General features: G+C 46.2%; 2 protein-coding genes across 2 annotated transcripts; both read right to left on the bottom strand.

Annotated features, from left to right (window-relative positions):
* Window positions 1-47,095: 47,095 nt before the first annotated feature.
* LOC112238994 (protein S100-A5) lies at window positions 47,096-49,538 on the bottom strand. The gene is made up of 3 exons (XM_042307596.1): window positions 49,203-49,538; window positions 48,128-48,275; window positions 47,096-47,461 (listed from the first exon to the last, which is right to left on the bottom strand). The coding sequence occupies exons 2-3, from the start codon at window positions 48,266-48,268 to the stop codon at window positions 47,288-47,290; spliced, it is 315 nt and encodes a 104-aa protein (XP_042163530.1). The 5' UTR covers window positions 48,269-48,275; window positions 49,203-49,538; the 3' UTR covers window positions 47,096-47,287.
* A 5,971-nt stretch (window positions 49,539-55,509) lies between these two features.
* Window positions 55,510-58,026, bottom strand: LOC121841141 (protein S100-A1-like). Its single transcript, XM_042307599.1, has 3 exons — window positions 57,883-58,026; window positions 56,091-56,250; window positions 55,510-55,803 (listed from the first exon to the last, which is right to left on the bottom strand). The coding sequence occupies exons 2-3, from the start codon at window positions 56,229-56,231 to the stop codon at window positions 55,639-55,641; spliced, it is 306 nt and encodes a 101-aa protein (XP_042163533.1). The 5' UTR covers window positions 56,232-56,250; window positions 57,883-58,026; the 3' UTR covers window positions 55,510-55,638.
* Window positions 58,027-72,089: the final 14,063 nt, after the last annotated feature.

Here is a 72,089-nt window from a genome sequence, read left to right as displayed (position 1 = left end):
GCATCCCTGTCTCAAACTATGGCCCTGTGGAAAGAAATATGTGTGATTTTTGCCAATTTTAACCGCACACTTGGTGTTTGTGTACACAGATTTCATAACGTTGTACAGTGGGAAGAAAAAGTATGTGAAACCTTTAGAATTAATTTCTGCATAAATTGGTCATAAAATGTGATCGAAGTCACAACGATAGACAAACACAGTCTACTTAAACTAATAACACACAAACAATCATCATTTTTCATGTCTTTATTGAACACACAGTGTAAACATTCACAGTACAGGTTGGTAAAAGTATGTGAACCCTTGGATTTAATAACAGATTGACCCTCCTTTGGCAGCAATAACGTCAACCAAACATTTTCTGTAGTTGTGGATCAGACCTGCGCAATGGTCAGGAGGAATTTTGGACCATTCCTCTTTACAAAACTGTTTCAGTTCCACAATATTCTTGGAATGTCTGGTGTGAACTGTTCTCTTGAGGTCATGCCACAGCATCTCAATCGGGATTAAGTCAGGACGGACTGGGCCACTCCAGAATGTGTATTTTCTTCTGTTGAAGCCATTCTGTTGTTGATTTACTTCTGTCTTTTGTGTTGTTGTCCTGTTGCATCACCTAACTTCTGTTGAGCTTCAATTGGTGGACAGATAGCCTTACATTCACCTGCAAAATGTCTTGATAAATATTTTTCCATCGATGATAGCAAGCTGTCCAGGCCCTGAGGCAGCAAAGCAGCCCCAAACCATGATGCTCCCTCCATCATAGTTTACAGTTGGGATGAGGTTTTGATGTTTGTGTGCTGTGCCTTTTTTTCTCCACACACAGTGTTGTGTGTTCCTTCCTTCCAAACAAATCAACTGTAGTTTCATCTCTCCACAGAATATTTTGCCAGTAGCGCTGTGGAACATACAGGTGCACTTTTGCGAACTTCAAACGTTGAGCAATGTTTTTTCTGGACAGCAATGGCTTCTTCCGTGGTGTCCTCCCATGAACACCATTCTTGTTTAGTGTTTGATATTGTGTTTTTTATTGTGGACTCGACAACAGAGATGTTAGCATCTTCCAGAGATTTCTGTATGCTTTTAGCTGACACTCTAGGATTCTTCTTAACCTCATTGAGCATTCTGCGCTGTGCTCTAGCAGTCATCGTTGCAGGACGGTCACTCATAGGGAGAGTAGCAACAGTGCTGACATTTCTACATTTATAGACAATTTGTCTCACCGTGGACTGATTATAGAGAAACTTTTGTAACGCTTCCCAGCTTCATGCAAGGCAACCATTGTTAATCTTAGGTCGTCTGAGATCTCTTTTGTTCGAAGCTGGATTTGAGTGAAGGAGAAGCGGAGGGGGGGGGATTTTGTAAGTTCCTGCAGGGGGTGCGGAGCTGTTTGCTGAGGTAGGGGTAGCCAGGTGGAAAGCATGGCCAGCCATGGAAAAATGCTTATTGAAATGATCGATTATCATAGATTTATCGGTGGTGACAGTGTTTCCTGTCCTCACTGCAGTGGGAAGCTGGGAGGAGGTGCTCTTATTCTCCATGGATTTTACAGTGTCCCAAAACATTTTGGAATTAGTGCTACAGGATGCGAATTTCTGTTTGAAAAAGCTAGCCTTAGCTTTCCTAACCGACTGTGTACATTGGTTCCTGACTTCCCTGAACAGTTGCATATTGCGGGGACTATTCGATGCTAATGCAGAACGCCACAGGATGTTTTTGTGCTGGTCAAGGGCAGTCAAGTCTGGGGTGAACCAAGGGCTATATCTTTTCTAAGTTTTACATGTCTTTGAAGGGGACATGCTTATTTAAGAGCAACCAGGCATCCTCTACTGACGGGATGAGGTCAATATCCTTCCGGGATACCCGGGCCAGGTCGATTAGAAAGGCCTGCTCGCTGAAGTGTTTTATTTAGTGTTTGACAGTGATGAGGGGTGGTCGCTTGACCGTGGACCCATTACGGACGCAGGCAATGAGGCAGTGATCCCTGTGATCCTGGTTGAAGACAGCAGAGTTCTATTTAGAGGGCAAGTTGGTCAGGATGATATCTAAGAGGGTGCCCATGGTTACGGATTTAGGTTTGTACCTGGTGGATTCCTTGAAAATTTGTTTGAGATTGAAGGCATCTAGCTGAGATTGTAGGATGGCCAGGGTGTTAAGCATATCCCAGTTTAGGTCACCTAACAGTATGAACTCTGAAGATAGATGGGGGGGCATTCAATTCACATATGGTGTCCAGGGCACAGCTGGGGGCTGAGGGGGGGTCTATAACAAGCGGCAATGGTGAGAGACTTGTTTCTGGAAAGGTGGTCTGGTATAAAGGTTCAGAGCACGCGGTAGGAATCCGGAGATGTGGTAGAGAAAAAGCAGTCCGATATGCTCTGGGTTGATATCGCGCTGTGCAGACTGGCAGGTATTGACTGAGCTGAGGCTAGCTGGTGTCAGTGTTAACGGTGAAGACCGCTAGCAGTGACTAACTGACTATTAGCTAGTAGCTAGCTAGCTTCTGATGGGTGTTCCGGTTCTAAAGTATAAAAATAGCAGATCCGTACCACATTGGGTGAGGCGGTTTGCAGGATAGTAAATGCAGTCCGTAGATGGAAAGTGAGATTAAAATATATACGAAATGTATACGGAAAAAATGAGGAAAACGATATTTACACAGGATAGGATGGGACAAAACACACGTCCGACTTCGACGCCACCTTGGAACGAAGGATTCCAAAGGGTTCCAAAGGGTTCCAAAGGATTCCAAAGGGTTCACATACTTTTTCTTGCCACTGTATGTTTTTCCCCCAACACTACTTTCCATCAATTCGTATTGCAGACCCTCATGCCAAATTGAGTAAAAGGCTTTTTTTTAAATCAATAATGAATGTGAAGACTTTGTCTTTGTTTTGGTGTATTTGTGTGTCAATTAGCGTGTACAGGGTGAACACATGGTCTGTCGTATGGTAATTTCTCCTCTCCTCTCATCTCCTGTGACACACATTTCTTCTCTTGCCAACTCAATTGCTCCTTGACAAATCAAACATGACTGTGTTGACAACTTATTCTCCTTTGCATTAACATAATAGAGGCTAGAATCCAAATCCAAACAACCTCTGACACAATCATACAAAACAAATAAATGATTGCTCTACCAGTTCGGTGAGGTATGAGGTCCTGTAGTTTAGCTCTCACACACACACACACACACACACACACACACACACACACACACACACACACACACACACACACACACACACACACACACACACACACACACACACACACACACACACACACACACACACACACACACACACACACACACACACACAGACCATGGGATTCAGGGTGTGTGAGTCAGTGACTGTATAGCAGCATAGTCTTAATAGTGTGACAACTGCAGTGATTATAATGTTTATTGTGGTAAAGTGACATTTCAGTAGACTTAGCACTGAAGGATTGACCAAACTGGTATAACAGTAACCTGTAGGGCTGCCTTGCTGACTGACCTATAGGGCTACCTTGTTGACTGACCTGTAGGGCTACCATGCTGATTGACCTGTAGGGCTACCATGCTGACTGACCTGTAGGGCTACCACGCTGACTGACCTGTAGAGCTACCATGCTGACCGACCTGTAGGGCTACCTTGTTGACTGACTTGTAGGGCTACCTTGTTGACTCACCTGTAGGGCTACCTTGCTGACTGACCTGTATGGCTACCTTTGTCACGGGATACTAGGAGTGGTTGGTTGGAATCAGGCGCAGAGAGCAGGGTTCAGTATATCGTGAATTTATTCTCTGGCCAAAAACGGTCACGCCAACATACAGGGCGCATAGAATAGACCAGCCCAAACACAGGACCAAACAGTCCAGAGAATACACACATGAAAACCACAATCCAACAGTGTAACAAAAACAATCCCACACAAAACAAGGGCAGGACAACCTACTATATATAGGGAAGCTAATTAAACTAAAATACACACAGGTGAAACTAATAAGACAAAACCAACAAACAAATGAAAAAGGGATCGGTAGCGGCTAGTAGGATGGTGACGACGACCACCGAGCACTGCCCGAACAGGCAGGGGAGCCAACTTCGGCGGAAGTCGTGACAACCTTGTTGACTGACAGGTTCCCTAGACCCCTCTGTGAAATGGTGACATTTGCAATCATACATACAGTCAATGACACAGCAGTAAACAATTGATTTCAGTTTATGTAAAAACAGACAGAGGCCTGTAGTAAAATATGATAGAGAATTGTAGCAACTCCACTAAATGATAGAAAATGAGGTCACTTTTTTCCCTTTATTATCAAATCAAATCAAATCAAATTTTATTTGTCACATACACATGGTTAGCAGATGTTAATGCGAGTGTAGCGAAATGCTTGTGCTTCTAGTTCCGACAATGCAGTAATAACCAACAAGTAATCTAACTAACAATTCCAAAACTACTGTCTTATAAACAGTGTAAGGGGATAAAGAATATGTACATAAGGATATATGAATGAGTGATGGTACAGAGCAGCATAGGCAAGATACAGTAGATGGTATCGAGTACAGTATATACATATGAGATGAGTATGTAAACAAAGTGGCATAGTTAAAGTGGCTAGTGATACATGTATTACATAAGGATGCAGTCGATGATATAGAGTACAGTATATACGTATGCATATGAGATGAATAATGTAGGGTAAGTAACATTATATAAGGTAGCATTGTTTAAAGTGGCTAGTGATATATTTACATCATTGAGTCAGTGTCAGTGTCAGTGTGTTGGCAGCAGCCACTCAATGTTAGTGGTGGCTGTTTAACAGTCTGATGGCCTTGAGATAGAAGCTGTTTTTCAGTCTCTCGGTCCCAGCTTTGATGCACCTGTACTGACCTCGCCTTCTGGATGATAGCGGGGTGAACAGGCAGTGGCTCGGGTGGTTGATGTCCTTGATGATCTTTTTGGCCTTCCTGTAGCATCGGGTGGTGTAGGTGTCCTGGAGGGCAGGTAGTTTGCCCCCGGTGATGCGTTGTGCACACCTCACTACCCTCTGGAGAGCCTTACGGTTGAGGGTGGAGCAGTTGCCGTACCAGGCGGTGATACAGCCCGCCAGGATGCTCTCGATTGTGCATCTGTAGAAGTTTGTAAGTGCTTTTGGTGACAAGCCGAATTTCTTCAGCCTTCTTCACGATGCTGTCTGTGTGAGTGGACCAATTCAGTTTGTCTGCGATGTGTATGCCGAGGAACTTAAAACTTGCTACCCTCTCCACTACTGTTCCATCGATGTGGATAGGGGGGTGTTCCCTCTGCTGTTTCCTGAAGTCCACAATCATCTCCTTAGTTTTGTTGACGTTGAATGTGAGGTTATTTTCCTGACACCACACTCCAAGGGCCCTCACCTCCTCCCTGTAGGCCGTCTCGTCGTTGTTGGTAATCAAGCCTACCACTGTTGTGTCGTCCGCAAACTTGATGATTGAGTTGGAGGCGTGCGTGGCCACGTAGTCGTGGGTGAACAGGGAGTACAGGAGAGGGCTCAGAACGCACCCTTGTGGGGACCCAGTGTTGAGGATCAGCGGGGAGGAGATGTTGTTGCCTACCCTCACCACCTGGGGGCGGCCCGTCAGGAAGTCCAGTACCCAGTTGCACAGGGCGGGGTCGAGACCCAGGGTCTCGAGCTTGATGACGAGCTTGGAGGGTACTATGGTGTTGAATGCCGAGCTGTAGTCGATGAACAGCATTCTCACATAGGTATTCCTCTTGTCCAGATGGGTTAGGGCAGTGTGCAGTGTGGTTGAGATTGCATCGTCTGTGGACCTATTTGGGCGGTAAGCAAATTGGAGTGGGTCTAGGGTGTCAGGTAGGGTGGAGGTGATATGGTCTTTGACTAGTCTCTCAAAGCACTTCATGATGACGGAAGTGAGTGCTACGGGGCGGTAGTCGTTTAGCTCAGTTACCTTAGCTTTCTTGGGAACAGGAACAATGGTGGCCCTCTTGAAGCATGTGGGAACAGCAGACTGGTATAGGGATTGATTGAATATGTCCGTAAACACACCGGCCAGCTGGTCTGCGCATGCTCTGAGGGCGCGGCTGGGGATGCCGTCTGGGCCTGCAGCCTTGCGAGGGTTAACACGTTTAAATGTCTTACTCACCTCGGCTGCAGTGAAGGAGAGACCGCATGTTTTCGTTGCAGGCCGTGTCAGTGGCACTGTATTGTCCTCAAAGCGGGCAAAAAAGTTATTTAGTCTGCCTGGGAGCAAGACATCCTGGTCCGTGACTGGGCTTGATTTCTTCCTGTAGTCCGTGATCGACTGTAGACCCTGCCACATGCCTCTTGTGTCTGAGCCGTTGAATTGAGATTCTACTTTGTCTCTGTACTGACGCTTAGCTTGTTTGATAGCCTTGCGGAGGGAATAGTTGCACTGTTTGTATTCGGTCATGTTACCAGACACCTTGCCCTGATTAAAAGCAGTGGTTCGCGCTTTCAGTTTCACGCGAATGCTGCCATCAATCCACGGTTTCTGGTTAGGGAATGTTTTAATCGTTGCTATGGGAACGACATCTTCAACGCACGTTCTAATGAACTCGCACACCGAATCAGCGTATTCGTCAATGTTGTTATCTGACGCAATACGAAACATATCCCAGTCCACGTGATGGAAGCAGTCTTGGAGTGTGGAGTCAGCTTGGTCGGACCAGCGTTGGACAGACCTCAGTGTGGGAGCCTCTTGTTTTAGTTTCTGTCAGTAGGCAGGGATCAACAAATTTTTATTTTTATTTTTTATTTCACCTTTATTTAACCAGGTAGGCTAGTTGAGAACAAGTTCTCATTTGCAACTGCGACCTGGCCAAGATAAAGCATAGCAGTGTGAGCAGACAACACAGAGTTACACATGGAATAAACAATTAACAAGTCAATAACACAGTAGAAAACAAAGGGGGGAATCTATATACAATGTGTGCAAAAGGAATGAGGAGGTAGGCGAATAATTACAATTTTGCAGATTAACACTGGAGTGATAAATGATCAGATGGTCATGTACAGGTAGAGATATTGGTGTGCAAAAGAGCAGAAAAGTAAATAAATAAAAACAGTATGGGGATGAGGTAGGTGAAAATGGGTGGGCTATTTACCAATAGACTATGTACAGCTGCAGCGATCGGTTAGCTGCTCAGATAGCTGATGTTTGAAGTTGGTGAGGGAGATAAAAGTCTCCAACTTCAGCGATTTTTGCAATTCGTTCCAGTCACAGGCAGCAGAGTACTGGAACGAAAGGCGGCCAAATGAGGTGTTGGCTTTAGGGATGATCAGTGAGATACACCTGCTGGAGCGCGTGCTACGGATGGGTGTTGCCATCGTGACCAGTGAACTGAGATAAGGCGGAGCTTTACCTAGCATGGACTTGTAGATGACCTGGAGCCAGTGGGTCTGGCGACGAATATGTAACGAGGGCCAGCCGACTAGAGCATACAGGTCGCAGTGGTGGGTGGTATAAGGTGCTTTAGTGACAAAACGGATGGCACTGTGATAGACTGCATCCAGTTTGCTGAGTAGAGTGTTGGAAGCCATTTTGTAGATGACATCGCCGAAGTCGAGGATCGGTGGATAGTCAGTTTTACTAGGGTAAGCTTGGCGGCGTGAGTGAAGGAGGCTTTGTTGCGGAATAGAAAGCCGACTCTTGATTTGAGTTTCGATTGGAGATGTTTGATATGAGTCTGGAAGGAGAGTTTGCAGTCTAGCCAGACACCTAGGTACTTATAGATGTCCACATATTCAAGGTCGGAACCATCCAGGGTGGTGATGCTAGTCGGGCATGCGGGTGCAGGCAGCGATCGGTTGAAAAGCATGCATTTGGTTTTACTAGCGTTTAAGAGCAGTTGGAGGCCACGGAAGGAGTGTTGTATGGCATTGAAGCTTGTTTGGAGGTTAGATAGCACAGTGTCCAATGACGGGCCGAAAGTATATAGAATGGTGTCGTCTGCGTAGAGGTGGATCAGGGAATCGCCCGCAGCAAGAGCAACATCATTGATATATACAGAGAAAAGAGTCGGCCCGAGAATTGAACCCTGTGGCACCCCCATAGAGACTGCCAGAGGACCGGACATCATGCCCTCCGATTTGACACACTGAACTCTGTCTGCAAAGTAATTGGTGAACCAGGCAAGGCAGTCATCCGAAAAACCGAGGCTACTGAGTCTGCCGATAAGAATATGGTGATTGACAGAGTCGAAAGCCTTGGCAAGGTCAATGAAGACGGCTGCACAGTACTGTCTTTTATCGATGGCGGTTATGATATCGTTTAGTACCTTGAGTGTGGCTGAGGTGCACCCGTGACCGGCTCGGAAACCAGATTGCACAGCGGAGAAGGTACGGTGGGATTCGAGATGGTCAGTGACCTGTTTGTTGACTTGGCTTTCGAAGACCTTAGATAGGCAGGGCAGGATGGATATAGGTCTGTAACAGTTTGGGTCCAGGGTGTCTCCCCCTTTGAAGAGGGGGATGACTGCGGCAGCTTTCCAATCCTTGGGGATCTCAGACGATATGAAAGAGAGGTTGAACAGGCTGGTAATAGGGGTTGCGACAATGGCGGCGGATAGTTTCAGAAATAGGGGGTCCAGATTGTCAAGCCCAGCTGATTTGTACGGGTCCAGGTTTTGCAGCTCTTTCAGAACATCTGCTATCTGGATTTGGGTAAAGGAGAACCTGGAGAGGCTTGGGCGAGGAGCTGCCGGGGGCGGAGCTGTTGGCCGAGGTTGGAGTAGCCAGGCGGAAGGCATGGCCAGCCGTTGAGAAATGCTTATTGAAGTTTTCGATAATCATGGATTTATCGGTGGTGACCGTGTTACCTAGCCTCAGTGCAGTGGGCAGCTGGGAGGAGGTGCTCTTGTTCTCCATGGACTTCACAGTGTCCCAGAACTTTTTGGAGTTGGAGCTACAGGATGCAAACTTCTGCCTGAAGAAGCTGGAAAATGGAGTCGTGGTAAGCTTTTCCGAAAGGGGGGCGGGGCAGGGCCTTATTAAGTGTGAAATGGGTGCTCATTAGATAATGGTGATGGGATATATAGATATCTTGAATTTAGTAGAATGTCCAACCATGGGACTCCATTTGGAATAACCCTTACTGGCTTGGTTAACCAGTCTTAACTTCACATTTTATGGTATAGACAATATAAGCTGTTTGTTTCATGTAGACCTAGTAGCTGTAAAGGTCTGTCTCTGTTCTGTTGCTCTGACACCCTGACATGAAGACAGACTGGTGTGTTGAACAAAGACACTGATCACAGGGTTTGTATCACTTTCACACTGTGGCTTGGAGCTGGGCTTGGGTCGCTTGGATTTCACACACACACCCACACACATGCACACACCCACACACTGGGAGCAAGAACCCCAGCTAGTGATTCCAACCTAATACACTTTATTGGCATGGTCATTTTTTAAATGAAGTGTGAAATGGGTACTTATTAGATAACGACGATGGGATGCATATATATCTTGAATTTAGTAGAATGTCCAACCTCTGACACAATCATACAAACAAATATATGATTTCTCTACCAGTTCGGTGAGGTATGAGGTCCTGTAATTTAGCTCTAAGGCCTGCAGGCAGCACTAGGAGCAGGTTAGATTAGCTCGGGTTTCATAGCTCCTACAGCGGCTTGCTAGTTTTGCATGGCATTACAGAGGTCCCTCCCTAACAGCCCAACAGACTATCCTCGGCTCACACATATTTGACAAGGAACACAGGACAATGCTGTCAAGACAGGGCAGGGACTGTATCTCCACAAACAACAGGGAGACTTTATGGTCAAGGAGTCAGGGCAGCCTATTTGAATGTGAACTACTAAACAATTGAATCATAGGGAAAGTAACACACTGCTATAGACACACACACACACACACACACACACACACACACACACACACACACACACACACACACACACACACACACACACACACACACACACACACCATGGGATTCAGGGTGTGTGAGTCAGTGACTGTATAGCAGCATAGTCTTAATAGTGTGACAACTGCAGTGATTATAGTGTTTATTGTGGTAAAGTGACATTTCAGTAGACTTAGCACTGAAGGATTGACCAAACTGGTATAACAGTAACCTGTAGGGCTGCCTTGCTGACTGACCTATAGGGCTACCTTGTTGACTGACCTGTAGGGCTACCATGCTGATTGACCTGTAGGGCTACCATGCTGACTGACCTGTAGGGCTACCACGCTGACTGACCTGTAGAGCTACCATGCTGACCGACCTGTAGGGCTACCTTGTTGACTGACTTGTAGGGCTACCTTGTTGACTCACCTGTAGGGCTACCTTGCTGACTGACCTGTATGGCTACCTTTGTCACGGGATACTAGGAGTGGTTGGTTGGAATCAGGCGCAGAGAGCAGGGTTCAGTATATCGTGAATTTATTCTCTGGCCAAAAAACGGTCACGCCAACATACAGGGCGCATAGAATAGACCAGCCCAAACACAGGACCAAACAGTCCAGAGAATACACACATGAAAACCACAATCCAACAGTGTAACAAAAACAATCCCACACAAAACAAGGGCAGGACAACCTACTATATATAGGGAAGCTAATTAAACTAAAATACACACAGGTGAAACTAATAAGACAAAACCAACAAACAAATGAAAAAGGGATCGGTAGCGGCTAGTAGGATGGTGACGACGACCGCCGAGCACTGCCCGAACAGGCAGGGGAGCCAACTTCGGCGGAAGTTGTGACAACCTTGTTGACTGACAGGTTCCCTAGACCCCTCTGTGAAATGGTGACATTTGCAATCATACATACAGTCAATGACCCCAGCAGTAAACAATTGATTTCAGTTTATGTAAAAACAGACAGAGGCCTGTAGTAAAATATGATAGAGAATTGTAGCAACTCCACTAAATGATAGAAAATGAGGTCACTTTTTTCCCTTTATTATCAAATCAAATCAAATCAAATTTTATTTGTCACATACACATGGTTAGCAGATGTTAATGCGAGTGTAGCGAAATGCTTGTGCTTCTAGTTCCGACAATGCAGTAATAACCAACAAGTAATCTAACTAACAATTCCAAAACTACTGTCTTATAAACAGTGTAAGGGGATAAAGAATATGTACATAAGGATATATGAATGAGTGATGGTACAGAGCAGCATAGGCAAGATACAGTAGATGGTATCGAGTACAGTATATACATATGAGATGAGTATGTAAACAAAGTGGCATAGTTAAAGTGGCTAGTGATACATGTATTACATAAGGATGCAGTCGATGATATAGAGTACAGTATATACGTATGCATATGAGATGAATAATGTAGGGTAAGTAACATTATATAAGGTAGCATTGTTTAAAGTGGCTAGTGATATATTTACATCATTGAGTCAGTGTCAGTGTCAGTGTGTTGGCAGCAGCCACTCAATGTTAGTGGTGGCTGTTTAATAGTCTGATGGCCTTGAGATAGAAGCTGTTTTTCAGTCTCTCGGTCCCAGCTTTGATGCACCTGTACTGACCTCGCCTTCTGGATGATAGCGGGGTGAACAGGCAGTGGCTCGGGTGGTTGATGTCCTTGATGATCTTTATGGCCTTCCTGTAACATCGGGTGGTGTAGGTGTCCTGGAGGGCAGGTAGTTTGCCCCCGGTGATGCGTTGTGCACACCTCACTACCCTCTGGAGAGCCTTACGGTTGAGGGTGGAGCAGTTGCCGTACCAGGCGGTGATACAGCCCGCCAGGATGCTCTCGATTGTGCATCTGTAGAAGTTTGTAAGTGCTTTTGGTGACAAGCCGAATTTCTTCAGCCTTCTTCACGATGCTGTCTGTGTGAGTGGACCAATTCAGTTTGTCTGCGATGTGTATGCCGAGGAACTTAAAACTTGCTACCCTCTCCACTACTGTTCCATCGATGTGGATAGGGGGGTGTTCCCTCTGCTGTTTCCTGAAGTCCACAATCATCTCCTTAGTTTTGTTGACGTTGAGTGTGAGGTTATTTTCCTGACACCACACTCCAAGGGCCCTCACCTCCTCCCTGTAGGCCGTCTCGTCGTTGTTGGTAATCAAGCCTACCACTGTTGTGTCGTCCGCAAACTTGATGATTGAGTTGGAGGCGTGCGTGGCCACGTAGTCGTGGGTGAACAGGGAGTACAGGAGAGGGCTCAGAACGCACCCTTGTGGGGACCCAGTGTTGAGGATCAGCGGGGAGGAGATGTTGTTGCCTACCCTCACCACCTGGGGGCGGCCCGTCAGGAAGTCCAGTACCCAGTTGCACAGGGCGGGGTCGAGACCCAGGGTCTCGAGCTTGATGACGAGCTTGGAGGGTACTATGGTGTTGAATGCCGAGCTGTAGTCGATGAACAGCATTCTCACATAGGTATTCCTCTTGTCCAGATGGGTTAGGGCAGTGTGCAGTGTGGTTGAGATTGCATCGTCTGTGGACCTATTTGGGCGGTAAGCAAATTGGAGTGGGTCTAGGGTGTCAGGTAGGGTGGAGGTGATATGGTCTTTGACTAGTCTCTCAAAGCACTTCATGATGACGGAAGTGAGTGCTACGGGCGGTAGTCGTTTAGCTCAGTTACCTTAGCTTTCTTGGGAACAGGAACAATGGTGGCCCTCTTGAAGCATGTGGGAACAGCAGACTGGTATAGGGATTGATTGAATATGTCCGTAAACACACCGGCCAGCTGGTCTGCGCATGCTCTGAGGGCGCGGCTGGGGATGCCGTCTGGGCCTGCAGCCTTGCGAGGGTTAACACGTTTAAATGTCTTACTCACCTCGGCTGCAGTGAAGGAGAGACCGCATGTTTTCGTTGCAGGCCGTGTCAGTGGCACTGTATTGTCCTCAAAGCGGGCAAAAAGTTATTTAGTCTGCCTGGGAGCAAGACATCCTGGTCCGTGACTGGGCTTGATTTCTTCCTGTAGTCCGTGATCGACTGTAGACCCTGCCACATGCCTCTTGTGTCTGAGCCGTTGAATTGAGATTCTACTTTGTCTCTGTACTGACGCTTAGCTTGTTTGATAGCCTTGCGGAGGGAATAGTTGCACTGTTTGTATTCGGTCATGTTACCAGACACCTTGCCCTGATTAAAAGCAGTGGTTCGCGCTTTCAGTTTCACGCGAATGCTGCCATCAATCCACGGTTTCTGGTTAAGGAATGTTTTAATCGTTGCTATGGGAACGACATCTTCAACGCACGTTCTAATGAACTCGCACACCGAATCAGCGTATTCGTCAATGTTGTTATCTGACGCAATATGAAACATATCCCAGTCCACGTGATGGAAGCAGTCTTGGAGTGTGGAGTCAGCTTGGTCGGACCAGCGTTGGACAGACCTCAGCGTGGGAGCCTCTTGTTTTAGTTTCTGTCTGTAGGCAGGGATCAACAAATTTTTTTTTAATTTTTTTATTTCACCTTTATTTAACCAGGTAGGCTAGTTGAGAACAAGTTCTCATTTGCAACTGCGACCTGGCCAAGATAAAGCATAGCAGTGTGAGCAGACAACACAGAGTTACACATGGAATAAACAATTAACAAGTCAATAACACAGTAGAAAACAAAGGGGGGAGTCTATATACAATGTGTGCAAAAGGAATGAGGAGGTAGGCGAATAATTACAATTTTGCAGATTAACACTGGAGTGATAAATGATCAGATGGTCATGTACAGGTAGAGATATTGGTGTGCAAAAGAGCAGAAAAGTAAATAAATAAAAACAGTATGGGGATGAGGTAGGTGAAAATGGGTGGGCTATTTACCAATAGACTATGTACAGCTGCAGCGATCGGTTAGCTGCTCAGATAGCTGATGTTTGAAGTTGGTGAGGGAGATAAAAGTCTCCAACTTCAGCGATTTTTGCAATTCGTTCCAGTCACAGGCAGCAGAGTACTGGAACGAAAGGCGGCCAAATGAGGTGTTGGCTTTAGGGATGATCAGTGAGATACACCTGCTGGAGCGCGTGCTACGGATGGGTGTTGCCATCGTGACCAGTGAACTGAGATAAGGCGGAGCTTTACCTAGCATGGACTTGTAGATGACCTGGAGCCAGTGGGTCTGGCGACGAATATGTAACGAGGGCCAGCCGACTAGAGCATACAGGTCGCAGTGGTGGGTGGTATAAGGTGCTTTAGTGACAAAACGGATGGCACTGTGATAGACTGCATCCAGTTTGCTGAGTAGAGTGTTGGAAGCCATTTTGTAGATGACATCGCCGAAGTCGAGGATCGGTGGATAGTCAGTTTTACTAGGGTAAGCTTGGCGGCGTGAGTGAAGGAGGCTTTGTTGCGGAATAGAAAGCCGACTCTTGATTTGAGTTTCGATTGGAGATGTTTGATATGAGTCTGGAAGGAGAGTTTGCAGTCTAGCCAGACACCTAGGTACTTATAGATGTCCACATATTCAAGGTCGGAACCATCCAGGGTGGTGATGCTAGTCGGGCATGCGGGTGCAGGCAGCGATCGGTTGAAAAGCATGCATTTGGTTTTACTAGCGTTTAAGAGCAGTTGGAGGCCACGGAAGGAGTGTTGTATGGCATTGAAGCTTGTTTGGAGGTTAGATAGCACAGTGTCCAATGACGGGCCGAAAGTATATAGAATGGTGTCGTCTGCGTAGAGGTGGATCAGGGAATCGCCCGCAGCAAGAGCAACATCATTGATATATACAGAGAAAAGAGTCGGCCCGAGAATTGAACCCTGTGGCACCCCCATAGAGACTGCCAGAGGACCGGACATCATGCCCTCCGATTTGACACACTGAACTCTGTCTGCAAAGTAATTGGTGAACCAGGCAAAACCGAGGCTACTGAGTCTGCCGATAAGAATATGGTGATTGACAGAGTCGAAAGCCTTGGCAAGGTCAATGAAGACGGCTGCACAGTACTGTCTTTTATCGATGGCGGTTATGATATCGTTTAGTACCTTGAGTGTGGCTGAGGTGCACCCGTGACCGGCTCGGAAACCAGATTGCACAGCGGAGAAGGTACGGTGGGATTCGAGATGGTCAGTGACCTGTTTGTTGACTTGGCTTTCGAAGACCTTAGATAGGCAGGGCAGGATGGATATAGGTCTGTAACAGTTTGGGTCCAGGGTGTCTCCCCCTTTGAAGAGGGGGATGACTGCGGCAGCTTTCCAATCCTTGGGGATCTCAGACGATATGAAAGAGAGGTTGAACAGGCTGGTAATAGGGGTTGCGACAATGGCGGCGGATAGTTTCAGAAATAGGGGGTCCAGATTGTCAAGCCCAGCTGATTTGTACGGGTCCAGGTTTTGCAGCTCTTTCAGAACATCTGCTATCTGGATTTGGGTAAAGGAGAACCTGGAGAGGCTTGGGCGAGGAGCTGCCGGGGGCGGAGCTGTTGGCCGAGGTTGGAGTAGCCAGGCGGAAGGCATGGCCAGCCGTTGAGAAATGCTTATTGAAGTTTTCGATAATCATGGATTTATCGGTGGTGACCGTGTTACCTAGCCTCAGTGCAGTGGGCAGCTGGGAGGAGGTGCTCTTGTTCTCCATGGACTTCACAGTGTCCCAGAACTTTTTGGAGTTGGAGCTACAGGATGCAAACTTCTGCCTGAAGAAGCTGGAAAATGGAGTCGTGGTAAGCTTTTCCGAAAGGGGGGCGGGGCAGGGCCTTATTAAGTGTGAAATGGGTGCTCATTAGATAATGGTGATGGGATATATAGATATCTTGAATTTAGTAGAATGTCCAACCATGGGACTCCATTTGGAATAACCCTTACTGGCTTGGTTAACCAGTCTTAACTTCACATTTTATGGTATAGACAATATAAGCTGTTTGTTTCATGTAGACCTAGTAGCTGTAAAGGTCTGTCTCTGTTCTGTTGCTCTGACACCCTGACATGAAGACAGACTGGTGTGTTGAACAAAGACACTGATCACAGGGTTTGTATCACTTTCACACTGTGGCTTGGAGCTGGGCTTGGGTCGCTTGGATTTCACACACACACCCACACACATGCACACACCCACACACTGGGAGCAAGAACCCCAGCTAGTGATTCCAACCTAATACACTTTATTGGCATGGTCATTTTTTAAATGAAGTGTGAAATGGGTACTTATTAGATAACGACGATGGGATGCATATATATCTTGAATTTAGTAGAATGTCCAACCTCTGACACAATCATACAAACAAATATATGATTTCTCTACCAGTTCGGTGAGGTATGAGGTCCTGTAATTTAGCTCTAAGGCCTGCAGGCAGCACTAGGAGCAGGTTAGATTAGCTCGGGTTTCATAGCTCCTACAGCGGCTTGCTAGTTTTGCATGGCATTACAGAGGTCCCTCCCTAACAGCCCAACAGACTATCCTCGGCTCACACATATTTGACAAGGAACACAGGACAATGCTGTCAAGACAGGGCAGGGACTGTATCTCCACAAACAACAGGGAGACTTTATGGTCAAGGAGTCAGGGCAGCCTATTTGAATGTGAACTACTAAACAATTGAATCATAGGGAAAGTAACACACTGCTATAGACACACACACACACACACACACACACACACACACACACACACACACACACACACACACACACACACACACACACACACACACACACACACACACACACACACACCATGGGATTCAGGGTGTGTGAGTCAGTGACTGTATAGCAGCATAGTCTTAATAGTGTGACAACTGCAGTGATTATAGTGTTTATTGTGGTAAAGTGACATTTCAGTAGACTTAGCACTGAAGGATTGACCAAACTGGTATAACAGTAACCTGTAGGGCTGCCTTGCTGACTGACCTATAGGGCTACCTTGTTGACTGACCTGTAGGGCTACCATGCTGATTGACCTGTAGGGCTACCATGCTGACTGACCTGTAGGGCTACCACGCTGACTGACCTGTAGAGCTACCATGCTGACCGACCTGTAGGGCTACCTTGTTGACTGACTTGTAGGGCTACCTTGTTGACTCACCTGTAGGGCTACCTTGCTGACTGACCTGTATGGCTACCTTTGTCACGGGATACTAGGAGTGGTTGGTTGGAATCAGGCGCAGAGAGCAGGGTTCAGTATATCGTGAATTTATTCTCTGGCCAAAAAACGGTCACGCCAACATACAGGGCGCATAGAATAGACCAGCCCAAACACAGGACCAAACAGTCCAGAGAATACACACATGAAAACCACAATCCAACAGTGTAACAAAAACAATCCCACACAAAACAAGGGCAGGACAACCTACTATATATAGGGAAGCTAATTAAACTAAAATACACACAGGTGAAACTAATAAGACAAAACCAACAAACAAATGAAAAAGGGATCGGTAGCGGCTAGTAGGATGGTGACGACGACCGCCGAGCACTGCCCGAACAGGCAGGGGAGCCAACTTCGGCGGAAGTTGTGACAACCTTGTTGACTGACAGGTTCCCTAGACCCCTCTGTGAAATGGTGACATTTGCAATCATACATACAGTCAATGACCCCGCAGTAAACAATTGATTTCAGTTTATGTAAAAACAGACAGAGGCCTGTAGTAAAATATGATAGAGAATTGTAGCAACTCCACTAAATGATAGAAAATGAGGTCACTTTTTTCCCTTTATTATCAAATCAAATCAAATCAAATTTTATTTGTCACATACACATGGTTAGCAGATGTTAATGCGAGTGTAGCGAAATGCTTGTGCTTCTAGTTCCGACAATGCAGTAATAACCAACAAGTAATCTAACTAACAATTCCAAAACTACTGTCTTATAAACAGTGTAAGGGGATAAAGAATATGTACATAAGGATATATGAATGAGTGATGGTACAGAGCAGCATAGGCAAGATACAGTAGATGGTATCGAGTACAGTATATACATATGAGATGAGTATGTAAACAAAGTGGCATAGTTAAAGTGGCTAGTGATACATGTATTACATAAGGATGCAGTCGATGATATAGAGTACAGTATATACGTATGCATATGAGATGAATAATGTAGGGTAAGTAACATTATATAAGGTAGCATTGTTTAAAGTGGCTAGTGATATATTTACATCATTGAGTCAGTGTCAGTGTCAGTGTGTTGGCAGCAGCCACTCAATGTTAGTGGTGGCTGTTTAATAGTCTGATGGCCTTGAGATAGAAGCTGTTTTTCAGTCTCTCGGTCCCAGCTTTGATGCACCTGTACTGACCTCGCCTTCTGGATGATAGCGGGGTGAACAGGCAGTGGCTCGGGTGGTTGATGTCCTTGATGATCTTTATGGCCTTCCTGTAACATCGGGTGGTGTAGGTGTCCTGGAGGGCAGGTAGTTTGCCCCCGGTGATGCGTTGTGCACACCTCACTACCCTCTGGAGAGCCTTACGGTTGAGGGTGGAGCAGTTGCCGTACCAGGCGGTGATACAGCCCGCCAGGATGCTCTCGATTGTGCATCTGTAGAAGTTTGTAAGTGCTTTTGGTGACAAGCCGAATTTCTTCAGCCTTCTTCACGATGCTGTCTGTGTGAGTGGACCAATTCAGTTTGTCTGCGATGTGTATGCCGAGGAACTTAAAACTTGCTACCCTCTCCACTACTGTTCCATCGATGTGGATAGGGGGGTGTTCCCTCTGCTGTTTCCTGAAGTCCACAATCATCTCCTTAGTTTTGTTGACGTTGAGTGTGAGGTTATTTTCCTGACACCACACTCCAAGGGCCCTCACCTCCTCCCTGTAGGCCGTCTCGTCGTTGTTGGTAATCAAGCCTACCACTGTTGTGTCGTCCGCAAACTTGATGATTGAGTTGGAGGCGTGCGTGGCCACGTAGTCGTGGGTGAACAGGGAGTACAGGAGAGGGCTCAGAACGCACCCTTGTGGGGACCCAGTGTTGAGGATCAGCGGGGAGGAGATGTTGTTGCCTACCCTCACCACCTGGGGGCGGCCCGTCAGGAAGTCCAGTACCCAGTTGCACAGGGGGGGTCGAGACCCAGGGTCTCGAGCTTGATGACGAGCTTGGAGGGTACTATGGTGTTGAATGCCGAGCTGTAGTCGATGAACAGCATTCTCACATAGGTATTCCTCTTGTCCAGATGGGTTAGGGCAGTGTGCAGTGTGGTTGAGATTGCATCGTCTGTGGACCTATTTGGGCGGTAAGCAAATTGGAGTGGGTCTAGGGTGTCAGGTAGGGTGGAGGTGATATGGTCTTTGACTAGTCTCTCAAAGCACTTCATGATGACGGAAGTGAGTGCTACGGGGCGGTAGTCGTTTAGCTCAGTTACCTTAGCTTTCTTGGGAACAGGAACAATGGTGGCCCTCTTGAAGCATGTGGGAACAGCAGACTGGTATAGGGATTGATTGAATATGTCCGTAAACACACCGGCCAGCTGGTCTGCGCATGCTCTGAGGGCGCGGCTGGGGATGCCGTCTGGGCCTGCAGCCTTGCGAGGGTTAACACGTTTAAATGTCTTACTCACCTCGGCTGCAGTGAAGGAGAGACCGCATGTTTTCGTTGCAGGCCGTGTCAGTGGCACTGTATTGTCCTCAAAGCGGGCAAAAAGTTATTTAGTCTGCCTGGGAGCAAGACATCCTGGTCCGTGACTGGGCTTGATTTCTTCCTGTAGTCCGTGATCGACTGTAGACCCTGCCACATGCCTCTTGTGTCTGAGCCGTTGAATTGAGATTCTACTTTGTCTCTGTACTGACGCTTAGCTTGTTTGATAGCCTTGCGGAGGGAATAGTTGCACTGTTTGTATTCGGTCATGTTACCAGACACCTTGCCCTGATTAAAAGCAGTGGTTCGCGCTTTCAGTTTCACGCGAATGCTGCCATCAATCCACGGTTTCTGGTTAGGGAATGTTTTAATCGTTGCTATGGGAACGACATCTTCAACGCACGTTCTAATGAACTCGCACACCGAATCAGCGTATTCGTCAATGTTGTTATCTGACGCAATATGAAACATATCCCAGTCCACGTGATGGAAGCAGTCTTGGAGTGTGGAGTCAGCTTGGTCGGACCAGCGTTGGACAGACCTCAGCGTGGGAGCCTCTTGTTTTAGTTTCTGTCTGTAGGCAGGGATCAACAAATTTTTATTTTTATTTTTTATTTCACCTTTATTTAACCAGGTAGGCTAGTTGAGAACAAGTTCTCATTTGCAACTGCGACCTGGCCAAGATAAAGCATAGCAGTGTGAGCAGACAACACAGAGTTACACATGGAATAAACAATTAACAAGTCAATAACACAGTAGAAAACAAAGGGGGGAATCTATATACAATGTGTGCAAAAGGAATGAGGAGGTAGGCGAATAATTACAATTTTGCAGATTAACACTGGAGTGATAAATGATCAGATGGTCATGTACAGGTAGAGATATTGGTGTGCAAAAGAGCAGAAAAGTAAATAAATAAAAACAGTATGGGGATGAGGTAGGTGAAAATGGGTGGGCTATTTACCAATAGACTATGTACAGCTGCAGCGATCGGTTAGCTGCTCAGATAGCTGATGTTTGAAGTTGGTGAGGGAGATAAAAGTCTCCAACTTCAGCGATTTTTGCAATTCGTTCCAGTCACAGGCAGCAGAGTACTGGAACGAAAGGCGGCCAAATGAGGTGTTGGCTTTAGGGATGATCAGTGAGATACACCTGCTGGAGCGCGTGCTACGGATGGGTGTTGCCATCGTGACCAGTGAACTGAGATAAGGCGGAGCTTTACCTAGCATGGACTTGTAGATGACCTGGAGCCAGTGGGTCTGGCGACGAATATGTAACGAGGGCCAGCCGACTAGAGCATACAGGTCGCAGTGGTGGGTGGTATAAGGTGCTTTAGTGACAAAACGGATGGCACTGTGATAGACTGCATCCAGTTTGCTGAGTAGAGTGTTGGAAGCCATTTTGTAGATGACATCGCCGAAGTCGAGGATCGGTGGATAGTCAGTTTTACTAGGGTAAGCTTGGCGGCGTGAGTGAAGGAGGCTTTGTTGCGGAATAGAAAGCCGACTCTTGATTTGAGTTTCGATTGGAGATGTTTGATATGAGTCTGGAAGGAGAGTTTGCAGTCTAGCCAGACACCTAGGTACTTATAGATGTCCACATATTCAAGGTCGGAACCATCCAGGGTGGTGATGCTAGTCGGGCATGCGGGTGCAGGCAGCGATCGGTTGAAAAGCATGCATTTGGTTTTACTAGCGTTTAAGAGCAGTTGGAGGCCACGGAAGGAGTGTTGTATGGCATTGAAGCTTGTTTGGAGGTTAGATAGCACAGTGTCCAATGACGGGCCGAAAGTATATAGAATGGTGTCGTCTGCGTAGAGGTGGATCAGGGAATCGCCCGCAGCAAGAGCAACATCATTGATATATACAGAGAAAAGAGTCGGCCCGAGAATTGAACCCTGTGGCACCCCCATAGAGACTGCCAGAGGACCGGACATCATGCCCTCCGATTTGACACACTGAACTCTGTCTGCAAAGTAATTGGTGAACCAGGCAAAACCGAGGCTACTGAGTCTGCCGATAAGAATATGGTGATTGACAGAGTCGAAAGCCTTGGCAAGGTCAATGAAGACGGCTGCACAGTACTGTCTTTTATCGATGGCGGTTATGATATCGTTTAGTACCTTGAGTGTGGCTGAGGTGCACCCGTGACCGGCTCGGAAACCAGATTGCACAGCGGAGAAGGTACGGTGGGATTCGAGATGGTCAGTGACCTGTTTGTTGACTTGGCTTTCGAAGACCTTAGATAGGCAGGGCAGGATGGATATAGGTCTGTAACAGTTTGGGTCCAGGGTGTCTCCCCCTTTGAAGAGGGGGATGACTGCGGCAGCTTTCCAATCCTTGGGGATCTCAGACGATATGAAAGAGAGGTTGAACAGGCTGGTAATAGGGGTTGCGACAATGGCGGCGGATAGTTTCAGAAATAGGGGGTCCAGATTGTCAAGCCCAGCTGATTTGTACGGGTCCAGGTTTTGCAGCTCTTTCAGAACATCTGCTATCTGGATTTGGGTAAAGGAGAACCTGGAGAGGCTTGGGCGAGGAGCTGCCGGGGGGCGGAGCTGTTGGCCGAGGTTGGAGTAGCCAGGCGGAAGGCATGGCCAGCCGTTGAGAAATGCTTATTGAAGTTTTCGATAATCATGGATTTATCGGTGGTGACCGTGTTACCTAGCCTCAGTGCAGTGGGCAGCTGGGAGGAGGTGCTCTTGTTCTCCATGGACTTCACAGTGTCCCAGAACTTTTGGAGTTGGAGCTACAGGATGCAAACTTCTGCCTGAAGAAGCTGGAAAATGGAGTCGTGGTAAGCTTTTCCGAAAGGGGGCGGGGCAGGGCCTTATTAAGTGTGAAATGGGTGCTCATTAGATAATGGTGATGGGATATATAGATATCTTGAATTTAGTAGAATGTCCAACCATGGGACTCCATTTGGAATAACCCTTACTGGCTTGGTTAACCAGTCTTAACTTCACATTTTATGGTATAGACAATATAAGCTGTTTGTTTCATGTAGACCTAGTAGCTGTAAAGGTCTGTCTCTGTTCTGTTGCTCTGACACCCTGACATGAAGACAGACTGGTGTGTTGAACAAAGACACTGATCACAGGGTTTGTATCACTTTCACACTGTGGCTTGGAGCTGGGCTTGGGTCGCTTGGATTTCACACACACACCCACACACATGCACACACCCACACACTGGGAGCAAGAACCCCAGCTAGTGATTCCAACCTAATACACTTTATTGGCATGGTCATTTTTTAAATGAAGTGTGAAATGGGTACTTATTAGATAACGACGATGGGATGCATATATATCTTGAATTTAGTAGAATGTCCAACCTCTGACACAATCATACAAACAAATATATGATTTCTCTACCAGTTCGGTGAGGTATGAGGTCCTGTAATTTAGCTCTAAGGCCTGCAGGCAGCACTAGGAGCAGGTTAGATTAGCTCGGGTTTCATAGCTCCTACAGCGGCTTGCTAGTTTTGCATGGCATTACAGAGGTCCCTCCCTAACAGCCCAACAGACTATCCTCGGCTCACACATATTTGACAAGGAACACAGGACAATGCTGTCAAGACAGGGCAGGGACTGTATCTCCACAAACAACAGGGAGACTTTATGGTCAAGGAGTCAGGGCAGCCTATTTGAATGTGAACTACTAAACAATTGAATCATAGGGAAAGTAACACACTGCTATAGACACACACACACACACACACACACACACACACACACACACACACACACACACACACACACACACACACACACCACACACACACACACACACACACACACACACACACACACACACCATGGGATTCAGGTGTGTGAGTCAGTGACTGTATAGCAGCATAGTCTTAATAGTGTGACAACTGCAGTGATTATAGTGTTTATTGTGGTAAAGTGACATTTCAGTAGACTTAGCACTGAAGGATTGACCAAACTGGTATAACAGTAACCTGTAGGGCTGCCTTGCTGACTGACCTATAGGGCTACCTTGTTGACTGACCTGTAGGGCTACCATGCTGATTGACCTGTAGGGCTACCATGCTGACTGACCTGTAGGGCTACCACGCTGACTGACCTGTAGAGCTACCATGCTGACCGACCTGTAGGGCTACCTTGTTGACTGACTTGTAGGGCTACCTTGTTGACTCACCTGTAGGGCTACCTTGCTGACTGACCTGTATGGCTACCTTTGTCACGGGATACTAGGAGTGGTTGGTTGGAATCAGGCGCAGAGAGCAGGGTTCAGTATATCGTGAATTTATTCTCTGGCCAAAAAACGGTCACGCCAACATACAGGGCGCATAGAATAGACCAGCCCAAACACAGGACCAAACAGTCCAGAGAATACACACATGAAAACCACAATCCAACAGTGTAACAAAAACAATCCCACACAAAACAAGGGCAGGACAACCTACTATATATAGGGAAGCTAATTAAACTAAAATACACACAGGTGAAACTAATAAGACAAAACCAACAAACAAATGAAAAAGGGATCGGTAGCGGCTAGTAGGATGGTGACGACGACCGCCGAGCACTGCCCGAACAGGCAGGGGAGCCAACTTCGGCGGAAGTTGTGACAACCTTGTTGACTGACAGGTTCCCTAGACCCCTCTGTGAAATGGTGACATTTGCAATCATACATACAGTCAATGACCCCGCAGTAAACAATTGATTTCAGTTTATGTAAAAACAGACAGAGGCCTGTAGTAAAATATGATAGAGAATTGTAGCAACTCCACTAAATGATAGAAAATGAGGTCACTTTTTTCCCTTTATTATCAAATCAAATCAAATCAAATTTTATTTGTCACATACACATGGTTAGCAGATGTTAATGCGAGTGTAGCGAAATGCTTGTGCTTCTAGTTCCGACAATGCAGTAATAACCAACAAGTAATCTAACTAACAATTCCAAAACTACTGTCTTATAAACAGTGTAAGGGGATAAAGAATATGTACATAAGGATATATGAATGAGTGATGGTACAGAGCAGCATAGGCAAGATACAGTAGATGGTATCGAGTACAGTATATACATATGAGATGAGTATGTAAACAAAGTGGCATAGTTAAAGTGGCTAGTGATACATGTATTACATAAGGATGCAGTCGATGATATAGAGTACAGTATATACGTATGCATATGAGATGAATAATGTAGGGTAAGTAACATTATATAAGGTAGCATTGTTTAAAGTGGCTAGTGATATATTTACATCATTGAGTCAGTGTCAGTGTCAGTGTGTTGGCAGCAGCCACTCAATGTTAGTGGTGGCTGTTTAATAGTCTGATGGCCTTGAGATAGAAGCTGTTTTTCAGTCTCTCGGTCCCAGCTTTGATGCACCTGTACTGACCTCGCCTTCTGGATGATAGCGGGGTGAACAGGCAGTGGCTCGGGTGGTTGATGTCCTTGATGATCTTTATGGCCTTCCTGTAACATCGGGTGGTGTAGGTGTCCTGGAGGGCAGGTAGTTTGCCCCGGTGATGCGTTGTGCACACCTCACTACCCTCTGGAGAGCCTTACGGTTGAGGGTGGAGCAGTTGCCGTACCAGGCGGTGATACAGCCCGCCAGGATGCTCTCGATTGTGCATCTGTAGAAGTTTGTAAGTGCTTTTGGTGACAAGCCGAATTTCTTCAGCCTTCTTCACGATGCTGTCTGTGTGAGTGGACCAATTCAGTTTGTCTGCGATGTGTATGCCGAGGAACTTAAAACTTGCTACCCTCTCCACTACTGTTCCATCGATGTGGATAGGGGGGTGTTCCCTCTGCTGTTTCCTGAAGTCCACAATCATCTCCTTAGTTTTGTTGACGTTGAGTGTGAGGTTATTTTCCTGACACCACACTCCAAGGGCCCTCACCTCCTCCCTGTAGGCCGTCTCGTCGTTGTTGGTAATCAAGCCTACCACTGTTGTGTCGTCCGCAAACTTGATGATTGAGTTGGAGGCGTGCGTGGCCACGTAGTCGTGGGTGAACAGGGAGTACAGGAGAGGGCTCAGAACGCACCCTTGTGGGGACCCAGTGTTGAGGATCAGCGGGGAGGAGATGTTGTTGCCTACCCTCACCACCTGGGGGCGGCCCGTCAGGAAGTCCAGTACCCAGTTGCACAGGGCGGGGTCGAGACCCAGGGTCTCGAGCTTGATGACGAGCTTGGAGGGTACTATGGTGTTGAATGCCGAGCTGTAGTCGATGAACAGCATTCTCACATAGGTATTCCTCTTGTCCAGATGGGTTAGGGCAGTGTGCAGTGTGGTTGAGATTGCATCGTCTGTGGACCTATTTGGGCGGTAAGCAAATTGGAGTGGGTCTAGGGTGTCAGGTAGGGTGGAGGTGATATGGTCTTTGACTAGTCTCTCAAAGCACTTCATGATGACGGAAGTGAGTGCTACGGGGCGGTAGTCGTTTAGCTCAGTTACCTTAGCTTTCTTGGGAACAGGAACAATGGTGGCCCTCTTGAAGCATGTGGGAACAGCAGACTGGTATAGGGATTGATTGAATATGTCCGTAAACACACCGGCCAGCTGGTCTGCGCATGCTCTGAGGGCGCGGCTGGGGATGCCGTCTGGGCCTGCAGCCTTGCGAGGGTTAACACGTTTAAATGTCTTACTCACCTCGGCTGCAGTGAAGGAGAGACCGCATGTTTTCGTTGCAGGCCGTGTCAGTGGCACTGTATTGTCCTCAAAGCGGGCAAAAAAGTTATTTAGTCTGCCTGGGAGCAAGACATCCTGGTCCGTGACTGGGCTTGATTTCTTCCTGTAGTCCGTGATCGACTGTAGACCCTGCCACATGCCTCTTGTGTCTGAGCCGTTGAATTGAGATTCTACTTTGTCTCTGTACTGACGCTTAGCTTGTTTGATAGCCTTGCGGAGGGAATAGTTGCACTGTTTGTATTCGGTCATGTTACCAGACACCTTGCCCTGATTAAAAGCAGTGGTTCGCGCTTTCAGTTTCACGCGAATGCTGCCATCAATCCACGGTTTCTGGTTAGGAATGTTTTAATCGTTGCTATGGGAACGACATCTTCAACGCACGTTCTAATGAACTCGCACACCGAATCAGCGTATTCGTCAATGTTGTTATCTGACGCAATATGAAACATATCCCAGTCCACGTGATGGAAGCAGTCTTGGAGTGTGGAGTCAGCTTGGTCGGACCAGCGTTGGACAGACCTCAGCGTGGGAGCCTCTTGTTTTAGTTTCTGTCTGTAGGCAGGGATCAACAAAAAAATTGTTTATTTTTTTATTTCACCTTTATTTAACCAGGTAGGCTAGTTGAGAACAAGTTCTCATTTGCAACTGCGACCTGGCCAAGATAAAGCATAGCAGTGTGAGCAGACAACACAGAGTTACACATGGAATAAACAATTAACAAGTCAATAACACAGTAGAAAACAAAGGGGGGAGTCTATATACAATGTGTGCAAAAGGAATGAGGAGGTAGGCGAATAATTACAATTTTGCAGATTAACACTGGAGTGATAAATGATCAGATGGTCATGTACAGGTAGAGATATTGGTGTGCAAAAGAGCAGAAAAGTAAATAAATAAAAACAGTATGGGGATGAGGTAGGTGAAAATGGGTGGGCTATTTACCAATAGACTATGTACAGCTGCAGCGATCGGTTAGCTGCTCAGATAGCTGATGTTTGAAGTTGGTGAGGGAGATAAAAGTCTCCAACTTCAGCGATTTTTGCAATTCGTTCCAGTCACAGGCAGCAGAGTACTGGAACGAAAGGCGGCCAAATGAGGTGTTGGCTTTAGGGATGATCAGTGAGATACACCTGCTGGAGCGCGTGCTACGGATGGGTGTTGCCATCGTGACCAGTGAACTGAGATAAGGCGGAGCTTTACCTAGCATGGACTTGTAGATGACCTGGAGCCAGTGGGTCTGGCGACGAATATGTAACGAGGGCCAGCCGACTAGAGCATACAGGTCGCAGTGGTGGGTGGTATAAGGTGCTTTAGTGACAAAACGGATGGCACTGTGATAGACTGCATCCAGTTTGCTGAGTAGAGTGTTGGAAGCCATTTTGTAGATGACATCGCCGAAGTCGAGGATCGGTGGATAGTCAGTTTTACTAGGGTAAGCTTGGCGGCGTGAGTGAAGGAGGCTTTGTTGCGGAATAGAAAGCCGACTCTTGATTTGAGTTTCGATTGGAGATGTTTGATATGAGTCTGGAAGGAGAGTTTGCAGTCTAGCCAGACACCTAGGTACTTATAGATGTCCACATATTCAAGGTCGGAACCATCCAGGGTGGTGATGCTAGTCGGGCATGCGGGTGCAGGCAGCGATCGGTTGAAAAGCATGCATTTGGTTTTACTAGCGTTTAAGAGCAGTTGGAGGCCACGGAAGGAGTGTTGTATGGCATTGAAGCTTGTTTGGAGGTTAGATAGCACAGTGTCCAATGACGGGCCGAAAGTATATAGAATGGTGTCGTCTGCGTAGAGGTGGATCAGGGAATCGCCCGCAGCAAGAGCAACATCATTGATATATACAGAGAAAAGAGTCGGCCCGAGAATTGAACCCTGTGGCACCCCATAGAGACTGCCAGAGGACCGGACATCATGCCCTCCGATTTGACACACTGAACTCTGTCTGCAAAGTAATTGGTGAACCAGGCAAGGCAGTCATCCGAAAAACCGAGGCTACTGAGTCTGCCGATAAGAATATGGTGATTGACAGAGTCGAAAGCCTTGGCAAGGTCAATGAAGACGGCTGCACAGTACTGTCTTTTATCGATGGCGGTTATGATATCGTTTAGTACCTTGAGTGTGGCTGAGGTGCACCCGTGACCGGCTCGGAAACCAGATTGCACAGCGGAGAAGGTACGGTGGGATTCGAGATGGTCAGTGACCTGTTTGTTGACTTGGCTTTCGAAGACCTTAGATAGGCAGGGCAGGATGGATATAGGTCTGTAACAGTTTGGGTCCAGGGTGTCTCCCCCTTTGAAGAGGGGGATGACTGCGGCAGCTTTCCAATCCTTGGGGATCTCAGACGATATGAAAGAGAGGTTGAACAGGCTGGTAATAGGGGTTGCGACAATGGCGGCGGATAGTTTCAGAAATAGGGGGTCCAGATTGTCAAGCCCAGCTGATTTGTACGGGTCCAGGTTTTGCAGCTCTTTCAGAACATCTGCTATCTGGATTTGGGTAAAGGAGAACCTGGAGAGGCTTGGGCGAGGAGCTGCCGGGGGCGGAGCTGTTGGCCGAGGTTGGAGTAGCCAGGCGGAAGGCATGGCCAGCCGTTGAGAAATGCTTATTGAAGTTTTCGATAATCATGGATTTATCGGTGGTGACCGTGTTACCTAGCCTCAGTGCAGTGGGCAGCTGGGAGGAGGTGCTCTTGTTCTCCATGGACTTCACAGTGTCCCAGAACTTTTTGGAGTTGGAGCTACAGGATGCAAACTTCTGCCTGAAGAAGCTGGAAAATGGAGTCGTGGTAAGCTTTTCCGAAAGGGGGGCGGGGCAGGGCCTTATTAAGTGTGAAATGGGTGCTCATTAGATAATGGTGATGGGATATATAGATATCTTGAATTTAGTAGAATGTCCAACCATGGGACTCCATTTGGAATAACCCTTACTGGCTTGGTTAACCAGTCTTAACTTCACATTTTATGGTATAGACAATATAAGCTGTTTGTTTCATGTAGACCTAGTAGCTGTAAAGGTCTGTCTCTGTTCTGTTGCTCTGACACCCTGACATGAAGACAGACTGGTGTGTTGAACAAAGACACTGATCACAGGGTTTGTATCACTTTCACACTGTGGCTTGGAGCTGGGCTTGGGTCGCTTGGATTTCACACACACACCCACACACATGCACACACCCACACACTGGGAGCAAGAACCCCAGCTAGTGATTCCAACCTAATACACTTTATTGGCATGGTCATTTTTAAATGAAGTGTGAAATGGGTACTTATTAGATAACGACGATGGGATGCATATATATCTTGAATTTAGTAGAATGTCCAACCTCTGACACAATCATACAAACAAATATATGATTTCTCTACCAGTTCGGTGAGGTATGAGGTCCTGTAATTTAGCTCTAAGGCCTGCAGGCAGCACTAGGAGCAGGTTAGATTAGCTCGGGTTTCATAGCTCCTACAGCGGCTTGCTAGTTTTGCATGGCATTACAGAGGTCCCTCCCTAACAGCCCAACAGACTATCCTCGGCTCACACATATTTGACAAGGAACACAGGACAATGCTGTCAAGACAGGGCAGGGACTGTATCTCCACAAACAACAGGGAGACTTTATGGTCAAGGAGTCAGGCAGCCTATTTGAATGTGAACTACTAAACAATTGAATCATAGGGAAAGTAACACACTAGCACACAGACACACACACACACACACACACACACACACACACACACACACACACACACACACACACACACACACACACACACACACACACACACACACACACACACCATGGGATTCAGGGTGTGTGAGTCAGTGACTGTATAGCAGCATAGTCTTAATAGTGTGACAACTGCAGTGATTATAGTGTTTATTGTGGTAAAGTGACATTTCAGTAGACTTAGCACTGAAGGATTGACCAAACTGGTATAACAGTAACCTGTAGGGCTGCCTTGCTGACTGACCTATAGGGCTACCTTGTTGACTGACCTGTAGGGCTACCATGCTGATTGACCTGTAGGGCTACCATGCTGACTGACCTGTAGGGCTACCACGCTGACTGACCTGTAGAGCTACCATGCTGACCGACCTGTAGGGCTACCTTGTTGACTGACTTGTAGGGCTACCTTGTTGACTCACCTGTAGGGCTACCTTGCTGACTGACCTGTATGGCTACCTTTGTCACGGGATACTAGGAGTGGTTGGTTGGAATCAGGCGCAGAGAGCAGGGTTCAGTATATCGTGAATTTATTCTCTGGCCAAAAAACGGTCACGCCAACATACAGGGCGCATAGAATAGACCAGCCCAAACACAGGACCAAACAGTCCAGAGAATACACACATGAAAACCACAATCCAACAGTGTAACAAAAACAATCCCACACAAAACAAGGGCAGGACAACCTACTATATATAGGGAAGCTAATTAAACTAAAATACACACAGGTGAAACTAATAAGACAAAACCAACAAACAAATGAAAAAGGGATCGGTAGCGGCTAGTAGGATGGTGACGACGACCGCCGAGCACTGCCCGAACAGGCAGGGGAGCCAACTTCGGCGGAAGTTGTGACAACCTTGTTGACTGACAGGTTCCCTAGACCCCTCTGTGAAATGGTGACATTTGCAATCATACATACAGTCAATGACCCCAGCAGTAAACAATTGATTTCAGTTTATGTAAAAACAGACAGAGGCCTGTAGTAAAATATGATAGAGAATTGTAGCAACTCCACTAAATGATAGAAAATGAGGTCACTTTTTTTCCCTTTATTATCAAATCAAATCAAATCAAATTTTATTTGTCACATACACATGGTTAGCAGATGTTAATGCGAGTGTAGCGAAATGCTTGTGCTTCTAGTTCCGACAATGCAGTAATAACCAACAAGTAATCTAACTAACAATTCCAAAACTACTGTCTTATAAACAGTGTAAGGGGATAAAGAATATGTACATAAGGATATATGAATGAGTGATGGTACAGAGCAGCATAGGCAAGATACAGTAGATGGTATCGAGTACAGTATATACATATGAGATGAGTATGTAAACAAAGTGGCATAGTTAAAGTGGCTAGTGATACATGTATTACATAAGGATGCAGTCGATGATATAGAGTACAGTATATACGTATGCATATGAGATGAATAATGTAGGGTAAGTAACATTATATAAGGTAGCATTGTTTAAAGTGGCTAGTGATATATTTACATCATTGAGTCAGTGTCAGTGTCAGTGTGTTGGCAGCAGCCACTCAATGTTAGTGGTGGCTGTTTAATAGTCTGATGGCCTTGAGATAGAAGCTGTTTTTCAGTCTCTCGGTCCCAGCTTTGATGCACCTGTACTGACCTCGCCTTCTGGATGATAGCGGGGTGAACAGGCAGTGGCTCGGGTGGTTGATGTCCTTGATGATCTTTATGGCCTTCCTGTAACATCGGGTGGTGTAGGTGTCCTGGAGGGCAGGTAGTTTGCCCCCGGTGATGCGTTGTGCACACCTCACTACCCTCTGGAGAGCCTTACGGTTGAGGGTGGAGCAGTTGCCGTACCAGGCGGTGATACAGCCCGCCAGGATGCTCTCGATTGTGCATCTGTAGAAGTTTGTAAGTGCTTTTGGTGACAAGCCGAATTTCTTCAGCCTTCTTCACGATGCTGTCTGTGTGAGTGGACCAATTCAGTTTGTCTGCGATGTGTATGCCGAGGAACTTAAAACTTGCTACCCTCTCCACTACTGTTCCATCGATGTGGATAGGGGGGTGTTCCCTCTGCTGTTTCCTGAAGTCCACAATCATCTCCTTAGTTTTGTTGACGTTGAGTGTGAGGTTATTTTCCTGACACCACACTCCAAGGGCCCTCACCTCCTCCCTGTAGGCCGTCTCGTCGTTGTTGGTAATCAAGCCTACCACTGTTGTGTCGTCCGCAAACTTGATGATTGAGTTGGAGGCGTGCGTGGCCACGTAGTCGTGGGTGAACAGGGAGTACAGGAGAGGGCTCAGAACGCACCCTTGTGGGGACCCAGTGTTGAGGATCAGCGGGGAGGAGATGTTGTTGCCTACCCTCACCACCTGGGGGCGGCCCGTCAGGAAGTCCAGTACCCAGTTGCACAGGGCGGGGTCGAGACCCAGGGTCTCGAGCTTGATGACGAGCTTGGAGGGTACTATGGTGTTGAATGCCGAGCTGTAGTCGATGAACAGCATTCTCACATAGGTATTCCTCTTGTCCAGATGGGTTAGGGCAGTGTGCAGTGTGGTTGAGATTGCATCGTCTGTGGACCTATTTGGGCGGTAAGCAAATTGGAGTGGGTCTAGGGTGTCAGGTAGGGTGGAGGTGATATGGTCTTTGACTAGTCTCTCAAAGCACTTCATGATGACGGAAGTGAGTGCTACGGGGCGGTAGTCGTTTAGCTCAGTTACCTTAGCTTTCTTGGGAACAGGAACAATGGTGGCCCTCTTGAAGCATGTGGGAACAGCAGACTGGTATAGGGATTGATTGAATATGTCCGTAAACACACCGGCCAGCTGGTCTGCGCATGCTCTGAGGGCGCGGCTGGGGATGCCGTCTGGGCCTGCAGCCTTGCGAGGGTTAACACGTTTAAATGTCTTACTCACCTCGGCTGCAGTGAAGGAGAGACCGCATGTTTTCGTTGCAGGCCGTGTCAGTGGCACTGTATTGTCCTCAAAGCGGGCAAAAAAGTTATTTAGTCTGCCTGGGAGCAAGACATCCTGGTCCGTGACTGGGCTTGATTTCTTCCTGTAGTCCGTGATCGACTGTAGACCCTGCCACATGCCTCTTGTGTCTGAGCCGTTGAATTGAGATTCTACTTTGTCTCTGTACTGACGCTTAGCTTGTTTGATAGCCTTGCGGAGGGAATAGTTGCACTGTTTGTATTCGGTCATGTTACCAGACACCTTGCCCTGATTAAAAGCAGTGGTTCGCGCTTTCAGTTTCACGCGAATGCTGCCATCAATCCACGGTTTCTGGTTAGGGAATGTTTTAATCGTTGCTATGGGAACGACATCTTCAACGCACGTTCTAATGAACTCGCACACCGAATCAGCGTATTCGTCAATGTTGTTATCTGACGCAATACGAAACATATCCCAGTCCACGTGATGGAAGCAGTCTTGGAGTGTGGAGTCAGCTTGGTCGGACCAGCGTTGGACAGACCTCAGCGTGGGAGCCTCTTGTTTTAGTTTCTGTCTGTAGGCAGGGATCAACAAAATTTATTTTAATTTTTTTATTTCACCTTTATTTAACCAGGTAGGCTAGTTGAGAACAAGTTCTCATTTGCAACTGCGACCTGGCCAAGATAAAGCATAGCAGTGTGAGCAGACAACACAGAGTTACACATGGAATAAACAATTAACAAGTCAATAACACAGTAGAAAACAAAGGGGGGAGTCTATATACAATGTGTGCAAAAGGAATGAGGAGGTAGGCGAATAATTACAATTTTGCAGATTAACACTGGAGTGATAAATGATCAGATGGTCATGTACAGGTAGAGATATTGGTGTGCAAAAGAGCAGAAAAGTAAATAAATAAAAACAGTATGGGGATGAGGTAGGTGAAAATGGGTGGGCTATTTACCAATAGACTATGTACAGCTGCAGCGATCGGTTAGCTGCTCAGATAGCTGATGTTTGAAGTTGGTGAGGGAGATAAAAGTCTCCAACTTCAGCGATTTTTTGCAATTCGTTCCAGTCACAGGCAGCAGAGTACTGGAACGAAAGGCGGCCAAATGAGGTGTTGGCTTTAGGGATGATCAGTGAGATACACCTGCTGGAGCGCGTGCTACGGATGGGTGTTGCCATCGTGACCAGTGAACTGAGATAAGGCGGAGCTTTACCTAGCATGGACTTGTAGATGACCTGGAGCCAGTGGGTCTGGCGACGAATATGTAACGAGGGCCAGCCGACTAGAGCATACAGGTCGCAGTGGTGGGTGGTATAAGGTGCTTTAGTGACAAAACGGATGGCACTGTGATAGACTGCATCCAGTTTGCTGAGTAGAGTGTTGGAAGCCATTTTGTAGATGACATCGCCGAAGTCGAGGATCGGTGGATAGTCAGTTTTACTAGGGTAAGCTTGGCGGCGTGAGTGAAGGAGGCTTTGTTGCGGAATAGAAAGCCGACTCTTGATTTGAGTTTCGATTGGAGATGTTTGATATGAGTCTGGAAGGAGAGTTTGCAGTCTAGCCAGACACCTAGGTACTTATAGATGTCCACATATTCAAGGTCGGAACCATCCAGGGTGGTGATGCTAGTCGGGCATGCGGGTGCAGGCAGCGATCGGTTGAAAAGCATGCATTTGGTTTTACTAGCGTTTAAGAGCAGTTGGAGGCCACGGAAGGAGTGTTGTATGGCATTGAAGCTTGTTTGGAGGTTAGATAGCACAGTGTCCAATGACGGGCCGAAAGTATATAGAATGGTGTCGTCTGCGTAGAGGTGGATCAGGGAATCGCCCGCAGCAAGAGCAACATCATTGATATATACAGAGAAAAGAGTCGGCCCGAGAATTGAACCCTGTGGCACCCCCATAGAGACTGCCAGAGGACCGGACATCATGCCCTCCGATTTGACACACTGAACTCTGTCTGCAAAGTAATTGGTGAACCAGGCAAGGCAGTCATCCGAAAAACCGAGGCTACTGAGTCTGCCGATAAGAATATGGTGATTGACAGAGTCGAAAGCCTTGGCAAGGTCAATGAAGACGGCTGCACAGTACTGTCTTTTATCGATGGCGGTTATGATATCGTTTAGTACCTTGAGTGTGGCTGAGGTGCACCCGTGACCGGCTCGGAAACCAGATTGCACAGCGGAGAAGGTACGGTGGGATTCGAGATGGTCAGTGACCTGTTTGTTGACTTGGCTTTCGAAGACCTTAGATAGGCAGGGCAGGATGGATATAGGTCTGTAACAGTTTGGGTCCAGGGTGTCTCCCCCTTTGAAGAGGGGGATGACTGCGGCAGCTTTCCAATCCTTGGGGATCTCAGACGATATGAAAGAGAGGTTGAACAGGCTGGTAATAGGGGTTGCGACAATGGCGGCGGATAGTTTCAGAAATAGGGGTCCAGATTGTCAAGCCCAGCTGATTTGTACGGGTCCAGGTTTTGCAGCTCTTTCAGAACATCTGCTATCTGGATTTGGGTAAAGGAGAACCTGGAGAGGCTTGGGCGAGGAGCTGCCGGGGGGGCGGAGCTGTTGGCCGAGGTTGGAGTAGCCAGGCGGAAGGCATGGCCAGCCGTTGAGAAATGCTTATTGAAGTTTTCGATAATCATGGATTTATCGGTGGTGACCGTGTTACCTAGCCTCAGTGCAGTGGGCAGCTGGGAGGAGGTGCTCTTGTTCTCCATGGACTTCACAGTGTCCCAGAACTTTTTGGAGTTGGAGCTACAGGATGCAAACTTCTGCCTGAAGAAGCTGGAAAATGGAGTCGTGGTAAGCTTTTCCGAAAGGGGGGCGGGGCAGGGCCTTATTAAGTGTGAAATGGGTGCTCATTAGATAATGGTGATGGGATATATAGATATCTTGAATTTAGTAGAATGTCCAACCATGGGACTCCATTTGGAATAACCCTTACTGGCTTGGTTAACCAGTCTTAACTTCACATTTTATGGTATAGACAATATAAGCTGTTTGTTTCATGTAGACCTAGTAGCTGTAAAGGTCTGTCTCTGTTCTGTTGCTCTGACACCCTGACATGAAGACAGACTGGTGTGTTGAACAAAGACACTGATCACAGGGTTTGTATCACTTTCACACTGTGGCTTGGAGCTGGGCTTGGGTCGCTTGGATTTCACACACACACCCACACACATGCACACACCCACACACTGGGAGCAAGAACCCCAGCTAGTGATTCCAACCTAATACACTTTATTGGCATGGTCATTTTTTAAATGAAGTGTGAAATGGGTACTTATTAGATAACGACGATGGGATGCATATATATCTTGAATTTAGTAGAATGTCCAACCTCTGACACAATCATACAAACAAATATATGATTTCTCTACCAGTTCGGTGAGGTATGAGGTCCTGTAATTTAGCTCTAAGGCCTGCAGGCAGCACTAGGAGCAGGTTAGATTAGCTCGGGTTTCATAGCTCCTACAGCGGCTTGCTAGTTTTGCATGGCATTACAGAGGTCCCTCCCTAACAGCCCAACAGACTATCCTCGGCTCACACATATTTGACAAGGAACACAGGACAATGCTGTCAAGACAGGGCAGGGACTGTATCTCCACAAACAACAGGGAGACTTTATGGTCAAGGAGTCAGGGCAGCCTATTTGAATGTGAACTACTAAACAATTGAATCATAGGGTAAAAGTAACACACTGCTATAGACACACACACACACACACACACACACACACACACACACACACACACACACACACACACACACACACACACACACACACACACACACACACACACACACACCATGGGATTCAGGGTGTGTGAGTCAGTGACTGTATAGCAGCATAGTCTTAATAGTGTGACAACTGCAGTGATTATAGTGTTTATTGTGGTAAAGTGACATTTCAGTAGACTTAGCACTGAAGGATTGACCAAACTGGTATAACAGTAACCTGTAGGGCTGCCTTGCTGACTGACCTGTAGGGCTACCATGCTGACTGACCTGTAGGGCTACCACGCTGACTGACCTGTAGGGCTACCATGCTGATTGACCTGTAGGGCTACCATGCTGACTGACCTGTAGGGCTACCACGCTGACTGACCTGTAGAGCTACCATGCTGACCGACCTGTAGGGCTACCTTGTTGACTGACTTGTAGGGCTACCTTGTTGACTCACCTGTAGGGCTACCTTGCTGACTGACCTGTATGGCTACCTTTGTCACGGGATACTAGGAGTGGTTGGTTGGAATCAGGCGCAGAGAGCAGGGTTCAGTATATCGTGAATTTATTCTCTGGCCAAAAACGGTCACGCCAACATACAGGGCGCATAGAATAGACCAGCCCAAACACAGGACCAAACAGTCCAGAGAATACACACATGAAAACCACAATCCAACAGTGTAACAAAAACAATCCCACACAAAACAAGGGCAGGACAACCTACTATATATAGGGAAGCTAATTAAACTAAAATACACACAGGTGAAACTAATAAGACAAAACCAACAAACAAATGAAAAAGGGATCGGTAGCGGCTAGTAGGATGGTGACGACGACCGCCGAGCACTGCCCGAACAGGCAGGGGAGCCAACTTCGGCGGAAGTTGTGACAACCTTGTTGACTGACAGGTTCCCTAGACCCCTCTGTGAAATGGTGACATTTGCAATCATACATACAGTCAATGACCCCGCAGTAAACAATTGATTTCAGTTTATGTAAAAACAGACAGAGGCCTGTAGTAAAATATGATAGAGAATTGTAGCAACTCCACTAAATGATAGAAAATGAGGTCACTTTTTTCCCTTTATTATCAAATCAAATCAAATCAAATTTTATTTGTCACATACACATGGTTAGCAGATGTTAATGCGAGTGTAGCGAAATGCTTGTGCTTCTAGTTCCGACAATGCAGTAATAACCAACAAGTAATCTAACTAACAATTCCAAAACTACTGTCTTATAAACAGTGTAAGGGGATAAAGAATATGTACATAAGGATATATGAATGAGTGATGGTACAGAGCAGCATAGGCAAGATACAGTAGATGGTATCGAGTACAGTATATACATATGAGATGAGTATGTAAACAAAGTGGCATAGTTAAAGTGGCTAGTGATACATGTATTACATAAGGATGCAGTCGATGATATAGAGTACAGTATATACGTATGCATATGAGATGAATAATGTAGGGTAAGTAACATTATATAAGGTAGCATTGTTTAAAGTGGCTAGTGATATATTTACATCATTGAGTCAGTGTCAGTGTCAGTGTAGTTGGCAGCAGCCACTCAATGTTAGTGGTGGCTGTTTAATAGTCTGATGGCCTTGAGATAGAAGCTGTTTTTCAGTCTCTCGGTCCCAGCTTTGATGCACCTGTACTGACCTCGCCTTCTGGATGATAGCGGGGTGAACAGGCAGTGGCTCGGGTGGTTGATGTCCTTGATGATCTTTATGGCCTTCCTGTAACATCGGGTGGTGTAGGTGTCCTGGAGGGCAGGTAGTTTGCCCCCGGTGATGCGTTGTGCACACCTCACTACCCTCTGGAGAGCCTTACGGTTGAGGGTGGAGCAGTTGCCGTACCAGGCGGTGATACAGCCCGCCAGGATGCTCTCGATTGTGCATCTGTAGAAGTTTGTAAGTGCTTTTGGTGACAAGCCGAATTTCTTCAGCCTTCTTCACGATGCTGTCTGTGTGAGTGGACCAATTCAGTTTGTCTGCGATGTGTATGCCGAGGAACTTAAAACTTGCTACCCTCTCCACTACTGTTCCATCGATGTGGATAGGGGGGTGTTCCCTCTGCTGTTTCCTGAAGTCCACAATCATCTCCTTAGTTTTGTTGACGTTGAGTGTGAGGTTATTTTCCTGACACCACACTCCAAGGGCCCTCACCTCCTCCCTGTAGGCCGTCTCGTCGTTGTTGGTAATCAAGCCTACCACTGTTGTGTCGTCCGCAAACTTGATGATTGAGTTGGAGGCGTGCGTGGCCACGTAGTCGTGGGTGAACAGGGAGTACAGGAGAGGGCTCAGAACGCACCCTTGTGGGGACCCAGTGTTGAGGATCAGCGGGGAGGAGATGTTGTTGCCTACCCTCACCACCTGGGGCGGCCCGTCAGGAAGTCCAGTACCCAGTTGCACAGGGCGGGGTCGAGACCCAGGGTCTCGAGCTTGATGACGAGCTTGGAGGGTACTATGGTGTTGAATGCCGAGCTGTAGTCGATGAACAGCATTCTCACATAGGTATTCCTCTTGTCCAGATGGGTTAGGGCAGTGTGCAGTGTGGTTGAGATTGCATCGTCTGTGGACCTATTTGGGCGGTAAGCAAATTGGAGTGGGTCTAGGGTGTCAGGTAGGGTGGAGGTGATATGGTCTTTGACTAGTCTCTCAAAGCACTTCATGATGACGGAAGTGAGTGCTACGGGGCGGTAGTCGTTTAGCTCAGTTACCTTAGCTTTCTTGGGAACAGGAACAATGGTGGCCCTCTTGAAGCATGTGGGAACAGCAGACTGGTATAGGGATTGATTGAATATGTCCGTAAACACACCGGCCAGCTGGTCTGCGCATGCTCTGAGGGCGCGGCTGGGGATGCCGTCTGGGCCTGCAGCCTTGCGAGGGTTAACACGTTTAAATGTCTTACTCACCTCGGCTGCAGTGAAGGAGAGACCGCATGTTTTCGTTGCAGGCCGTGTCAGTGGCACTGTATTGTCCTCAAAGCGGGCAAAAAGTTATTTAGTCTGCCTGGGAGCAAGACATCCTGGTCCGTGACTGGGCTTGATTTCTTCCTGTAGTCCGTGATCGACTGTAGACCCTGCCACATGCCTCTTGTGTCTGAGCCGTTGAATTGAGATTCTACTTTGTCTCTGTACTGACGCTTAGCTTGTTTGATAGCCTTGCGGAGGGAATAGTTGCACTGTTTGTATTCGGTCATGTTACCAGACACCTTGCCCTGATTAAAAGCAGTGGTTCGCGCTTTCAGTTTCACGCGAATGCTGCCATCAATCCACGGTTTCTGGTTAGGGAATGTTTTAATCGTTGCTATGGGAACGACATCTTCAACGCACGTTCTAATGAACTCGCACACCGAATCAGCGTATTCGTCAATGTTGTTATCTGACGCAATACGAAACATATCCCAGTCCACGTGATGGAAGCAGTCTTGGAGTGTGGAGTCAGCTTGGTCGGACCAGCGTTGGACAGACCTCAGCGTGGGAGCCTCTTGTTTTAGTTTCTGTCTGTAGGCAGGGATCAACAAAACATTTTTTATTTTTTTTATTTCACCTTTATTTAACCAGGTAGGCTAGTTGAGAACAAGTTCTCATTTGCAACTGCGACCTGGCCAAGATAAAGCATAGCAGTGTGAGCAGACAACACAGAGTTACACATGGAATAAACAATTAACAAGTCAATAACACAGTAGAAAACAAAGGGGGGAGTCTATATACAATGTGTGCAAAAGGAATGAGGAGGTAGGCGAAATTACAATTTGCAGATTAACACTGGAGTGATAAATGATCAGATGGTCATGTACAGGTAGAGATATTGGTGTGCAAAAGAGCAGAAAAGTAAATAAATAAAAACAGTATGGGATGAGGTAGGTGAAAATGGGTGGGCTATTTACCAATAGACTATGTACAGCTGCAGCGATCGGTTAGCTGCTCAGATAGCTGAAGTTGGTGAGGAGATAAAAGTCTCCAACTTCAGCGATTTTTGCATTCGTTCCAGTCACAGGCAGCAGAGTACTGGAACGAAAAGGCGGCCAAATGAGGTGTTGGCTTTAGGGATGATCAGTGAGATACACCTGCTAGCGCGTGCTACGGATGGGTGTCACAGTGACCAGTGAACTGAGGCGGAGCTTACCTAGCATGGACTTGTAGATGACCTGTGGGGTCTGGCGACGAATATGTAACGAGGGCCAGCCGATTAGAGCATACAGGTCGCAGTGGTGGTGGTATAAGGTGCTTTAGTGACAAAACGGATGGCACTGTGATAGACTGCATCCAGTTTGCTGAGTAGAGTGTTGGAAGCCATTTTGTAGATGACATCGCTGAAGTCGAGGATCGGTGGATAGTCAGTTTTACTAGGGTAAGCTTGGCGGCGTGAGTGAAGGAGGCTTTGTTGCGGAATAGAAAGCCGACTCTTGATTTGAGTTTCGATTGGAGATGTTTGATATGAGTCTGAAGGAGAGTTTGCAGTCTAGCCAGACACCTAGGTACTTATAGATGTCCACATATTCAAGGTCGGAACCATCCAGGGTGGTGATGCTAGTCGGGCATGCGGGTGCAGGCAGCGATCGGTTGAAAAGCATGCATTTGGTTTTACTAGCGTTTAAGAGCAGTTGGAGGCCACGGAAGGAGTGTTGTATGGCATTGAAGCTTGTTTGAGGTTAGATAGCACAGTGTCCAATGACGGGCCGAAAGTATATAGAATGGTGTCGTCTGCGTAGAGGTGGATCAGGGAATCGCCCGCAGCAAGAGCAACATCATTGATATATACAGAGAAAAGAGTCGGCCCGAGAATTGAACCCTGTGGCACCCCCATAGAGACTGCCAGAGGACCGGACATCATGCCCTCCGATTTGACACACTGAACTCTGTCTGCAAAGTAATTGGTGAACCAGGCAAGGCAGTCATCCGAAAAACCGAGGCTACTGAGTCTGCCGATAAGAATATGGTGATTGACAGAGTCGAAAGCCTTGGCAAGGTCAATGAAGACGGCTGCACAGTACTGTCTTTTATCGATGGCGGTTATGATATCGTTTAGTACCTTGAGTGTGGCTGAGGTGCACCCGTGACCGGCTCGGAAACCAGATTGCACAGCGGAGAAGGTACGGTGGGATTCGAGATGGTCAGTGACCTGTTTGTTGACTTGGCTTTCGAAGACCTTAGATAGGCAGGGCAGGATGGATATAGGTCTGTAACAGTTTGGGTCCAGGGTGTCTCCCTTTGAAGAGGGGGATGACTGCGGCAGCTTTCCAATCCTTAGGGATCTCAGACGATATGAAAGAGAGGTTGAACAGGCTGGTAATAGGGGTTGCGACAATGGCGGCGGATAGTTTCAGAAATAGGGGGTCCAGATTGTCAAGCCCAGCTGATTTGTACGGGTCCAGGTTTTGCAGCTCTTTCAGAACATCTGCTATCTGGATTTGGGTAAAGGAGAACCTGGAGAGGCTTGGGCGAGGAGCTGCCGGGGGCGGAGCTGTTGGCCGAGGTTGGGTAGCCAGGCGGAAGGCATGGCCAGCCGTTGAGAAATGCTTATTGAAGTTTTCGATAATCATGGATTTATCGGTGGTGACCGTGTTACCTAGCCTCAGTGCAGTGGGCAGCTGGGAGGAGGTGCTCTTGTTCTCCATGGACTTCACAGTGTCCCAGAACTTTTGGAGTTGGAGCTACAGGATGCAAACTTCTGCCTGAAGAAGCTGGAAATGGAGTCGCGGGTAAGCTTTTCCGAAAGGGGGCGGGGCAGGGCCTTATTAAGTGTGAAATGGGTGCTCATTAGATAATGGTGATGGGATATATAGATATCTTGAATTTAGTAGAATGTCCAACCATGGGACTCCATTTGGAATAACCCTTACTGGCTTGGTTAACCAGTCTTAACTTCACATTTTATGGTATAGACAATATAAGCTGTTTGTTTCATGTAGACCTAGTAGCTGTAAAGGTCTGTCTCTGTTCTGTTGCTCTGACACCCTGACATGAAGACAGACTGGTGTGTTGAACAAAGACACTGATCACAGGGTTTGTATCACATTCACACTGTGGCTTGGAGCTGGGCTTGGGTCACTTGGATTTCACACACCCTGCAAACAAGAACCACACCTAGTTATTCAAACCTAACAAACTTTATTGGCATAGTCATGTTGACAGTGCGGTCAAAGCAATTAGCAATGAATTGATAGTGGTGCAAATATATAGTGCTTTAATGACGGTCATTAACGTTGTCACGCCCTGGCCTTAGTTATCTGTGTTTTCTTTATTATTTTGGTTTAAGCCAAGGTGTGACATGGGTGATTTATTGTGTTCGTCTTGTCTAGGGGTTTATTAGATTTATGGGGTTGTGTTCAGCTTAGATGTCTAGGTAAGTCTATGGTTGCCTAGAGTGGTTCTCAATCAGAGGCAGGTGTTTATCGTTGTCTCTGATTGGGAACCATATTTAGGCAGCCATATTCTTTGGGTATTTTGTGGGTGATTGTTTCCTGTCTTTGTGTTTTCTGCACCAGTTAGGACTGTTTCGGTTTTCACGTTTATTGTTTTGTGTCCTGTTCATGTTTGAGTTACCTTATTAAATTACCATGAACTCTAACCACGCTGCGTTTTGGTCCGCCTCTCCTTCCCAGGAAGAAAGCCGTGACAAACGTAGGAGCGATGATCCAAATGGAGAAGTAAAAGTAGTGGTTACTGTTCTTCAACTCATAACTACACATTGATTTATATTACTATATGAAACAAACCATGGTTCTCGCCTTAGAGATACATTCCATTCCCATTTAGATGCAGGTGTTTATCACACTGTCATACACACACTCACATCAAATCAAATAAAATCAAATGTATTTTTATAGCCCTTCGTACATCGGCTGATATCTCAAAGTGCTGTACAGAAACCCAGCCTAAAACCCCAAACAGCAAGCAATGCAGGTGTAGAAGCACGGTGGCTGGGAAAAACTCCCTAGAAAGGCCAAAACCTAGGAAGAAACCTAGAGAAGAACCAGGCTATGTGGGGTGGCCAGTCCTCTTCTGGCTGTGCCGGGTGGAGATTATAACAGAACATGGCCAAGATGTTCAAATGTTCATAAATGACCAGCATGGTCCAATAATAATAAGGCAGAACAGTTGAAACTGGAGCAGCAGCACGGCCAGGTGGACTGGGGACAGCAAGGAGTCATCATGTCAGGTAGTCCTGAGGCATGGTCCTAGGGCTCAGGTCCTCCAAGAGAGAGAAAGAAAGAGAGAAAGAGAGAATTAGAGAGAGCACACTTAAATTCACACAGGACACCGGATAGGACAGGAGAAGTACTCCAGATATAACAAAGTGACCCTAGCCTCCCGACACATAAACTACTGCAGCATAAATACTGGAGGCTGAGACAGGAGGGGTCAGGAGACACTGTGGCCCCATCCGAGGACACCCCCGGACAGGGCCAAACAGGAAGGATATAACCCCACCCACTTTGCCAAAGCACAGCTTTTTTTATCTTCAACCACCAACTTACCATCCTGAGACAAGGCTGAGTATAGCCCACAAAGATCTCCGCCACGGCACAACCCAAGGGGGGGGCACCAACCCAGACAGGATGATCACATCAGTGACTCAACCCACTCAGGTGACGCACCCCTCCCAGGGACGGTATGAGAGAGCCCCAGTAAGCCAGTGACTCAGCCCCTGTAATAGGGTTAGAGGCAGAGAATCCCAGTGGAAAGAGGGGAACCGGCCAGGCAGAGACAGCAAGGGCGGTTAGTTGCTCCAGAGCCTTTCCGTTCACCTTCCCACTCCTGGGCCAGACTACACTCAATCATATGACCCACTGAAGAGATGAGTCTTCAGTAAAGACTTAAAGGTTGAGACCGAGTTTGCGTCTCTGACATGGGTAGGCAGACCGTTCCATAAAAATGGAGCTCTATAGGAGAAAGCCCTGCCTCCAGCTGTTTGTTTAGAAATTCTAGGGACAATTAGGAGGCCTGCGTCTTGTGACCGTAGCGTACGTGTAGGTATGTACGACAGGACCAAATCAGAGAGATAGGTAGGAGCAAGCCCATGTAATGCTTTGTAGGTTAGCAGTAAAACCTTGAAATCAGCCCTTGCTGGAAGCCAGTGTAGGGAGGCTAGCACTAGAGTAATATGATAAAAAAAAGTGGGTTCTAGTCAGGATTCTAGCAGCCGTATTTAGCACTAACTGAAGTTTATTTAGTGCTTTATCCGGGTAGCCGGAAAGTAGAGCATTGCAGTAGTCTAACCTAGAAGTGACAAAAGCATGGATTAATTTTTCTGCATCATTTTTGGACAGAAAGTTTCTGATTTTTGCAATGTTACGTAGATGGAAAAAAGCTGTCCTTGAAATGGTCTTGATATGTTCCTCAAAAAAGAGATCAGGGTCCAGAGTAACGCCGAGGTCCTTCACAGTTTTATTTGAGACGACTGTACAACCATTAAGATTAATTGTCAGATTCAACAGAAGATCTCTTTGTTTCTTGGGACCTAGAACAAGCATCTCTGTTTTGTCCGAGTTTAAAAGTACGAGTGTGCACAGGCACACACACATACAAGCATGCAAGTACAGACTCACACAGGCACACACACAGATGAAGAGACATTCACATGCAAAGTTTTTGGCCATTTTGACCCATCTTCATTTGTGCCAATTACAGGTCCACAAGAGCTGATCACTGACAGGACCTTCCCTTTAACCTAGGAAGTCTCTGAGATACAGTTCATTCTACTGCTCCTGTCCACTGGTATTGACCTGCAGCAGTGTTCTTACATCCTGGTCCTGGAGAGCTAAAGGTTTTCTACCATTCTAACACTGGTTCAATGAATGTACCAATGACCAATGATTAGTAGAATCAGGAGTGTTGGTGCTGGGCAGGAAATAAATCCGACACACTGTAGCTGCCAAGGGCCAGCGGTGAAGAACGCTGGTATATAAGTAGCATTACAGTTGGGAGTTGAGAGACACTTGCTTTAGCACCTGGGCGCTGCACACTTCTGATACAATACCACCATCTGTCTATGAGTAGATCTATTACAATGCATGATTTTACAGAATTACGTTGAATAGCCAAAAAGCGGGAGAATAAAAAACAAGTACGACTTGACATAACTACTAAGATAACACCGATAATTTATGAGGGAGGTGTTCTCCCATTTGATCCTAGAGGCTGAGGGAGGTGTTCTCCCATTTGATCCTAGAGGCTGAGGGAGGTGTTCTCCCATTTGATCCTAGAGGCTGAGGGAGGTTTTCTCCCATTTGATCCTAGAGGCTGAGGGAGGGGTGCTCCTATTTGATCCTAGAGGTTGAGGGAGGTGTTCTCCCATTTGATCCTAGAGGCTGCGGGAGGTGTTCTCACATTTGATCCTAGAGGCTGAGGGAGGTGTTCTCCCATTTGATCCTAGAGGCTGAGGGAGGTGTTCTCCCATTTGATCCTAGAGGCTGAGGGAAGTGTTCTCCCATTTGAGGCTAGAGGCTGAGGGAGGTGTTTTCTCATTTGATTCTTGATTCTAGAGGCTGGGGGAGGTGTTCTCTCATTTGATTCTTGATTATAGAGGCTCGGGGAGGTGTCCTCTCATTTTATCCTAAAGGCTGAGGGATGTATTTTGGGTCAAATAATGTAATCCAGATAGTGAGCCAGAAGACAGCAGTAATAGGGTTCATAGAATCACCCTATCCTGATCAGAACATTCTGTTCAGGAGTTGAGTTAAAGGAGCTGTATATGAGCTAGCCTGTAGATCAAGCAGTAGAACAAGGTTGCACACTTCTAAAAGGCATTCAACTTAGTTATTTAATTAAAAAATAAAAACTTTTCAAAAACATTTCTTTTACCTGTGCACCCATATTCTACTAATCATACTACCTGATCAGAACATTGAAAGAACTCCATTTAGTCCAATATGTACAGATCTAGGATCAGTTTACCTTCCCCTAATTCTAACCTTAAGAGGAGACAACACACTGATCAGTGTCCAGGGGCTTCATGGGAGGGTGAAGCCAGTCTATATTTGTTGTAACAGCTGTGGGCTCTAGTCTATTGTGAGAAACATGGTATGAGCCTAAGGTGAATGGATTCACCAGACTATAAAGCGTTATAGGTCATAACCAGGCTTCTACCTTTAATCTCAACATTATACCTGTCCTCTAATCTAACACTGTGACACTAACACAGGGAGACACACGGAGTCCTCAGGACATGGGCCTGATGGGAAGATGAGAGGGGGAGTAAAGAGGGGAAGAAAATATGTAAAACAAGCCTACACCTGAAGCGGGTTCCCACCCGAGAATGAGTAGAAGAGGGTAACAGACATTCTCACTGAAAGCGTGATGGGTGGACGGATGGATACTGCGAGATTCTGGCAAATAAGACTTTGGATGTTTTTCTACTTACCCAGAGTCTGATGAACTTGTGCATACCATTTGTATGTCTCTGTGTGCAGTATGAAGGAAGTTAAAGGTAGTTTTGTGTGCCAATTCTAACTAGTGCAGAGACTGCACGTAGAAACACATCTGACTCTGGGTAAGTAGAACAACTACATAATTGCCAGAGCTCTGCAGTGGTGTACCAGTGGTAATGTTTGAGAATTGGTGCTCATCACATCATCTCGAGGAATTCTAGAATCACAAAAATGAAACACACAACACCAACTAGTAAGCAAGTCAGATTTAATTGAAAAAACAGGGGAAATGTTGAGAAGACATCTTAAAAGCACCATACAAAAAACTTAAAAGCACCATACAAGTTACAGTAAGTGTATCATTTTCTCTCTTCTATCATAGAAAAGCAGTGTGTGTGTGACTCGATACTGGCCACACCTGTCAACAGGTCATTTTTTGCCCCTCATTCAGGCTTGTCAGGCTTGCCCTTGTTGCCCTTGCCCTTGTTACTGGCTCTGTAGTAGCCCCTGGCCAGAGTAGCCAAGAACATGGAGAACTCTCTGAAGTTGATCTCCCCATCATGGTTCTTATCCAGGTTGGTCATCGCCTCCTGGAGCACTGCTGGTTCCACCTTTCCCTGAGACAGACAGACAGACAGACAGACAGACAGACAGACAGACAGACAGACAGACAGACAGACAGACAGACAGACAGACAGACAGACAGACAGACAGACAGACAGACAGACAGACAGACAGACAGAGACAGACAGACAGACACACACACACACACACACACACACACACACACACACACACACACACACACACACACATGAAGGTATGTAGGCTTTCTAGGTATCTTGTAGACATCATTATGCAGTGGTATGTGTATGTTAATAAAACATTACTTCTATGTTGTGGTATGGATATGTAAAACATGTATGTGTGTGTGTGTCTGTGTGTCTGTGTGTGTGTGTGTGTGTGTGTGTGTGTGTGTGTCTGTGTTAGGTTGTGTGTGTGTGATAATAGAATAATATACTATTTAGCAGACACTTTAATCCAAAGCGACTTACAGTTATGCATGCATCGATTTCTCGTATGGGTGGGCCCAGGAATCAAACCCACCATCCTAGTGTTACTAGCACCATGCTCTACCAACTGAGCCATACAGGACAACACTGTGTGTGTGTGTGTGTGTGTGTGTGTGTGTGTGTGTGTGTGTGTGTGTGTGTGTGTGTGTGTGTGTGTGTGTGTGTGTGTGTGTGTGTGTGTGTGTGTGTGTGTGTGTGTGTGTGTCTTACGTGGAACTCTGGGCTGGCCAGCTCTTTCTTCATCAGCTCTGCGAGCTCTGTAACGCTAAGCTGGCGATTCTTATCATCCTTTGTAGCATACCCCTCAAACACCTCCACCATGGATACAATGGCCTTCTCCAGACGAGACATACTGTACCTGGGGGAGAGAGAGGAGGAGGCAGGTGGACGGACAGAGAGTTGAGAAGAGGGGATGAGAGAGAGAGGGAGGCAGGGGTGTGGGGTAGGAGGAGAAAAAAGAGAAAAGGGGGGAAGAGAGGAAGATAGGGGGGAGGAAAGCAGGTAGAGGGGAAGTTATGAGTGAGGAAATCACAGGGAGGAAGAGTATTGGATTATAGAGAGTAAAGCAAGGGAAGGAGGAGAAGAGAGAAGAGAAGATAGGATGAGAGTGACATGAATATTCATCCTGTCTATGTCTGGTTATTACAATGGAACATATGATTCACAACAAGAGAGAGGAAGAGGAGAAGGCTCAGCTACACTAAAGATGAAAACATGTTTAATGTAATAAGACCCAGGGAATGGAATGTGTTCAGGTCTAGACAGCGTTGTTCTACAGTGTGTTTACAGTTGGTGTTTCCTGAGTAAATGAATGCAACGTATAAAAGGATCACATTGACACATTGATTTGGCAAACAGTTGCAAATGTATAGTTATTGGCACTTTATAATGGAATGGCTGATTCATCTGTTCTTCATTAACCCAACACTCTCTCTCTCTCACACACACACACACACACACACACACACACACACACACACACACACACACACACACACACACACACACACACACACACACACACACACACACACATTGCTATGCTCCGTATTCAGTCCATTCATTCAACATGTCCCGCCCATCTATCCAATTCTCGTCTCTCTCATTCCCTGCTTCCAACTTCTCTACCTTTTTCATTCCCACATTCCTAACCGTATATAATAGAACAGTTCTATCTTTATGTTCCTAACTCTCTCATTCCTCCCTGCTCCTTCCCTCCTCTGTGTTCCTCTATCTGAGAGTTGCAGCAGCCCCCCTCCCCACTCTTCCCTCCCTCTCTACTCACCTCAGAGCAGAAGATAAGATCTATGATATGTGTAGCTGACAGGCTGGGTCCTGATGTGAGACTGATGTGAGACAGAGAGAAGAAAAGTTTCCTCTTAAAGTGAAAAACACCCCCTCAAGCAGAGCAGACACATGATCAGCCCACAAGGCGCCATTGACGCCCTGAAATGAGGTCAGCTCCACCCAAACCTGCTCCATCAGACTTGATCTCAAATGGTCATGTGCCAATGCAATCATTTGCATTAATTCATGTTTTAAAGGTCAAGATTATGTTCAATCTTGTTTTGAGGGTGTGAAGAGAGAAGCTTATTCCTTAATTGTATTTGGCATGTATTTGCTTGTGTAATAGGCCAGGCCTTGTGTAATAGGCCAGGCCTTGTGTAATAGGCCAGGCCTTGTGTAATAGGCCAGGCCTTGTGTAATAGGCCAGGCCCCAGCTGTGGTAACCCTCTATGTTATAACACTCCAACATGTTGTCGTCCTCCATGTTGCCTTGCACAAACCTGGGGTTGGTTTGTTCTCTACAAACTGTGTGGAAAGTGGAGCTGTGGAGATTCCAGACGGCTCTAAAAATGGGTAATATGAGTCACAGCTCTGAGGAATGCCCTTATTTGCGTGTGTGTGTTTGTTAGAGCATGCCCCTGTTTATATCACCACAGAGAGCACGCCTCTTATTTATCCAGCCCAACTGTTGCGTAACCTAACCACCATTTTCCATCACTCTGCTACAAAACCCTGGGCTGCATTTTCATTCCAAAAAAGTTATCCCCTCCTCTCTGTCCTGTTTCACTCCCCTTTGCAGATCTGAGAAGGCAGGCTAGGTGTAAGCATAGGCCCCACCTAGTGTCTGCCATATTGCTTTTATTCACAGCATACCTATTAGATCTTTGAAGTGGAGTGAGCTTGGGCAGAAGGGAAAATACATCTTTTTGGAATGAAATGCAGCCCTGCTTGTTGTCATCACTATACAATCTCAGATATGTGTGTTACAATAGTGCTGTAAGAAAAGTGAAGACAGCTTGTTTGGCTCTAGCAGTACTACTATTACTATGCCTGCTCTAGAAGTACTACTATTACTATGCCTGCTCTAGAAGTACTACTATTAGTATGCCTACTCTAGAAGTACTACTATTACTATGCCTGCTCTAGAAGTACTACTATTAGTATGCCTGCTCTAGTAGTACTACTATTAGTATGCCTGCTCTAGTAGTACTACTATTACTATGCCTGCTCTAGAAGTACTACTATTAGTATGCCTGCTCTAGTAGTACTACTATTAGTATGCCTGCTCTAGTAGTACTACTATTACTATGCCTGCTCTAGAAGTACTACTATTACTATGCCTGCTCTAGTAGTACTACTATTACTATGCCTGCTCTAGAAGTACTACTATTAGTATGCCTGCTCTAGAAGTACTACTATTAGTATGCCTGCTGTAGGAGCACTACTATTAGTATGCATGCTCTAGTAGTACTACTATTATTATGCCTGCTCTAGCAGTACTACTATTAGTATGCATGCTCTAGTAGTACTACTATTACTATGCCTGCTCTAGTAGTACTACTATTAGTATGCCTGCTGTAGCGATACTACTATTAGTAAGCTTGCTCTAGCAGTACTACTATTACTATGCCCGCTCTAACAGTGAAATAGCATTGTATTTGGTCAAACACTATTTTTTACCACAGTTTGCTAAGAGCTGGCAACAAGCTTATAGGTCTGTTGTTAGAACCAGTAAAGGCAGCTTTACCACTTGGCTTCCCTCCAGGCCTGAGGACAAAGACTTTCCTCCTGGCATTTCCTGCCTAAGTATGCCCACTTTGCCAATGAAATAATCATTAAAATAATTGCCAACATCAAATGGTTTTGTGGTGAATAAGCCATCTGATTCGATGAAAGATGGAGTTGAATTTGTCCTTCTGCTCATCATTTCATTTAAAGTACTCCAAAGTTTCATTCATCATTCCTTACATCATTGATTTTGGCTTCATGAAAATCCTAAAATATACAGAAACATTTTTAATACCAAATATACATGTATTTGGACTCAGGTCTCCTCTCTACAAACTGTGGTCTACAAGTTTTTACTTCAATTTAGAAAGGATGTTGTTTAATTTAATTGCATTGCTGGCTGCACAATTGACCCTTGTGGGATGAATAAAGTACAGTACTTAATGTACAGTTACAAAAGAAGAATATGTTTGCGCATAACGACGCAGAGGGCTCTATGTTAACAAGCCTAACTCAATGTTAAATCTTAGCGCTGGTGGTAGCACTACAGACCTGGGGTGTCAAATATTATTGCCATTTTCACAGCGGGAATTCTGAGCGCAATAGCTGGCCGTGGCACGAAAGGGCTGGGTTATTTGGTGAATAAATAAGTTGGAGGTGTGACGGGGGCTTAGTCACTGACTGGCAAATCAACACGTTTCATGGCTTAATGCAGCATACGGTTTCCTCAAGTTCTGTAGGTTATTGGAGGTCGCTGCATTGTCATCAACTCCAATTGATACTACAGTTTCTTAAATATCATAAGCTACAGGTACGAGTAATAACAACACTTGTAATTGGCTTCAATAAGTAGGCCTACCTATCTTTATGCATCGCAATTCTCCTCAAATGAAAAAATACTACAGGCTAAATTGTCAAATGTGTGTGGCACGTTCTCAATAAGCAAGATATAGCCTATGGCTAACGTTGATCAGGACAAGCAAACAACATTTAAGTAGAGAAGGAAGTGCACCCCAAACCCAATGGGGACAGTCCTAAACTAAGCAATGTAGCTTACTGACATACATGGGGATGGTCCATATTAGAGAGAAATATTGTAGGAATATTTAACTATTGTCCAATCATTTGAAAAGGCTGTGTGATGAGCTGTAATAATATACATCCTGGAAACTTCATGTTGTTTTTTCTTGCTGGTAAACAAATCACATTGCAGTTGCAGCACAGTACAATAGAGAAAAGGTCTACTACATGACTGTCAGTGACAAGAACAAAAATAAGTTGAATCAGATACCCACACTCAGAAATAAGACTATCGAATGCGATGACCGGGGAACACCTTTTCAAACTTTCTCTTCTTGATTAGTAATTAAGTAATAGCGTTATTCGTTAATCACCGATATGCCCCCCTTGGCCAGAGGAGGGGGGTACACCATCAACCTACAACACAACCGTCCATTGATTACCATCCGGAACAAACACAAACATTCATCCATCTATGTACAGACTACTGATGTTAGCAACTGGCATGGGTTGTTCACAGTTTGACTGACACCTGTATGTAGAGCGTCTGCAGGCCTCTTACCTCCCTCGTGGTGGGTCATTTTGAACTAGGTGGGGAGCGGCAGACATTCCTCTGGGCTGGTCTGGAAGAAGAGAACGGGCAGCTTCCTCAAGCTGCACCACTCACAGCTAATCCGCTCTGCAGCCTCACCTTCTCCAGAGTGTCCCCCTCAGGACTTGGGTAATAAAGCACTAGCACTAGCACATACTGTTAGGTTGGCTAAATTCCAGTAACTTTTGTAAAATTCCAAGGTTCTCCTGAAAACACAGTTGGAAGATTCCAGAAAACAGGAGGGAATAAGCAGGAGTACTTACAATGACCAGCTGGGTCAGCATCCTGTGAAGAGTCCCTATTCTCACACTATTACAGTCTAACTTGTAGCGAAAGATCCTGTGTTTTTTCCTGTGTTGAATCATCAGGTATTTGGTCTCCAAACTGTACTTCACTTGCCAACACCACCTGATTCCTCCTCAACTGGTCATTTATATTCAGCTGCTTCCTTTTCCAGCTAGATGTCAGGAACAGTATGTTTCTCAAGGGTAAACTTTACGATCCTGAACACACAAAAAGTAAGAGGGGACTTAGTCACAACAGCCGGCAAAAACAACTGAAGAACCCTATCTTGGTGAATACAAAAACACCCAGTAATGTAATTTTCTGCCAAGCAAAACAACCCACAAGGTTAACTTGAGAGAGCCAATCAAGTTGAGTTCTCAAAGACATTGTGACAGACTCAATAAAGCCAGAGTCCATGTTCTTTATAAGTCACTATCCTAAGGTGGTGTGTATCACAGCTCAGGATAAGACCCAGATGCAGACCGTTCGAAATAACTAGTTTATTTACAAAACAGGCTGCAGGCAAACGACAGGTCCAGGGCAGGCAGAGGTCAGTAATCCAGAGCAGAGTCAGAGAGATACAGAACGGCAGCCAGGCTCAGGGTTAGGGTCAGGGTCAGGCTCAGGGTCAGGGCAGGCAGAGGTCAGTAATCCAGAGCAGAGTCAGAGAGGTACAGAACGGCAGACAGGCTCAGGGTCAGGGTCAGTGTCAGGCTCAGGGTCAGGGTCAGGGTCAGGCTCAGGGTCAGGCTCAGGGTCAGGGCAGGCAGAGGTCAGTAATCCAGAGCAGAGTCAGAGAGGTACAGAACGGCAGACAGGCTCAGGGTCAGGGTCAGGCTCAGGCTCAGGGTCAGGGCAGGCAGAGGTCAGTAATCCAGAGCAGAGTCAGAGAGGTACAGAACAGCAGACAGGGTCAGGGTCAGGGTCAGGGTCAGGGTCAGGGTCAGGGGTCAGGCTCAGGCTCAGGGTCAGGGTCAGGCTCAGGCTCAGGGTCAGGGTCAGGGCAGGCAGAGGTCAGTAAGGCCAGAGCAGAATCAGAGAGGTCAGTAATCCAGAGCAGAGTCAGGCTCAGCCAGGCTCAGGGGGTCAGGGTCAGGGTCAGGGTCAGGGTCAGGCTCAGGCTCAGGGTCAGGGTCAGTGTCAGGCTCAGGGTCAGGCAGAGGTCAGTAATCCAGAGCAGAGTCAGAGAGGTCAGGGTCAGGCTCAGGGTCAGGGGCTCAGGGTCAGGGCAGGCAGAGGTCAGTAATCAGGCCAGAGCAGAGTCAGAGAGGTACAGAACGGCAGACAGGCTCAGGGTCAGGGTCAGGCTCAGGGTCAGGGCAGGCAGAGGTCAGTAATCCAGAGCAGAGTCAGAAAGGTACAGAACGGCAGACAGGGTCAGGGTCAGGGTCAGGCTCAGGGTCAGGCTCAGGCTCAGGGTCAGGCTCAGGGTCAGGGCAGGCAGAGGTCAGTAATCCAGAGCAGAGTCAGAGAGGTACAGAACGGCAGACAGGTTCAGAATGTTCAAAACTGGGAAAACTAGAAAACAGGGACTAGAGTGAAAACAGGAGTACAGGAACACTGCTGGTAGGCTTGACTAGATAAGACGAACTGGCAACAGACAAACAGAAAACACAGGTATAAATACACAGGGGATAAACGGGGAAGATGGGCGACACCTGGAGGGGGGTGGAGACAAGCACAAAGACAGGTGAAACAGATCAGGGTGTGACAGTGTGGGTTTTTCCTTAAGTTTGTCATTTTAGGACCCTGTTTTAGTTGCTTTGCCAACTTTCAGTGTCTTTCATGGGTGTCTTTCAGTACCCGTTTGAAACCCATTCTCTTTTAGTTTGGGTGTTTAAGTGCCTCCTTTCCGAATGTTATTGTGTTACAGCGTTAAAATGGATTACATTTAGATGTTGTGTCACTGGCCTACACACAATACCCAATAATGACAAAGTGGAATGATTATTTATAGAAATGTTGACAAATGAATTAAAAATTAAAAGTTGAAATGTCTTGAGTCAGTAAGTATTTATCTCCTTTGTTATGGCCAGCCTAAATACGTTCAGGAGTAAAAATGTGCTTAACAGGTCATATTAAGTTGCATGGAATCTGTGTGCAATAATAGTGCTTGACATGATTTTTGAATGACTACCTCATCTCTGTACTCCACACATACGATGATCTGTAAGGACGGGGGAATAATGGGACATTGTCTGATTGTCATATTTTGCTGATGATTGTTAAACTGTAAAAAAAAAAAGCCAATAATTATATTGTAAAAAAAAAATAAGGTCCCTCAGTCGAGCAATGAATTTCAAACACACATTCAACTACAAAGAGGTTTTCTAATGCCTTGCAAAGAATGTCACCGAGTGGTAGATGGGTAAAAATAAAAAAGCAGACATTGAATATCCCTGTGAGCAAGAAGTTATTAATTACACTTTGAATGGTGTATCAATACACCCAGTCACTACAAAGATACAGGTGTTCTTCCTGACTCAGTTGCCGGAGAGGAAGGAAACTGCTCAGGGATTTCACCATGAGGCCAATGGTGACTTTAAAACAGTTACAGAGTTTAATGTCTGTGATAGGAGAAAACTGAGGATGGATGGATCGTGACTGACGCTGTCTATTCTGTCTTACACGTGCGGGACAAATTACAGGCCAAATACAACAAATGTGACAAACAGAGATACAGAGTGGGAAAGCCAGTGTTTATTCACAACAGTAAGACTTAGTTATAAAATGACTTATTTGACATATAGAAAAGCAAAATGACATACAGAAAAGTATCCATTTCTGCTTCTCCTTGTCCTGTCCTCCTTCACTTCTTGGCAGCAACCTTCTGGGTGTGGAGCTGGTAGATCTGTTCACAGGCGATGGAGAGGCCCACAACCAGAGAGACAAACTCCTCGAAGCTCACCTTCCCATCACCATTCTGGTCCAGATCCTTCATGATCTTGTCTATGGCAGCTGGGTCCTTCTGGGACTGAGAGGGAAGGAGAGATGAAGGAGATGAAGAGAGTAAGTGTGAGTGAGTGTGAGTGAGAGAAATCCCGAGTGGCGTAGCTGGCTAAGGCACTCCATCTCAGTGCTAGATGCGTCACTACAGACACCCCCGAGGGCGACGCACAATTGGCCCAGCGTTGTCCAGGTTTGGCCAGTGTAGGCTATCATTGCAAGTAAGAATTTGAAAGGTGGACAAGAAATACAGGGAAAGTATAGAGGGACAGTGAGATAAAAACAGAGAGAGAGAGAGAGGGATATCTATGGTACCTTCAGGAAGCTGGCCAGTTCTGTCTGCATCAGGTCTTTCAGCTCCTTCTTGCTCAGTGTGTTACAGTCACCGTCCTTGTCGGCATAGCGATGGAACACCGTGATCAGGGACTCCATGGAACTCTCCAACTGAGACGGCATGGCTGCAGAGAAGGATACACTGAGGAGGGGAGAGAGGAAGGGGAGATGGGAGGGGAGAGAGGGAGGTGGAGATGGGAGGGGGAGATGGGAGGGGAGAGGGAGCGGGGAGATGAGAGGGAGGTGGAGATGGGAGGGGAGAGAGGGAGGAGGGGAGGGGAGATAGAGGGAGATGAGAGGGGAGATAGAGGGAGGGGGAGATGGTGGGGTGATAGAGGGAGATGAGAGGGGAGATAGAGGGAGGTGAGAGGGGAGGGGTGATAGAGGGAGATGAGAGGGGAGGGGAGATAAAGGGAGGGGTAGATGAGAGGGGAGGGGAGATAGAGGGAGGGGAGATGGAGAGGAGGGGAGATAGAGGGAGGGGGAGATGGGAGGGGAGGGGAGGGGAGATAGAGGGAGGAGGGAGATGAGAGGGAGGGGGAGATGGGGGTGATAGAGGGAGATGAGAGGGGAGGGGAGATAGAGGGAGATGAGAGGGGAGGGGTGATAGAGGGAGATGAGAGGGGAGGGGAGATAAAGGGAGGGGTAGATGAGAGGAGGGGATATAGAGGGAGAGGGAGATGGGAGGGGAGATAAAGGGAGGAGGAAATTGAGGGGAGATAGAGGGATGGAGGGGTAGATGAGAGGGGAGGGAGATAGAGGGAGATGAGAGGGGAGGGAGATAGAGGGAGCGGTAGATGAGAGGGGAGGGGAGATAGAGGGAGGGGAAGATGGGAGGGGAGGGGAGATGAGAGGGGAGGGGAGATAAAGGGAGGGGGAGATGGGAGGGGAGATAGAGGGAGGAGGTGTAAGTTACAGTAGCAGATACATACTCAGTACAGTGAATGTCTTGATATCACTAATATGTTGACTAATGGTGAACTATCCCTTTGCAGAAAACAAATGAACAATGCACATTTAGGGAGGATGGGAGTTGGCTTTCTTTGTCTCTGTAAGCAGTCTTTGGCTGGTGTTACTTCCTGGCATTTAAACTGTGATCTTCCACTCCTTTACACATTCCTTCTACCTCAGACCCCTCCTCTTTCTTTTGGTGCCTCCCACATTCTTTGGTAACATCCAACCTCTCTTGCTGTGTAGACTTTCCTTTAACCTCTGTCATAGCTTGACCATGTGACACAAGTGAGTAAGTGTGAAAGTTTGGGGAGTTGGGGATGGAAAGGGGTGTGACAGGAGAGGAAAGGGTTTTGCAACAGTTCAGTGTAGAGAAATCAGGCTGATGATAATTGGTGAGTAATGCCTATAAAATGACATGAACCGACTGAGAAAAACATTTGTAGGTCTAACAGAGTTCTAAAACAAAAACATTGTAGCCTACAAATGAAACATGAAAAGGTTTAGGTATAGATAGATAGACTACAGGGTATAGATAGACTACATTATGTCTTCATCAGTAATAGAATGTCCTCCCTCTATCACCCCACCCCTCCCATCCTGCATAACAAACCATAGAAGAACATATTTTTCAATCAAAGCAAGCGAAGACTAATGAACATTATAGCCTACAAGTTTGCCGGACGAGACAGATCAGTAGCTAGTCACACTTGGAAACAGTTGTTACAGTTGTGTGAGACCTGTTTATTACACTAGATAACCTCCTCTGTTAAACCAAAGACACCAATAGTAATAGTAGGATAGGTGAAGAATGGTTACTTACCAAACAGAGGAGAGATGCTAACAGAACAGGGTGGGGAAGTAGCGTACTGCTGAATATATACCAATGATGCTGAATCTACTGCGCATGAACTGTGGGAAAGATTGTTCAGGAGTTTAAGGAGAACAGGCCACGCCCATCTGATTATGAGTGTGTGTAGCCTATAGGGAGGGAGGGAGGGAGGGAGGGAGGGAGGGAGGGAGGGAGGGAGGGAGGGAGGGAGGGAGGGAGAGGGGGAGGGAGGGAGGGGGTTAGAGTTAAGACTTGATGTCTTTGAGTCCTCATCTTTGAATTCAACATGATAAAATAGACATGGATCACATAGAATGTTTTTCTTATCGCTTTAACACACGCATCTCATTCACAGAAATCTATACCAAAGATGCTGAACAGATGTAGAGAGGGGTGACAAGAGTACACACTAGAATGTTTTGGAAGAATAGATCTATGGATGAAAAAGATGGGAGGAAGTTTCTTGAATGAAATACCATTTTATTCAGTTACATCTTAATACTCCCCAGAGAGAGAACACATTTAGATCAGTTAGAGATTCACTACTGTTGTTTCCTTCATTGCTCATCTCTCCCACTCTGTCCACCACCTCTATCTCATTGTTACAGTATGGTCTTAGCCTCTGTCCACCATCTCTATCTCATTGTTACAGTATGGTCTTATCCTCTGTCCACCATCTCTATCTCATTGTTACAGTATGGTCTTATCCTCTGTCCACCACCTCTATCTCATTGTTACAGTATGGTCTTAGCCTCTGTCCACCATCTCTATCTCATTGTTACAGTATGGTCTTATCCTCTGTCCACCACCTCTATCTCATTGTTACAGTATGGTCTTATCCTCTGTCCACCACCTCTATCTCATTGTTACAGTATGGTCTTATCCTCTGTCCACCACCTCTATCTCATTGTTACAGTATGGTCTTATCCTCTGTCCACCATCTCTATCTCATTGTTACAGTATGGTCTTATCCTCTGTCCACCACCTCTATCTCATTGTTACAGTATGGTCTACGCCTCTGTGTCACGTATACTCTCACTCTGTCCACCACCTCTATCTAATTGTTACAATATGGTCTTAGCCTCTACCTCAGCCCACAGTAGTCTACCACTCCCTGTGTGATTTGAGTCAAGCAGATCAATATCTATTCTATAACACATTTGGCTTGCAACACCATACAGAGAACAGTATATGAGCTACTGTGGAAGAGGCTGGCATGACAATAACCATTAACCATGACAACCATCAATAACCACCTGGCTGTGTATTATATTCGAATGAGCATTGACGAAATGATCGATGATGATATTGGGTGTGTTCAAATCACCAGGAGATCAGTGACAGTGTGTATGTGTGTTTTGTGTGTATGTGTGTGTGTATGTGTGTGCGCGGGCGTGTGTGTGTGTGTGTGTGTGGGGAGGGTTAGATAGGGTGTGTCCCTGTTGTCAAGGTAACAGAGTGCATTCATATGGGTTGTGTTAGTCTGTGCTTGCTGTATCTTGTGGTGGTCCTTGCTCTGCATTCCTTTAGCATGACTCTCTTGCAGGCTGAAACATGCAGAAAAACAGGAAAAGTCACATCAGCCACTCCGGACTCAACTCCTAATGTTGGCATAGCATTGGCTTTGAGACGGTCATGAAGGCGTGCATTTAACTGGCACAAACAGATTCAGATAAAAAGCAACACAATCACCAAAAGGTTGTTCAGTCTCCAAAATGTTGATTGGTAAACTGTAATGCACTATGTACACTTATCACGAGTTGGCTGTATATTGGTCATGTTTGGCACCATCAGTTGAATACATCACAGTAGTCCTCCTGACCAGAAGAAGAAACCTGGGCATAAGTAATAGGCAAAGCATGTGTTCTTCTGACACACGTGATGGATATTCAAAGCTGATGTCCTTTTTCTCCACAGCATCAGAAAAGCACAGCAAGTCACTTATAGTTATGAGAATCAACTCTCCCTAATCTGGGTCTTGTGCTGCATACAAATTAGCGCACGTTAGCAACAACCGTCTCGGTATAGGGACACCGATCCCATAGAGGTTAGAAAAGAAGAAGACATCAGTATCATATCAGATATAGAGTTCAAATGTACTCAATTTTGAGTTTGCATCCCGATATTACACTTTATATATATCACAGTAGACTGAAATTTAACAATACCGTTTGCCATTTAAACACCAGATTTTCTGTGTTTTAATTTGCATTTATTTATTATTAATTATGAATTATTACTCCTGTATGTAACACAATTCATAATGAATAATAAATTAAAATAAATTCAAACACAGAAAAGCTGATGTTTCTATGGCAAACTGTCACGACTTCCGCCTCCTTGTTCGGGCGGTGTTCGGCGGTCGGCGTCGCCGGTCTTCTATCCATCATCGATCCACTTTTCATTTTCCATTTGTTTTGTCTTGTCTTCCCACACACCTGGTTTCAATTCCATCATTACATGCTGTGTATTTAATCCTCTGTTCCCCCCATGTCCTTGTCCGAAATTGTTTATTGTAAGTGCTTGTGCACTTTATTTCTGGTGTGTGACTGGTTTTGTACCCATTGTATTGATTGTTCTGTTTATAGTGATTTTTATTATTAAACTGCACTGTTGTAACACAGTTTTTGCTCTCCTGCGCCTGACTTCTCTGCCGCCAGTACGCACCCCTTTACACATGGCTGGGCTGGGCTGTAGTAGCACATTCACCTCAGTCCATCTACAAACACATAGTCTATTAGCTATGCAATTGTAATGTTATAGCTCTGAAAGGGGGAAATATGAGAAATGATTCACACAAAATTCTAGAACATTACAGACCCGTATCTACAAAGCATCAGAGCAGGAGTGCTGGTCTAAGATTAGGTCCTCCCTGTCCATAAAACATATTCATATTTATTTATGATGCCATCGTGACATCTTTCAAGATAAATCTTTTTAGAAGTAGAGCAGAATCCCCCAACATCATTCTGACAAGTAGGGTTCGTTAGCCTACATTCACCCTTGATATGACACTTCTTGATCATCAGATCTTCAGCATACCTACAGTACCAGTAAAAAGTTTGGACACACCTACTCATTCAAGGGTTTTTCTTTATTTTTACTGTTTTCTACATTGTAGAATAATAGTGAAGACATCAAAACTATGAAATGACACATATGGAATCATGTAGTAACCAAAAAAGTGTTAAACAAATCAAAATCTATTTTATATTTGAGATTCTTCAAAGTAGCCACCCTTTGCCTTGCTGACAGCTTTGCACACTCTTGTCATAGAGCTAAACTATCTTAGTACATGGTGGCTCAGTAGCAAGTATATGCCAGGAAGTGTGTGAACATGTTTCCCTCAAGCATCTCTAGGGGGAACTTTTCCCATAGCAGCACTGAAGCGGCAGGGCTTACCTCGACTTGTCTCTCTTTCTGTTTTGAGTAGCTCAGTAAAAACACAAAAATAAAATTTATGACACTCAATATTTTCAATGGGTTTTAATGACAAATTCCAATTTAACAACAATATAAACAGACCAAAACAAAAATTACCTCAATCAAAAATCTGGGTCTGTAGGCAACCAATTCAAACAAGTGCTGAGTACGTGGGGATGATGTATGGGAGGGGTATTCAACTGAAGGCCCACGGACCAGATCCAGCCAGTTTAACAATTTAGAATGGCCCTCTCATCAATTCTGAACAATAATTTTTAAAAATCTGCACAAAATTGCAGCTAAAATCTGATGCTTTGTGCTGAAAGAGCCCTCGTTCAATATACTCCAATGGGTTGATAATTTTTCCTGTTTTTTCTATGGGTGCAGTAGTAGGCCTTGCATGCTCCGCGTGGGGCCTGGCTAACGTAGAGCTGTTGCAGCAGTCGCTGGTTGGGTTGAGGTTGACATCTTGCTCCGTGGAGGCTGGCAATGTTTTATTGACATCGTTGACATTGGTGGGGCCCGTGCACGGCTGGGGGGCCGGGTAGACTGCTGCAGGTGGTAGATGCAGCAGTCGCTGGTTGGGTTGAGGTTGACATCATTGACATTGGTGGGGTCCGTGCACGGCTGGGGGCCCGGGTAGACTGCTGCAGGTGGTAGATGCAGCAGGTGGTAGATGCAGCAGGTGGTAGATGCAGCAGGTGGTAGATGTTGCAGGTGGTAGATGCAGCAGGTGGTAGATGCATTAGGTGGTAGATGCAGCAGGTGGTAGATGCAGCAGGTGGTAGATGCAGCAGGTGCTAGATGCAGCAGGTGGTAGATGCAGCAGGTGGTAGATGCAGCAGGTGGTAGATGCAGCAGGTGGTAGATGCAGCAGGTGGTAGATGCAGCAGATGGTAGATGTAGCAGGTGGTAGATGCAGCAGGTGGTAGATGCAGCAGGTGGTAGATGCAGCAGGTGCTAGATGCAGCAGGTGCTAGATGCAGCAGGTGGTAGATGCAGCAGGTGGTAGATGCAGCAGGTGCTAGATGCAGCAGGTGGTAGATGCAGCAGGTGGTAGATGCAGCAGGTGGTAGATGCAGCAGGTTGTAGATGCAGCAGGTGGTAGATGCTGCAGGTGGTAGATGCAGCAGGTGGTAGATGCAGCAGGTGGTAGATGCAGCAGGTGGTAGATGCAGCAGGTGCTAGATGTAGAAGGTGGTAGATGTAGAAGGTGGTAGATGCAGCAGGTGGTAGATGCAGCAGGTGCTAGATGCAGCAGGTGGTAGATGCAGCAGGTGCTAGATGCAGCAGGTGGTAGATGCAGCAGGTGGTAGATGCAGCAGGTGCTAGATGCAGCAGTTGCTAGATGCAGCAGGTGCTAGATGCAGCAGTTGGTAGATGCAGCAGGTGGTAGATGCAGCAGGTGGTAGATGCAGCAGTCCCAGGGCCTTTATCCCTTTGTGCTGCTGTGGTTGCAGTTTGTTTTTGCTTGTCGATCGGGATCGAAAAAATCTGATATTATTTTCTGAGATGACATTTTGATTTTGATTGACCTTGACACACGAAGGTTGCTACTGCTAGTGCTAGCCTACAGGAAATGATTTGTCAACGTTCAATCCCATTCATTCAACCTCGCAATAGTGCATTTATTGTCAATGATTGGTTGTACAGTTTGATGTATATATGTTATATATATGTTTTTTCTCTCCTCTACTCCCAATTTCATCGCGGGACAACAGTTTAGAAATAAAATGATTATTGCTGTAAAAGAAGACAATTAAAATAATCTAAAGTGTCTTGTAGCCATCAAAATTCTCAACTTGAGAAAACAATAGCCTATCTTACTGGCACCATTGTCCATATCCCAAATGAGTGTGCTCTGTGCAAATTCACTATTTATCATTGGGTCAATGCCATTTCCTCTTCCAGGTTAGATGGATGTCATAGTTGTTATGACCAGGTTCATAGCTCGTGACAACAAAGGGAGACCACGCTTAACTTAAAAAAGGAATACATTTATTCAACTAAATAACAACAACGACAAACATGTACCAAGCTGTGGACGTCTGTAGGATCAGTAGTGTGTGCAGTGTGTTCATGAGTGGCGACAGGAGAGGGTGTTGTATGGTGAAACCAGACAACAAAAACACTGACGGTGGTGGAAGCTAGCCTGCCAGTCAGGGAAGAGAGAGAGCGTTGGCTGATGTGGCCACCCTTTATAGCCTACAGGCCAACTCTGCCCAGGTGCACCACATCAGCTGACGTTCCTCCCAGCTCTGCCCATTGGCCTTCTGCAACAAGTAGACTACCAAACAGGAGATTCCAGCAGACAGAGTGGGAGGGACGTCACATATTGTGCAATTTGTGTCTCCCCTTTTCATAGGCCAAAATTAGATGCGTGCAGACAAGGTGGTTTTTATATCTGTTTATCAGAGTCAGCTGTAGCCTATAGGTCTATACTACCTTGTCATTTTTGTCATATTATAAAAGATTCTGCTAATGTCTCCAGTCATATAAAGTGTCGTAGAATTGCATGAAATGTGTTTATAAACACAGAAAGAAAGGAGAAGAAAGGTATCTGACATAGCCTATAGCTTAGGCCTCCTCTACGCCAATACAGGGGCAGCCATACATTGACCACTGCAGTCTTTTAACGCAAACAGTGATTGAGTTGTGTTATTAGCCTAAATGATCTAATCTACTCATCACATTAGGAATAGTTGGCTTACTAGGATATTTTACATAAGTCTACAAATGTGATGACAGACAGATGCATGGAATTCTTTATTATTAAGGTGCATTTTATGGTGAACATTAGCTTCCCGAAACTCACACGCTGCCTATAAGAGAGGGGAGAAGGACAGAGAGAGAGAGACCTGATTTAACTCAAACTAAACTGTCCATTGTACAGCAGAGTGGGTGTCCAACTGTAAACCTCCATAACTGAATAGATAAGAGCATATCATGAGAACACCAGTTACAAAACAGAGCTGAGAGCTCTCCATACAGAATGGGGACCATATATAGACAGAGCTGAGAGCTCTCCATACAGAATGGGGACCATATATAGACAGAGCTGAGAGCTCATATATAGACAGAGCTGAGAGCTCTCCATACAGAATGGGGACCATATATAGACAGAGCTGAGAGCTCTCCATACAGAATGGGGCCATATATAAACAGAGCTGAGAGCTCTCCATACAGAATGGGGACCATATATAGACAGAGCTGAGAGCTCTCCATACAGAATGGGGACCATATATAGACAGAGCTGAGAGCTCTCCATACAGAATGGGGACCATATATAGACAGAGCTGAGAGCTCTCCATACAGAATGGGGCCATATATAAACAGAGCTGAGAGCTCTCCATACAGAATGGGGACCATATATAGACAGAGCTGAGAGCTCTCCATACAGAATGGGGACCATATATAGACAGAGCTGAGAGCTCTCCATACAGAATGGGGAATATATATTAACAGAGCTGAGAGCTCTCCATACAGAGTGGGAACCATATATAGACAGAGCTGAGAGCTCTCCATACAGAATGGGGGCCATATATAGACAGAGCTGAGAGCTCTCCATACAGAATGGGGACCATATATAGACAGAGCTGAGAGCTCTCCATACAGAATGGGGACCATATATAGACAGAGCTGAGAGCTCTCCATACAGAGTGGGAACCATATATAGACAGAGCTGAGAGCTCTCCATACAGAATGGGGGCCATATATAGACAGAGCTGAGAGCTCTCCATACAGAATGGGGACCATATATAAACAGAGCTGAGAGCTCTCCATACAGAATGGGGAACATATATAGACAGAGCTGAGAGCTCTCCATACAGAATGGGGACCATATATAGACAGAGCTGAGAGCTCTCCATACAGAATGGGGACCATATATAGACAGAGCTAAGAGCTCTCCATACAGAATGGGGACCATATATTGACAGAGCTGAGAGCTCTCCATACAGAATGGGGACCATATGGGGACCATATATTGACAGAGCTGAGAGCTCTCCATACAGAATGGGGACCATATGGGGACCATATATAGACAGAGCTGAGAGCTCTCCATACAGAATGGGGACCATATGGGGACCATATATAGACAGAGCTGAGAGCTCTCCATACAGAATGGGGACCATATATTGACAGAGCTGAGAGCTCTCCATACAGAATGGGGACCATATGGGGACCATATATTGACAGAGCTGAGAGCTCTCCATACAGAATGGGGACCATATATAGACAGAGCTGAGAGCTCTCCATACAGAATGGGGACCATATGGGGACCATATATAGACAGAGCTGAGAGCTCTCCATACAGAATGGGGACCATATGGGGACCATATATAGACAGAGCTGAGAGCTCTCCATACAGAATGGGGACCATATATAAAAACAGAGCTGAGAGCTCTCCATACAGAATGGGGACCATATATTGACAGAGCTGAGAGCTCTCCATACAGAATGGGGACCATATGGGGACCATATATTGACAGAGCTGAGAGCTCTCCATACAGAATGGGAACCATATATAGACAGAGCTGAGAGCTCTCCATACAGAATGGGGACCATAGCTCTCCATACAGAATGGGGACCACAGAATGGGGACCATATATAGACAGAGCTGAGAGCTCTCCATACAGAGTGGGAACCATATATAGACAGAGCTGAGAGCTCTCCATACAGAGTGGGAACCATATATAGACAGAGCTGAGAGCTCTCCATACAGAATGGGGACCATATATAGACAGAGCTGAGAGCTCTCCATACAGAATGGGGACCATATATAGACAGAACTGAGAGCTCTCCATACAGAATGGGGACCATATATAGACAGAGCTAAGAGCTCTCCATACAGAATGGGGACCATTTATTGACAGAGCTGAGAGCTCTCCATACAGAATGGGGACCATATGGGGACCATATATTGACAGAGCTGAGAGCTCTCCATACAGAATGGGGACCATATGGGGACCATATATAGACAGAGCTGAGAGCTCTCCATACAGAATGGGGACCATATATTGACAGAGCTGAGAGCTCTCCATACAGAATGGGGACCATATGGGGACCATATATTGACAGAGCTGAGAGCTCTCCATACAGAATGGGGACCATATGGGGACCATATATAGACAGAGCTGAGAGCTCTCCATACAGAATGGGGACCATATGGGGACCATATATAGACAGAGCTGAGAGCTCTCCATACAGAATGGGGACCATATGGGGACCATATATAGACAGAGCTGAGAGCTCTCCATACAGAATGGGGACCATATATAAACAGAGCAGAGAGCTCTCCATACAGAATGGGGACCATATATTGACAGAGCTGAGAGCTCTCCATACAGAATGGGGACCATATGGGGACCATATAAGACAGAGCTGAGAGCTCTCCATACAGAATGGGGACCATATATAGACAGAGCTGAGAGCTCTCCATACAGAATGGGGACCATATGGGGACCATATATAGACAGAGCTGAGAGCTCTCCATACAGAATGGGGACCATATGGGGACCATATATAGACAGAGCTGAGAGCTCTCCATACAGAATGGGGACCATATGGGGACCATATATAGACAGAGCTGAGAGCTCTCCATACAGAATGGGGACCATATATTGACAGAGCTGAGAGCTCTCCATACAGAATGGGGACCATATAGACAGAGGGGACCAGAATATATAGACAGAGCTGAGAGCTCTCCATACAGAATGGGGACCATATATAGACAGAGCTGAGAGCTCTCCATACAGAATGGGGACCATATATTGACAGAGCTGAGAGCTCTCCATACAGAATGGGGACCATATATATAGACAGAGCTGAGAGCTCTCCATACAGAATGGGGACCATATATAGACAGAGCTGAGAGCTCTCCATACAGAATGGGGACCATATGGGGACCATATATAGACAGAGCTGAGAGCTCTCCATACAGAATGGGGACCATATGGGGACCATATATAGACAGAGCTGAGAGCTCTCCATACAGAATGGGGACCATATGGGGACCATATATAGACAGAGCTGAGAGCTCTCCATACAGAATGGGGACCATATATTGACAGAGCTGAGAGCTCTCCATACAGAATGGGGACCATATGGGGACCATATATTGACAGAGCTGAGAGCTCTCCATACAGAATGGGGACCATATATAGACAGAGCTGAGAGCTCTCCATACAGAATGGGGACCATATGGGGACCATATATAGACAGAGCTGAGAGCTCTCCATACAGAATGGGGACCATATGGGGACCATACATAGACAGAGCTGAGAGCTCTCCATACAGAATGGGGACCATATATAAACAGAGCTGAGAGCTCTCCATACAGAATGGGGACCATATATTGACAGAGCTGAGAGCTCTCCATACAGAATGTGGACCATATGGGGACCATATATTGACAGAGCTGAGAGCTCTCCATACAGAATGGGAACCATATATAGACAGAGCTGAGAGCTCTCCATACAGAATGGGGACCATAGCTCTCCATACAGAATGGGGACCACAGAATGGGGACCATATATAGACAGAGCTGAGAGCTCTCCATACAGAGTGGGAACCATAGCTCTCCATACAGAATGGGGACCACATATAGACAGAGCTGAGAGCTCTCCATACAGAATGGGGACCATATATAAACAGAGCTGAGAGCTCTCCATACAGAATGGGGACCATATATAGACAGAGCTGAGAGCTCTCCATACAGAATGGGGACCATATATAGACAGAGCTGAGAGCTCTCCATACAGAATGGGGACCATATATAGACAGAGCTAAGAGCTCTCCATACAGAATGGGGACCATTTATTGACAGAGCTGAGAGCTCTCCATACAGAATGGGGACCATATGGGGACCATATATTGACAGAGCTGAGAGCTCTCCATACAGAATGGGGACCATATGGGGACCATATATAGACAGAGCTGAGAGCTCTCCATACAGAATGGGGACCATATATTGACAGAGCTGAGAGCTCTCCATACAGAATGGGGACCATATGGGGACCATATATTGACAGAGCTGAGAGCTCTCCATACAGAATGGGGACCATATGGGGACCATATATAGACAGAGCTGAGAGCTCTCCATACAGAATGGGGACCATATGGGGACCATATATAGACAGAGCTGAGAGCTCTCCATACAGAATGGGGACCATATGGGGACCATATATAGACAGAGCTGAGAGCTCTCCATACAGAATGGGGACCATATATAAACAGAGCTGAGAGCTCTCCATACAGAATGGGGACCATATATTGACAGAGCTGAGAGCTCTCCATACAGAATGGGGACCATATGGGGACCATATATAGACAGAGCTGAGAGCTCTCCATACAGAATGGGGACCATATGGGGACCATATATTGACAGAGCTGAGAGCTCTCCATACAGAATGGGGACCATATGGGGACCATATATAGACAGAGCTGAGAGTTCTCCATACAGAATGGGGACCATATATAGACAGAGCTGAGAGCTCTCCATACAGAATGGGGACCATATATAGACAGAGCTGAGAGCTCTCCATACAGAGTGGGAACCATATATAGACAGAGCTGAGAGCTCTCCATACAGAATGGGGACCATATATAGACAGAGCTGAGAGCTCTCCATACAGAATGGGGACCATATATAGACAGAGCTGAGAGCTCTCCATACAGAATGGGGACCATATATAGACAGAGCTAAGAGCTCTCCATACAGAATGGGGACCATTTATTGACAGAGCTGAGAGCTCTCCATACAGAATGGGGACCATATGGGGACCATATATTGACAGAGCTAAGAGCTCTCCATACAGAATGGGGACCATATGGGACCATATATAGACAGAGCTGAGAGCTCTCCATACAGAATGGGGACCATATATTGACAGAGCTGAGAGCTCTCCATACAGAATGGGGACCATATGGGGACCATATATTGACAGAGCTGAGAGCTCTCCATACAGAATGGGGACCATATGGGGACCATATATAGACAGAGCTGAGAGCTCTCCATACAGAATGGGGACCATATGGGGACCATATATAGACAGAGCTGAGAGCTCTCCATACAGAATGGGGACCATATGGGGACCATATATAGACAGAGCTGAGAGCTCTCCATACAGAATGGGGACCATATATAAACAGAGCAGAGAGCTCTCCATACAGAATGGGGACCATATATTGACAGAGCTGAGAGCTCTCCATACAGAATGGGGACCATATGGGGACCATATATAGACAGAGCTGAGAGCTCTCCATACAGAATGGGGACCATATGGGGACCATATATTGACAGAGCTGAGAGCTCTCCATACAGAATGGGGACCATATGGGGACCATATATAGACAGAGCTGAGAGTTCTCCATACAGAATGGGGACCATATATAGACAGAGCTGAGAGCTCTCCATACAGAATGGGGACCATATATAGACAGAGCTGAGAGCTCTCCATACAGAATGGGGACCATATGGGGACCATATATAGACAGAGCTGAGAGCTCTCCATACAGAATGGGGACCATATGGGGACCATATATAGACAGAGCTGAGAGCTCTCCATACAGAATGGGGACCATATGGGGACCATATATAGACAGAGCTGAGAGCTCTCCATACAGAATGGGGACCATATATTGACAGAGCTGAGAGCTCTCCATACAGAATGGGGACCATATGGGGACCATATATTGACAGAGCTGAGAGCTCTCCATACAGAATGGGGACCATATATAGACAGAGCTGAGAGCTCTCCATACAGAATGGGGACCATATGGGGACCATATATAGACAGAGCTGAGAGCTCTCCATACAGAATGGGGACCATATGGGGACCATACATAGACAGAGCTGAGAGCTCTCCATACAGAATGGGGACCATATATAAACAGAGCTGAGAGCTCTCCATACAGAATGGGGACCATATATTGACAGAGCTGAGAGCTCTCCATACAGAATGGGGACCATATGGGGACCATATATTGACAGAGCTGAGAGCTCTCCATACAGAATGGGAACCATATATAGACAGAGCTGAGAGCTCTCCATACAGAATGGGGACCATAGCTCTCCATACAGAATGGGGACCACAGAATGGGGACCATATATAGACAGAGCTGAGAGCTCTCCATACAGAGTGGGAACCATATATAGACAGAGCTGAGAGCTCTCCATACAGAATGGGGACCATATATAGACAGAGCTGAGAGCTCTCCATACAGAATGGGGACCATATATAGACAGAGCTGAGAGCTCTCCATACAGAATGGGGACCATATATAGACAGAGCTGAGAGCTCTCCATACAGAATGGGGACCATATATAGACAGAGCTGAGAGCTCTCCATACAGAATGGGGACCATATATAGACAGAGCTAAGAGCTCTCCATACAGAATGGGGACCATTTATTGACAGAGCTGAGAGCTCTCCATACAGAATGGGGACCATATGGGGACCATATATTGACAGAGCTGAGAGCTCTCCATACAGAATGGGGACCATATGGGGACCATATATAGACAGAGCTGAGAGCTCTCCATACAGAATGGGGACCATATATTGACAGAGCTGAGAGCTCTCCATACAGAATGGGGACCATATGGGGACCATATATTGACAGAGCTGAGAGCTCTCCATACAGAATGGGGACCATATGGGGACCATATATAGACAGAGCTGAGAGCTCTCCATACAGAATGGGGACCATATGGGGACCATATATAGACAGAGCTGAGAGCTCTCCATACAGAATGGGGACCATATGGGGACCATATATAGACAGAGCTGAGAGTTCTCCATACAGAATGGGGACCATATATAGACAGAGCTGAGAGCTCTCCATACAGAATGGGGACCATATATAGACAGAGCTGAGAGCTCTCCATACAGAATGGGGACCATATGGGGACCATATATAGACAGAGCTGAGAGCTCTCTATACAGAATGGGGACCATATGGGGACCATATATAGACAGAGCTGAGAGCTCTCCATACAGAATGGGGACCATATATAGACATAGCTGAGAGCTCTCCATACAGAATGGGGACCATATATAAACAGAGCTGAGAGCTCTCCATACAGAGTGGGGACCATATATAGACAGAGCTGAGAGCTCTCCATACAGAATGGGGACCATATATAGACAGAGCTGAGAGCTCTCCATACAGAATGGGGACCATATATAAATATCGCATGTTTTTTCTCTCTCCTAACCCAATCCTATGATCATTTATATAAATGTATATAATTGAGAATAGGCTTGTTTTTTTAATCAAATGAAATGAAATGGCTACAAAAACATTTAGCATTTGTTTTTTCTAAATCTCTCGTTCCAATGCGCTTCCACTGAATCCGTACCATAACCAACCATGTTAGTACTGCAAAGTTTATAAGGACACACCTCAGATATTGCCAGCCCTCCCACCTCAGCGCGAGATCATATGAGACAGTTCAATTACCAATCCTAGCGTTAGAAAATAGAGGAGTGCTTGCTTTAACAAGTTATAATTGCCAAGCATGTGTTTGACAATTGCACTGACTGAAAGCCAGCCCAAAATAGAGCCCATAGTGAAGTGTTTCCCAAAGTAGGGTTCGCTACATGGGGTCACCTGATTTGAAAATGCGGCTGTGAGAGAACCTTTTTGCTTGGATCATAGAACCAGGGTTACATCAGTAACATCCGGTAGCCGCTAGATGCTGTTGTAATAAACAGCTGTTTCTGTTTTCTTCCTTCAAATGTGGCTCTATCTTTTGAATGGTTTATGCTACA

This window comes from Oncorhynchus tshawytscha, linkage group LG03 (genome assembly GCF_018296145.1).
Source record: "Oncorhynchus tshawytscha isolate Ot180627B linkage group LG03, Otsh_v2.0, whole genome shotgun sequence".
Lineage (NCBI taxonomy): Eukaryota > Metazoa > Chordata > Actinopteri > Salmoniformes > Salmonidae > Oncorhynchus > Oncorhynchus tshawytscha.
This window is presented reverse-complemented; position numbering and strand designations above follow the sequence as displayed.

What these genes read in the sequence shown, in the direction of transcription:
- LOC112238994 (XM_042307596.1), bottom strand. Translation starts at nt 48,268, where the DNA reads ATGTCTCGTCTGGAGAAGGCCATTGTATCCATGGTGGAGGTGTTTGAG. An exon ending in TGGCCAGCCCAGAGTTCCAC is followed by an intron (nt 47,462 to 48,127) that starts GTAAGACACACA and finishes TGTCTGTCTCAG; the next exon opens with GGAAAGGTGGAACCAGCAGT.
- LOC121841141 (XM_042307599.1), bottom strand. Translation starts at nt 56,231, where the DNA reads ATGCCGTCTCAGTTGGAGAGTTCCATGGAGTCCCTGATCACGGTGTTC. An exon ending in AACTGGCCAGCTTCCTGAAG is followed by an intron (nt 55,804 to 56,090) that starts GTACCATAGATA and finishes CTTCCCTCTCAG; the next exon opens with TCCCAGAAGGACCCAGCTGC.